General features: G+C 41.8%; 1 protein-coding gene across 2 annotated transcripts; it reads right to left on the reverse strand.

Annotated features, from left to right (window-relative positions):
- Positions 1–4,990: 4,990 nt before the first annotated feature.
- Positions 4,991–37,056, reverse strand: LOC149458485 (beta-Ala-His dipeptidase-like). Of its 2 annotated transcripts, XM_089682373.1 has the most exons (12): positions 36,961–37,056; positions 29,298–29,408; positions 29,051–29,194; positions 28,624–28,786; positions 24,977–25,059; positions 22,922–23,119; positions 21,312–21,396; positions 17,228–17,388; positions 14,159–14,323; positions 10,348–10,489; positions 8,837–8,984; positions 4,991–5,590 (listed from the first exon to the last, which is right to left on the reverse strand). In XM_089682373.1, the coding sequence occupies exons 1-12, from the start codon at positions 36,961–36,963 to the stop codon at positions 5,527–5,529; spliced, it is 1,467 nt and encodes a 488-aa protein (XP_089538499.1). In that variant the 5' UTR covers positions 36,964–37,056; the 3' UTR covers positions 4,991–5,526. The 2 variants fall into 2 exon arrangements, with proteins under 2 accessions (XP_089538499.1, XP_089538500.1); XM_089682374.1 differs by lacking the exon at positions 4,991–5,590 and having other exon boundaries at positions 8,839–8,986; positions 10,349–10,489.
- Positions 37,057–60,948: the final 23,892 nt, after the last annotated feature.

The raw sequence follows: 60,948 nt of genomic DNA on the forward strand, positions 1-60,948 counted from the left end.
TTGTTTGCTGTGAATTATTATCCACTGCTTCGCTGTGTCCTCTCTTATGCACTCTGGCAATTCCCGCAGCTGTCCCGGATAGGATGGGTTAATTCAGTGAAAATGACTATCCTGCCTAAATTGTTGTATTATTTTCGCACCCCCCCAGTGCGGGTTCCTCCTCATTTCCTTTGGTTGATTGAGGCGAGGATTATGTCATTTATCTGAGTGAGAGACGCCCCAGAGTCTCCAGAAATACACTTTTTGTCCATAGACTTCAAGGAGGTTTTGGGGTGCCTAATGTAGCTAAGTATTACCACGCGAACCAGATTGCCCCATTGTCTGTTGCATGCTTCCTCTGATGTTCCTCTTTGGGTCCTTTTGGAACTACCTAACTGTGCCCCCATTGCGACATCAACACTTTTATGGTTCCCCCATGCTCTATGCCTGTTGACATTGAATCCAATTTTGCTTCAAGGCTTACAAGTGTGGGATTTGGTACACTACTCCAGTGGCCTGATGTCACCCTTTCTACCTTTGCTCCCAATTATCAATAATCCTCTTTTCCCGCCGGGGCTAGATCACCCAGGGGCATTCTCTTGGTGGGTGGCCAATGGTTTTTCACAGGTGCGACACTTTTTGACTTCTCGGTCCTCCCGAACCTGGAACTCTCTTTGGGAATCATGGGGTGTCCATCAGGCGCAATATTTTCATTACCTTCAACTGGCTAACTTCTCTTTGTGGCACTTCCGCCTTTCCATATCAGAAATCTGCGTTTGAACATTTTTGCCCACAGCGTCCGGGCACACTGGATCTTTTTTACCTACTCTATGAATCCTTGAATAGGCGCTCAACGCGTACTTCTCTATCATATGTCAGTGGGAGCGTGACTTGGGGGCGGTCGAGGATCTGGAGGACTGGAATAAGGCCTGGTCGTTTATAGCTAAATGTTCATTTATAAAGCCAATTTGGAGGTGGCATATAAAGTACTGTTTTGTTGGTATTGGGTCCCGGCTCTTATAGCCTTGGCGAACCCTGCCTATAGTGATCGCTGCTTTCAGGGTTGTGGCCATCATGGAGATGTGTTGCATATATGGTGGTCTTGCCTGAGACTGATTCATTTTTGGTCTCATGTATTTGGCCTTCTTTACACCTTGTTCCATCTCTCTATATGCCAGGAAGCTTGGTATGCTTTGCTTCCTTGTCCCACACCGGGTCTGTTGGCTCACCAGCAGAATTTGGTTTCCTATTGGTTCTTGTCAGCAACTAGAACAATTGCTCAGGCCTGGAAAAGTACATCTGTCCCTCTTCAGGGGATGCGGGACCATATGACCACTCTGATGCTCAATGAACAGATGTTGAGTATCCGTAATGACTACCAATGGAAATTTTTGAAAATATGGGAGCCGTGGTTGACATATGCTTTTCCCATGCTCCCCCTGGCTAGTCTTGGTGTATGATGCTGTTCGGTGGTGGCGTTCCCGGATCTCTGCTTCTGGTCTTTTCTTCTTCTTTCTCTACTCCTTTTTTTTCCTTTTTTATTTTTGTTTGATGTCTGTGAGGAGATAGATATTTGCCTATTGTTTGAGCTTCTGTTGGTGTTTATATCACTGTTTTTGTATTTTATGTGCCATTGATAGCCCCTGCGTGGACGCGACTTCTGCAATGTTGGTGTTATAACATTGTTCTCTTTATTTTTAATGTGCCATTGAGAGCCACTGCGTGGCCGTGTCTTTTGCTCAAGTCTTTCTTTGTTAAAATGTTTAAAAAGTTAATAAAAACCATTGAAATACAAAAAATAATAAAAAAATAAAATAACATAAATAAAAAAACTACTGACACCAGTGGCAGAACCACATGGATCACAACACTCGCACTTGAAACTGGGCCCTAATGTTCCACCACTGGCTCAAAGGGAAGGACCCCAGCGGGGGGCCCTTTATGGTTTCCTGAACCAGGGCCCTGAAGGTTCAATTTACACCTCTGGCTGTGAGTTCTCAGTGATGGAGTGAGTTTAGACATTTTCACACAGTGCTTAAACAATTCAGATTTCAAGCAGCTGTCAAAATGTGGGTAGAAACAGTGGAGCACATAAAGGGAGCATTTTCAAATCAGCTTATTACAACTAAGCTAGCCAGTCCCACACAGGTACATGTGGGTGCAATGTGACAGCATATACTGTAAGTATCTGGTGATGTCACGAGTGAAAAGTTGGTTTATAGGCATGTGTTTAGCCTTAACAAGTTATCCAATCAGAAGTCACACATCAACAATAGAATGACAAAATCATCCACAAATAATAAATACACTATCCAATAGTATGCTAATGGCCATGGGCAACCTTTTAACTTGTGTCACTCACCTGCTGTAGGCAAATGTTGTGTATTTGCCACAATGATCTGAGGGCAGACATTGTATACCAGGGTTCCTCCAGAGGTTGCTAGAAGTTCATTGAGCTGTAGCTGATTAATCTCCCTTTTTGATGGTGCCTGAATTATTACAGGATGAACACCACATGGTAGAGCCAGCTGCAGGAACCTAATGATCTTTTTAAGGTGCCTATAAAGGTGGCATTCTAGCTACCATTTTAATGGGGGAATTTTTCCGACTAGCCATGATTGTAAGGGTAATTTTTCCCACAGACCACCAATGAGTTGTTTTTAGCATGGCTTTTCTGAGACCTGACATTTTTTTCAAGGATTCCTCTGGGGTAAAAGTTGAGAAAGGATGTCTTAGTGAATACCATGCTCACTCACTTAGAATGTTTTTACCCAATCCCTCCTGAATTAGCCAGCAGAGTCTGGGAATCCTGGCTTTGGTTGATCTATTACTTAACCCCTAGGATATTAAAGATTTGAGTTATACTATGTTGGATCTACAATTTACCTGCACAAAACTTTTGTGCTGCTGACAAAAGGAATGTATTTTTTGTACATTATGACAGTTTTATGTCAATTCTTGACCTGGGTGAGCTTTGCGTATATATACAGTGCCTGGAAAAAGTATTCATACCCCTTGAAATTTTCCACATTTTGTCATGTCACAACCATAAACGTAAATGTATTTTATTGGTATTTTATGTGATAGACCAACACAAAGTGGCACATAATTGTGAAGTGGAAGGAACATGATAAATGGTTTTCACATTTTTTTAGAAATATATATCTGAAACGTGTGGTGTACATTTGTATTCAGCCCCCTTGGGTCAATACTTTGCAGAAACAATTTTCACTGCAAATACAGCTGCAACTCTATGGGCATGTCTCTACCAGCTTTTAACATCTAGAGTGAAATTTTTGCCCATTCTTCTTTGCAACATAGCTCAAGCTCTGTCACATTAGATGGAGAGCATCTGTAAACAGCAATTTTCAAGTCTGCCCACAGATTCTCAATTGGATTTAGGTCTGGACGTTGACTGGGCCATTCTAACACATGAATATGATTTCATCTAAACCATTCCAGTGTAGTTCTGGCTTCATAAGGCCTGATGAAGGAGCATGTTCCGAATGCATGCCACAGCTACTGCTGCTCTACCTGGAGCTCACATCACTCCCACCTGCCCTGAGGATCCACACCGACTAGGAAGTATTGGGAACCACCAGCACAGCCAGTGCTTTAGAGACTTCCCTGCAGCGGGACCAGCCAAGAGTTGCACAGTGGTTGACACCAGTTTGACAAGCGCTCATTTGACTACTACTATTGTGAGTTGCCAATTTTGTGGAATAAATGATTTTGCTTATATTGCTGCACTTTATAAGATAAGATTTCCAGTTGTGGCAGATTTATGTGGATCCAATAGAGCTAATCTCCACCCAATCACAAGATCTGATGGGTGTGATGTAGGTCTGCTATAGTGTGTAATTATTCTTCAGTGGACACTCTCTTAATGCCAATAATTCTAACTACAACTATATTTCCAGATGACAAGGCTTTACAAACTGACAACAAATATTTTATTGAATAGAATTGAGTTACAAATTGCTAGACACCAAATATGATATTAATCATATGTATGTCTTCCTTAGGATGTGTAATATGTACAATCAACCTACTACCCTTTGTAATATAGATGAATTTCAAGTCTAACTGATTGATTTTTTTTTTATTTTGCTGAATCATAGTATTTTGTGACGGTATCTCTGTTACATCCAGAAGTATGGAATATGAACTAAAGTCAGTAGTTAAATCCTGGACCAGAATGTGTATTTACTTACAGTTGGTTATTTATAACAGGGCTGCATTAAAGAGTATGTTACCCAACATTTTTTATTTATGATATAAGCCTGTTTACCATGTACTTTTGATAAAAAGTATCCTGTTCTCTTTGCATTTTTTCATTTGTGTGAAATAGCTGATGATCCTGCCAGTCTTCCTGCTTTCCTATTTTCAAGCTGACCGTGCTATGCATGGGATCTCATCCATCCAAATGTGCTCAGTTTGCTGAGAACACAGCCTGCCTGCCCTCTAATTGTCAGGACATGTGCTGACTCACCCCCTTGCACAGCTCTTCTCTGGGAAGAGCAGTGTACTGCTGTTTTTCTGCCTCCTGCTGACACACCTCCACCTCTCCAAACTGTTTATACAGCTGGGAACAGAGATCATGTGTTCACTTAATACAAAGAAAAAAAGGAATTTATACACACAAAATGTTTTGCCTTGCATTTCTGTTTAAAACTGAATGGGTTGTTTCACAAGGTAAGGGTTCACATATACTTTAAGGCTCTGCTAAGTACTGTTTATGCTATTACCAGAGATTTGAGAATTGTCTAACTTTCTCTGCTTTGTGTTAATGTGTCAATATCACCACACCCAGTGCTTCAGAATGACAGATCACATTCAAAACCGTTTTTCTCAAGTCCAGTGACATGATTTCAGGGCCAGGCCATTGCACATTGTTATGCATGACTTCATGTCCTTTGAGGGGTACACTTAGCGTTTTTACATTGCTATGCCTTTTTGTTATTTCTTATCACTGTATTACAGCACAGTTAAACTATATGTCGACTCATAATTTATTTGCAAAATATATTTATTTGTACAGCTTGTGCCATACTGATATCAGGTAACTGTCTGACTTGCTTTTAGTAAATGCAAGATCCATATTTACATTCATTTTGTACTTATAACCTATAAAACACATCACCTATACTGCAAACAACTGCAAGCCAATGTTTTCAATACAAGTGCAGTCAATACTGAGTGCTTGATGTAAGTTCGAGATCAGATATAAAGCCTTCCAGGTAAATTGTCATTGATAAGGTTTCCTTAAATGAATAAATGGCTGAGTAAATAGCCTAATACTGACATTTGCAAAAGCTGAGGCTAATCATGCAAAATGGAACAGAGTGTGAAAATGTCATCTTATGTTACATGTTCACTTGATCCCTTTAAATAATTTGTGATAATAACTGGTAAGTAGAAATGCATAGATAAGCCTATTTAATAGTAGATTAAAATGCCTTTATCATAGCTAAAATGACACTGATACTGCATAGATGAATTTTAACTTTGCAAAAGCATATCATTATGTTTGGGGAAAAAATAAGGTCAGACTTTTGCAATTTCTTGAAGAAAAGATCCATATAATTTTGTTCCTTCAATGTAGTTGTACCTGAAAAGAAATACATATATTTAATGGCAATGGCACTGCTTGTAACTTGTAAGTAGTGATGAATATTCTTTTTAAGTTTTCATTTATATTGTTTTTGATTTGTCATGATCCTTTATGAATTTTGTATTTTACAGTATGTAAATAACGGTTTGTAAAAAAAAAAACTTGTTTCTATTAAAAAAAGACTGTATTTCAAAGAAAACCTGTCATGAGTGGGCTTTTGCAGAAATTTATTTATTTATTATAGGTACTTATATAGCGTCCTCAATTTACGCAGTGCTGTACATATATATTGTACAGTCACATCAGTCCCTAACCCTCAAGGGGCGTACAATCTCAGATCCCTAACTAACATTCATGCATACACATACTAGGGCCAATTTAGACAGGAGCCAATTCACCTACCAACATGTCTTTGGAGTGTGGGAGGAAACCGGAGTACCTGGAGGAAACCCACGCAGGCACAGGGAGAACATGCAAACTCCAGGCAGGTAGTGTCCTGATTGGAATTTAAACCGATGACCTTAGTACTGCCAGGCGGAAGTGCTAAACATTTAGCCAATGTAATCATAATATTCAAATTTAATTATTGTAACTGTGGAAGCATACTCATTACTTTACATTTCTACCCTTAATTAGCTTTACCTACTAAACCTGACACTTTTTGGAGTGATTGGAACAAATGCTGACTGTCACCTGCCTATGATCATAGGGTGCACACCCAAAAGATTTCCTTGATTCAGTATGTTCACATTGTAAAGTAAAAGTTTAATTATTTCTTGAATGATGTAAAGCTATGAGCACTTCAATCACCCAGTCATATGTAAGCAAAAATCAATTTTTTCCCTTATGATTGAGTATTTAATGGAATCACAGCTTTACTTTATATACTAAACTGAGTGGGCATATACACTGCTCAAAAAAAACTGAACACTTTTTAATCAGAGTATAGCATCTACTCAGTTAAACTCCTGGGATATTGATCTGGTCAGTTAAGTAGCAGAGGGGGTTGTTAATCAGTTTCAGCTGCTTTGGTGTTAATGAAATTAACAACAGGTGCACTAGATGGGCAACAATGAGACGATCCCCAAAACAGGAATGGTTTTACAGGTGGAGGCCACTGACCTTTTTTCCCTACTCATCTTTTCTGACTGTTTTTCACTAGTTTTGCATTTGGCTAGGGTCAGTGTCACTTCTGGTAGCACAAAGCGACACCTGGACCCTACAGAGGTTGCACAGGCAGTCCAACTCCTCCAGGATTGGTACAGCAATACGTGCCATTGCCAGAAGGTTTGCTGTGTTTCCCAGCACAGTCTCAAGAGCATGGAGGAGATTTCAGGAGACATACAGTTACTCTAGGAGAGCTGGAGAGGGCCGTAGAAGGTCCTTAACCCATCAGCAGGACCGATATATGCTCTTTTGTGCAAGGAGGAACATGATGAGCACTGCCAGAGCCCTACAAAATGACCTCCAGCAGGCCACTGGTGTGAATGTCTCTGACCAAACAATCAGAAACAGACTTTTTGAGGGTGGCCTGAGGGCCCGACATCCTCTAGTGGGCACTGTGCTTACTGCCCGGCACCATAGAGCTCGATTGGCATTTGCCATTGAACACCAGAATTGGCAGGTCCGTAACTAGCGTCCTGTGCTTTTCACAGATGAGAGCAGGTTCATCCTGAGCACATGTGACAGATGTGAAAGGGTCTGGAGAAGCCATGGAGAACATTATGCTGCCTGTAACATCATTCCGCATGACCGTTTTGGTGGTGAGTCAATGATGGTCTGAGGAGGCATATCCATGGAGGGACGCACAGACCTCTACAGGCTAGACAATGGCACCCTGACTGCCATTAGGTATCGGGATGAAATCCTTGGACCCATTGTCAGACCCTACACTGGTGCAACGGGTCCAGGGTTCTTCCTGGTGAACAACAATGCTCGCCTCATGTGGCAAAAGTATGCAGGCAGTTCCTGGAGGATGAAGGAATTGATACCATTGAATGGCCTCCACACTCGCCTGACCTAACTCCAATAGAACACCTCTGGGATATCATGTTTTGGTCCATTCGACGCCGCCAGGTTGCACCCCAGGCTGTCCAGGAGCTCAGTGATGCCCTGGTCCAGATCTGGGAGGAAACACCCCAGGACACCATCCGTCATCTCATTAGGAGCATGCCCCGACATTGTCAGTTATATATACAAACATGTGGGGGCCATACAAACTACTGAGTACCATTCTGAGTTGCTGCAATGAAATCTCAGCAAAATGGACTAGCCTGCTGCATCATTTTTTCACTTTGATTTTCGGAGTGTCTTTGAATTCTGTCCTCTGTAAGTTGATCATTTTCATTTCCATCAAACAATGGGGAATCCTTACGTTCCTAACACATTTCCCAGTCCATATCAGTATAGATATCCAGCATGATGTTTTACCCCATTGAGATCTGATGTGTTTTCAAAGTGTTCCTTATTTTTTTTGAGCAGTGTATATTGCAGCTTACCAATCATTAGATGTGGTGGTTGCATTAGTTTTTCTTTTTTAGGATTTGTTCCCTCTTTTTTTCACCTGGTGATCTGGTCAGTAACACATCTCCTGTATTAGACTGACCCTACTCTGGATGAAGGACACAGGGGCACCTTTGAACAGCAGCATTGTTAATCTAAGGGGAGAGGAGTGTTAGATGTACTAGCAGATATAGATCCACTAATACATTTAGATCCACTAATACAGGGGTGGGCAACTGTGGCCCTCCAGCTGTTGTAGAACTACAAGTCCCATGAGGCATTGCAAAACTGACAGTTACAAGCATGACTTCCAAAGGCAGAGGCATGATGGGACTTGTAGTTCACCAACAGCTGGAGGGCCACAGTTGCCCACCCCTGCACTAATAGATTGAAGCTGAACTCCAGCTCACACTTTATAAGCAGTTACAGCACAGTTTTTTTTCCTCTTGGCACAGGTTTTACATAAATAAATGAAAGCTGGTCATTGAAAGCAACCCTGCCAGTGTTAAATGGCTTGTATCATCTCTGTAACTGATACATTCTGCTGGAGCGCTTGTTCTTTTCAAAAACAGCAGACTTATTGGCTGGATCACCAGATGAAAACAGAAGAAAGAAAGCCAAAAAAAGAAACTGAATGCTGCCATCATATATAAGAAAGGGCAAGCTGTGATATACAGTATGGTTGCTTTTAGGTTTAATACCACTTTAAACCTAGCTCAAGTCAGAGAAATACCAACTTACTTGCTTATCTTCTCGTTCTGTCCATGTGGAGCATCATCTGGCCCTCCAATTCCAAGTAACATGACAGGTTTTCCTAAAATTTCCTCTAACCTTTTGGCTATTGGAATTGTTCCTCCAGCACGGATCATATCTGCATCAATGTTGAACACTAGAGGGCAGGCAGAGATAAAAAAATACAAATATTGAACAGAGCATTATTCTATTTAGTTCTATTATCCTTAATTTTTAGATGGTGTTTGCATGACTACAAACATATTTAGTCGGATCACCAAACATGTTGTTTCTCAAATAGCCATTTAATCCTTTACTTTATTAAACTGAGGGACTGGCTCTTCAGGTTGTGATGTAACGTATTGTAAAGGTGTACAATTTATTGCTAAAAAGACATACAAATATCTTCTGCATAACTGCTGCTAGTAGTTTTTAGTTCCAATTTAAAGGATTTGCTTCCTAAAAGTGATATATACTGTACATTTTTGGTGGATGCTGGGGATTAAAGCACTTGAAAATGTTTTGTAACTCATGGAATATTCATCAAAACTGGCGCAGACTTAAAGTGTTACTAAACCCACAACAGTAAAATCAGTCTGTATATGCAGTAAAGCATGCTTGTTATACTCATTGTGGAACCTAAGGGGTTAATCCTCTGCATTTTGTAAAAATAATGTTTGATCTTGACTTCTGTGATTCTCCCCTTCTTCCAGTATCTACTAAATATCTCCTGATAGAACAGAGGCTCTGGGGTACGCTGCACATGCTCAGTTTGCTGTGTATTGCTAGAGAGTTTTTTTGTTTGTTTTTTCTTGGGAGAGTGCATGTGATCAGCACAGGGCCAATCAGCACTATCCAGGCAGAGGTCAGGGGTTCTGCATTCTCCTACCGGAGAATAAAAACTCTGCCTACAAAGCTGTAACCAGTGCTCTGCTGGACACTGATAGAAGTCACAAGATTGCTCTAATATCTAATGAGAAAAGGTATTTAGCAGTTTACATTTACTATAACAATTGCATTTCCATGTTCTGTGTGCTGTGGGCGACCAGATATAGTAAATGCAGGGTCCTGGGTTTGTTAAGCCTTTATTTGTCCACTTGCTCTTCTTACTGCCACCATCTTCTATGTTTCTATTGGCGTCCAGGGGGCGTAGATAGCAATGGGTATAGCTGTTGACTTAATCAAAAGTCAGAATTTAAATATCAGTTTGGTCTTCACTGCACATTTTAGAATTTTGAGGGTTTGAGTAAATTATAAGGGTATCACTATGTTTACCAGCTTTTGTTGCGTGTTGGGTATTTATTGTAATTTTCTGTAAATTTTAATGTAAACCTCAGTATAGATTCAAGTAAAGTTCCTAAAGATTTGGATATATATTTTGAATGTTTTGGTGGGATTGGCTCTTTTTATTCTTTTGTATATGTATTCCATTTTAGAAGCCATCTCAAAGTTTGCCAATGTACATATTTATTGTAATGTATATTTTTTTGACTAAAATGTTCCATTTGCATCTCTTGTACCTTTTTTGACTGCTTTCTGGGCAGCCACATATAGAGGGGCATTCATATTGGCTAGCCAGGGCTGTGCTCCAATAACCATGGTTAATTTCATTTTATTTGGACTCTTACGTTCAGAGAATTTACTTTCCAAGTAATCTGCTACCTAATAAAAAAAACAGAAAAAATGTCACTACTTACATATTTGCATCATTGGTGAAAGTTCTAAGACAAGACAAGCTGCCATTTTCAGAGTTTGCAACCTCATTCAAGGCCCTGGACACTAAACCTATTCATCTTCTTTCAGAGTGAAATCATGATCTTTGAACTAATATGTAAGCCAGGAGTGCAGCAACCATGTGAAGCTTCTCCCACAGGTATTTTTTTATTTAATGACAAACTGCCTCTAACTTTGCAGGGTGAGCCTTAAAAATAATTCCAGGTATGGAAAGTTTTACATAGTTACATTGGTCTAGCTTAGAATCCCCCTGAAAGCTGGAAATCACTGACTGTAGTAGGCACCACTACTCCAGTGATCTCCACTAGCTACCAGGTCCTGTGCCGACCAGTTGCCCTGCTGCATTGTGAACACAGTTTGGCACTGGCGCCATTCAGAAAATACTTTGCATTTTTTCAGTGAATGCAAAACATTCTCTGATTGGATAAGGTGAAGAGCCTGACATCACTGCCCGACTCTACACCTCATTCAACTAGAGAATGCTTTTTACTCATTGAGAAAATGCAAGGCAATCTCTGAATGGTGCCTATGCCAAGCAGGTGATCTCCAGTGTTCAAAACACAGCAGGGCAGCTTGCTGGTACAGAACCCAGAAGCTAGAGGCGATAACTGTAGTAGTAGTGTCCACTGCAGTGATTTCCAGCTTCTAGAGGGATCCCACAGGTATGATATTGTATTTGCATAGTTACATTGGTCCACACTGGACCAATGTAACTACTGTATCTAAAAATATCCATACCTGAAATTCTTCTTTAATGGGAATGTATTTTAGTTTTGTAGTTTTTTTTTTTTTTTTTAAATAGACAAACCTAAAAAATGATAAATTCAACCAAAGTTTTTAAGTAAATTTGAAGTATCGCTTATGAAAATTTTATATTCTTATTTTCAGTCAGCAGGTGGAGCTCTTGCCTTCTATTCATGTTTTCCAAGTGATCCTTATCTGCTTTCTTGAAAGAAGACAGTTGCTTACACAGCTCAATAGCTCAAGATCCAGTTTCAATGCACAAGTAAATGAGTCAGAGGAGTGATTCATCCCCTTCTTTTCCTGTCATGCCTCTTAAAAAGCCATAACACCAGTGATTTTGTAGCAAAATAACTCTACTTAATATTTTTTTATTTCTAGGGAGAGATAAAGTTCAGTCAATGTAGTTTACGTTGCAGTGATTTCAATGATTTTGTAGGTAAGTCATTGAACAGGCCAAATGCAACTCTGCCACCATTTAACAAAAATATTTTTTTACGTTTTGAAAAGATTTACCTGCAAAAAAAAAAAGTTACTTTTCATCCATCCTGCTACCCTTGCCACCTATCTCTTTACAGTCTACAAGGCCTATACTGGCTAATGTATCAAACACATTACCAGGAATGTTGGATCCCTCCTCCCAGTCTATGCTCTGCTGTTGCTCTTGACGGCGTCCACATCATTGCAGGACACAATAGAGATAAGAGACCAGTTGAGGGAACTGCAGATCACAGTAGAGGATCAGGCATCCAACACACCCAAAGATGCAGTGTAATGCTTGAAAACTGTGGAGTTATTTTAAAGTAGAACTATATTTGGGAAAATATTTTCCTAGCTTTGTCTATCTAATGGGTATTAATTAGCGAGGGTTCATGTGAAAAAGCACATCAGTTAAAAAAATGCATTTTGTATATAATTCTGATTTGAAGCAGAGCATTTTCTCACATGTTACAATGCGTAGGCACATTTGGCAGTTCTAGCCTCAGAGTAAGCTATTAGGAGTTTCAGAAGCATACTCAGACCACTCCTGCCTCAACTGGATTACATTGATGGAGTCATTAGGATAGCAGGATATAAATTGGGAGTAACTGTTCTACAGAATCACTATGCAAAGGGCCTGTGGGAAAGAGAATGCCTATAGTAAGGGCTTTGTTTGTAAAGTTTTCTCCAAGGATTAGAATATTTTTCCAATTCCATTCCTAAAGTCCAATTAGAACAATGAGAGAACACTATGGGAATCATGTGTGACATTGTTGATATATAGACCCCTAAAGCCTCTTGCACACAGGAGTAAAAAATGCAGAGTTGTTTACTGATCTGCAATGAGATGCATTGTTGTCTATGGGACAATCCACGCAGCTGAGTAAAAAATCAGTAATGCAGTGTTGAGTACAGAGCTGTGAATCAAAAATAGAAACATTTACATTTGAGTGCAGTAATGTAAGCGCATATGTGTTTACTCCTCTATAAGTAGAGAGGGAGAGGAGGAGGGAGAAAGAGAGAGGGAGAGATATTGAGAGAGAGGAGGAGAAATGGAGAAAGAGAGGGGGGAGAGAGGAGAGGGAGAGAGAGAGGGGGCAGAGAGAGGGAGAGAGAGATGAGGGGGAGAGAGAGGAGGAGAAAGGGAGAAAGAGAGGGGGGAGAGGTGAGAGAGAAAGGAGAAGAAAGAGGGAGAGGGGATAGAGAGGGAGGAGGAGAAGGAGAGAGGGGGGGAGGAGAAAGAGAGAGAGGAGAGAAGGAGGAAGGGAGAAAGAGGGGGGGGGAAGAGAGAGAAGAGAAAGAGAGAGGAGAGATACATTTCCAAGGCAATTCTCCATTACACTTTCTAGGAAGCCAGCACAAAAAGCTGGGACAATGCACACAGCTGAGTAAAAATCAGTAATACAGTGTTAAGTACAGAGCTGTGAAACAAAAATAGAAAAATTTACATTTGAGTGCAGTAATTTAAGCGCATATGTGTGTTTACTTGTCTATGAATAGGGAGAGGGAGAGGAGAGAGAGGAGGAGAAGAATGCTAGAGAGAGAGGAGGAGAGGGGAGAAAGAGAGGAGAGAGGGGAGAAAGAGAGGGGAGGGTGGAGAGAGAGAGGAGAAGAAGGGAGAGGGGAGAGAGAGGAGAAAAAGGGAGAGGGGAGAGAGAGGAGTAGAAAGAGGGAGAGGGGAGAGAGAGAGGGGGAAAGAGGGAGAGGGGAGAGAGAGAGGGGGAAAGGAGGAGAAAGAGGAGAGAGAGAGAAGAGAAAGAGAGAGGAGAGATTTCCAAGGCAATTCTCCTCCATTACACTTTCTAGGCAGTCAGCACAAAAAGCTGCGACAATGCACACAGCTGAGTAAAAATCAGTAATACATTGTTGAGTACAGAGCTGTAAAACAAATAGAAAAATTTACATTCGAGTGCAGTAATTTAAGCGCATACGTGTGTTTACTGGTCTATAAGTAGAGAGACAGAAAGAGAGGAGGAGAGAGAGAGAGAGAGAGAGAGAGAGGGGAGAGGTATACATTTCCAAAGCAATTCTCCATTACACTTTCTAGGCAGTCAGTGCAAAAAGCTGGACTATTATAACATATACATAATTTTCCAGGGCCTATGTAATTTTTTCATTATATCACTGTATATACAATTACCATGGATTGTAAGAAGTTTAAGGCATATTTTTATTAATATTGCGCTCAGAAATCAACTTTTTTAGAGTAACTTAATTTCATCTGAAACTAATTTCTGAACATTTGAAATAGATCTGATAGAGCCTATTTTTGCTTTTTTCATTGCAGGCAAATAAATCTTAAGTCTAAGTAACACAGATAATATGACATGGTTTATTTTAGGAATATTATGTCTCCTAACATTATTGCTGGCATACCTGTTTTTCTACAACAGATGGATTCATATTGGGAACTTGACGAATGGAGAATTTGGCTATAACTTTTGCAGGAATTACAGTTTTTGTTCCTGATCCAGAGAAAGCTCCTTCAATGCCATGGATTGATAAAGAAGGATATCGCCATCTGTACATGAGTATTTCCTCCTGCAAACCCAATATGACAAACAAATAAATAGCAAAATTGAACAATATTAACTTCTAATTGAATGCTTATAGCTGTGCAGTATGGGCAGAGTGACATAATAAGCATTTCTGTTAAGGAGAAACTCTACTGTACATATTCCTTAACTACCAAAGGTGTTATACTATGATAAACCTTTCCTCTGCCCCCTAAATTATTGCATTTGTTATTTATAAGCCCAAATAAAAAATGTAGTGGTGAAAAAAGTACTTGTTGGTTTAAGGGATAAGTTCAGCTTTTAGACAAAAATAATAAATGCAAATTTTTTTGCAGGTAAAAAAATGTGCATTAATTATTTTTGTCTACAGAAATCTGGAAAGTATTGTGCCATGTCATACAGTTATCCTGCAAACTTGTCAGAATATCTGCTTCCCGTATTGGATGTACAAGAAACAGATATTCTGACAGGAAGCTTCAATGAACTACCATGGTGATCCACAGCGCCGTGGTAGTTCATTGAAAACTACAAGCCGACAGCCGCTAGGGCTGTCGGGACTTTCAGCTCATTAGTTTACGGAAGTCTGTAAATGCATGATGTGGCTGTGTGGGCGGAGCTATTTTCAAATTTGACAGATAGTACGGGGCGGGGGGGGGGACTTCTGCCTGTACTATCAATCAGAGGGAGAGGGGGTGCGGCTATTTGAATATGTTACATGTTCCACCCTAAAAACAGGTGGAACACGTAACATGTTCCCAAAGGTGGACTTATCCTTTAACCTCCCTGCTACATTCCTGAGTGTAGCTCGGGGTAGAGTTTCAGTACCAAAAGCGGTATCCCCGAGCTACACTCAGGCTTACCATGCGGTGTTGCTCAGTGATTCCCTGCAGCGCTTACCTTGTCCTTCGCTCCCGCGATGTCCCTCCTGCAGCATCCCCGGCCATCTCCTCCGGCCGATGCCGGCATCCGGATGCGTGTTCCGGTCCCTGTCATTTTTTTGTAAACGAATATTACATAGCAAAACATTGCTGTTTCAAAGCATTTTACATACATCTTGTCCCTAGTGCTTTGTCCTGTGCCCTGCCTGCATTTTGACTGTTCTTTCTGCCTGGAAACTTAGAAAAGTCCATGGTGTCCAAAAAGCGTCCATTTAGGTCAAAAGCGGTTTTAGACCGGCTAGAGAACAGCAATAGTAAATCAGAACCACTTGCACAATTGAGTGATAATGATTCGTGGGGAAATTCAGCATCAGACACTGAAAACGATTTTGCAGCTTTGCTCAGCGATGTGCAAACTTGGCGCTATATTTCAAATTTCAGTGTTTTTGGTTTGATTATATTATTGAATTAAATTAATTATTATATTATTATTTTTTATGATTATTTATTAAATTATAATTTATGATTTCGTGTTTCAAGTTTTATCATACCCGAGATGTTTACTAGACTCTTGTTCGGACAGATTTCAGTGAGTTATTCCTAAAAATTACAGGCCTACAATATAAAAACTACATATTTCCATGCAAAATAATAGTACCGCTTTCAGCACCAAAAATCTGAAATAATCATACCGCCAGGGAGGTTAAAGCAAGTAATAATGAGGTCAGCTGCAGATTAGATGCACCTGCAATGGATTCTGATTGATCGGAGAAGTGTCTCAGTCTGATTCAATTGACACAAGCTTCAAGCCTGTACACAACAGCCCTAAAAAGGCATGCTGCAACATAAAGCATGTAGGTAGAATATGACTCCAGTTTTGCAGATCTATAAAAATTTTTTTGGGAAAAATAATTTGTTAAAGGATAAGTTCACCTTTGGGAACATTTTATATGTGCCACCCGTTTTTATGGTGGGACACTGTCAGGAATGGACTCGCCAATGGTGGTGGGACTCACCTGCCTTGTGGGCTGCAGTACCAAGGCTGGTGCTCTCAGCAGCCAGAATCTCACTCCTGTAATCAGACCATCACCTGAGGCTGATTGCAGGAGGTGTATTTAAGCAGGACCAGGCCTGTGAACAGTGCCTTAGTGTATGTTTCCCATGAGCCCCGTACCTGCATCCTGTCTGCTTCCTGCCTGATCCTGCTTTGATCCTGACTCTGAACCTGACTCTGAACAAACTCCGCCTGTCCTGACCTCGGCTATTCCTGACCACTCTTCCGCTCGCTCCTGGTACCCTGTTTGCCCGTTATCTACCAACCCGGCCCGCCTGACTACGTTGTGCTCCATATATATATATATATATATATATATATATCAGTTTAGGTTTGGGTTTGTTTCACCTTGTTGTATGTATTTGTGTTAGTTTTGGGTTTGGTTTGTTGCACTGCGTTTATGTTTGTGTTGTCCTTAATAAATTATCTTGTTTATACGCTATACCTGAAGTCTGTGTTTCCCTGTGTCGGTCCACACATGCAGTAAAGCATGCTTGTTATATTCACTGTGGAACCTAAGGGGTTAATCCTCTGCATTGTGTAAAAAAGGAGGTTTGATCCTTTCTTCTCTGCCCCTCCTCTTGTTGAAACGACCACCTGATACAGACTGAATCCATAGTCACATGCATATGCTCAGCTTGATGTGTATTGCTAGAGAGGTTTTTTTTTTTTTCTCTTGGGAGGGTGCATGTGATCAACACAGGGCCAATTGGCACTGTCCAGACAGAGGTCAGAGGTTTCACATCCTCCTAGAGCAGAAAGAAAACTCCTCCTACAACCTTTAATCAGTGCTCTGCTGAACTCTGATAGAAGTCACAAGACTGCTCTAACTGCTGATGAGAAACGGTATTTAGCAGTTTATTTTTACTAAAATAATTGCATTTCCATGTTGTGTTTACTGTGGTATACCAGATATAGTGAATGCAGGGTCCTGGGTTTAGGAACACTTTAAACTTCAGTTCTTAGTAGTCACCATGCCTATAAGAGGTGCACTTGCCTTTGTTTCATGAAGAAACTGTTTCGCTCCTGTATCAGCTTTCAGATCATCAAGGTTGAATTCAAGGTTCTTGTATAATTCTTTTTCTTGTTCCGTGAGAGGTAAGACATCGTTATAAATACCCGGAATCAGGATTTTACCTTCAACATCCACAAGCTGACCTACAAAAATTGATGGATAAGCTTAGAATGCAGAGTAAGGGCCAATTTAGCACAGCTGTAAAATGGAGATCAACGGAAAGGACATCTAAAAAACATTAATTTCCTGCAGGCCAACCCCTCTGGAATTTCCCCCTGCTCTGGGGCTTTTGAAGGAAGGCCTTGGAGGCAGTGGGTGGATCTGAGGAGTTGCTGGCGGCACGCTTGAGGGGCCCTAGCCAATCCCCAACAAGAGGGTGGCAAGAGGCTGGACACCTTTAAAAAGTGTTGAAGCCTGCTCAGAGACAGGAGCGGAGAGAGGAGGGAAGAGAGTGGAGAGTTGGAGGATGAGTTCAGGTGGAAGATGTGAGTCTGAGAGCAAGAGGCTATGGGGAGGCCCAGTGGGATGGGGCCTACCTGCAGGCCTGGAGCTTGAATGGAGGAAAACTTGGAACTCACTGGCCCCCTGAGTGAGGACAACCTGTATATCAGGGAAGGGGCAGCTCAGATGGTCTGGTAGCAGAAGCCAACTCAGGAGTAGTACAGGATCTCCCCTGGGCAGATAAGAGAAGGAGCACTCTGGTGGGAAACCAGATTAGCCCCCCAGCTAGTGACTGTTCACCTATTTAAAGGGACAGGAGCTGGATCCCCTGCTCAGGATAACCTCCAGTTTGCTGGATGAAGAGGATAATTTCATCTATGGTCTTGGGTGGTACATTGTGGAGACACTGGTTAGCTCTCCAACAGAGACTGTGCTGCAAAAGAGAAATTTGTAAATAGTTCTACGGAGTTTGTCCTCAGTTATCAGTACACTTAGGCATCCTGTATACCCCTAACCTTATCCCAGTTCAAAATCCCATAAATAACAAAACAAAAGCTCAAGGACTGAGAACTCTGGATGCAAGCTTGTGCAGAGAATGTAGATTGCCTGGCTATGCAGGACTATAGGGGGACCCAAATCATCAGCAACCCCGAAGGGGGTAGTGCTACATAAGGATGCACTGCTCTGTTTGACTGGTTTACATGATATCCCAGGGGTGTTCAGAGTTTATCTATTTACTTATACAGGGATTTATAAAAGTTGAACTGCAGGCAGATATATAAGGATCACATTAATGCAGCTCTTTATTTAGTAATGCATCAATACATGTATTCTTTTAATAACAAGCAGTACATGTACGTAAATTTGACTTGGCAAAAGCCTCATGCAGCCCTGCATAGCAGAGCTCAGACTAGGACAGGGAGAAACAGTACAGAGGACTAATCAATCATGCTACAGTGGTCATGTGATAACAAACAACATGCTGATAGGAGGAGAGATCAGAATGAGAGATGAGCTAATAAGTGTGCTGCTTCTCTATTAAATCAAATCATTCCAATCAAAGTCTGCGAAAGGGACAAAACCTCGCCTGACCTAACTCCAATAGAACACTTCTGGGATATCATGTTTCGGTCCATCTGACGCCGCCAATTTGCACCTCAGACTGTCCAGGAGCTCAGTGATGCCCTGGTCCAGATCTGGGAGGAAATACCCCAGGACAATATCCGTCATCTCATTAGGAGCATGCTCCAACGTTGTCAGGCATGCATACATGCACATGGGGACCATACAAACTACCATTTTGGGTTGCTGGAATGAAATTTCAGCAAAATGGACTAGCTTGCTGCTACAGTTTTTCACTTTGATTTTCAGGGGGGTCTTTGAATTCAGTCCTCTGTTGGTTGATAATTGTCATTTTCATCAAACAATGGGGCATCTTTACCTTCCTAACACATTACCCAGTGCATATCAGTATAGATATCTAGCATGATGTTTTTCCCCATTGAGATCTGATGTGTTTTCTTAGTGTTACTTTAATTTTTTGGGCAGTGTATGTGTCTCATTTGTGTATTTAGCTATTTGCCTAGAATTCGGCTATAAACAAGTATACACAAGCACAGATGCAGATGTTTGCAAGGACCTGCATTCTGTATAATCAAATCTGATTTCCAATGCATTCTATATGTGTAACAGCCTGTTTTTACAATGCAACAAAATTAAGATTGTAGACATTGAAATTTGTGTCTCACAATGAACCTCTGCCACTACCATACTAGAAGAAAGTTTCAAAAACTGAACTTTTAGCCAGTGTGTGAAGGGACTTAAAACAGGGAAGGGTTAGGACCTCTCTCAACTATAACATCTAAAAAGAGATTATATATTTTCTCCATTTATTTATTTATTTCAGGTACTTATATAGCGCTGTCAATTTACGCAGCGCTTCACATATATATTGTACATTCCCATCAGTCCCTAACCCTCATGGAATTTACAATCTAAGGTCCCTAATTTACATTCATACATACTAGGGACAATTTAGACAGGAGCCAATTAACCTAGCAGCATGTCTTTGGAGTGTGGAAGGAAACCGGAGTACCCGGAGGAAACCCACGCAGACACAGGGAGAACATGCAAACTCCAGGCAGGAGGTGCCGTGGCTGGGATTCGAACCAACGACCCTAGTACTGGCCAGCAAAAGTGCTAACCATTTAGCCACTGTGCTGCCCCATTTTGTTAAAAGTAAGTTTTTTTTAATGTTGTCCTTTTCTCCAATGGATAGTATTCGCTTATTCTCTGTCCTGGTGAAATGACAGGAAGGAGAGGAAATCAGGACAGCAGGAAAACAGAGGTTTTTAGACCTTCCCTGTTATGTACAAAACAAGAAAATGTATTTCCTGGGGTTTCACTAAAGTTGAACATGAAAAAGGAGATACATCTGTCACTCTGCCTAATCTTTGTAGCAACTATTTCACTCTTTCAACAGCTCAGGAATATTTTTTTTTTTTTAAATGAAGTGATGACATATTGTTCCGTTTGAGAGCTCTGACATCAATGTTCCTAGCATACACATGCAGTATATGGAATAATGCCTCTCCTGTGTCAACCGTTCCCTGGCTCCAAGGACTCATTAAGTCCCTAAGACATGAAAACTGCACTCTCCAGCCTCTTTATTAGGTACACCTGTTCAGTTGCTTGGTAATACATACTACTAATCAGCCAATCACGTGGCAGCAACGCAATGCATTTAGGCATCTAGACATACTGAAGAAGACTTGCTGAAGTTCAAACCAAGCAAAAGAATGAGGAATAAAGGGGATCTAAGTGACTTTGAACATGGCATGGTTGTTGGTGACAGATGGGCTGGTCTGAGTATTTCAAAAACTTCTGATCTACTGGGATTTTCACACACAACCATCTCTAGGGTTTAAAGAGAATGGTCCAAAAAAGAGAAAATATCCAGCGAGTAGCAGTTGTGTGGATGAAAATGCCTTGTGGATGTCAGAGGTCAGAGGAGAATGGGCAGACTGGTTCAAGATGATAGAAAGGCAACAGTAACTTAAATAACCACTCGTTACAACCAAGGTATGCAGAATACTGTCTCTGAACACACACGCGTTGAACCTTGAAGCAGATGGGCTACAGCAGCAGAAGACCACACCAGGGGCCATTCCTGTCAGCTAAGAACAGGAAACGGAAGCTACAATTCACATAGGCGCACCAAAATTGGACAATAGAAAATTAGAAAAATGTTGCCTGGTCTGATGAGTCTCGATTTCCTTTGAGATGGTTGTGTGTGAAAATCCCAGTCATTTTTGAAATACTCAGACCAGCCTGTCTGGCACCAACAACCATGCCAGGTTCAAAGTCACATAAATTCCCTCTCTTCCCCATGCTGATTCTCGGTTTGAACTTCAGCAAGTTGCCTTCACTACGTCTAGATGCCTAAATGCATTGAGTTGCTGCCATGTGATTGGCTGATTAGCAATTTGTGCTACCAAGCAATTGAACAGGTGTAGCTAATAACGTAACTGGTGAGTGTATAACATGCATTAGGGAGCTCAAACCATTAAATTGTTCTTAAGGGGTTAATAATCATATCATCATAATGGTTATTTTTACATTTTACCTAGTAAATAAATTAGGTCACTCATGGCCTCATAAACTGTTCCTCCAAAACCTCCAGAGTGTAAGTCACGCCTTGCACCCTCAACCTGGACAAAACAGAACAGAAGTTATATTCTAGCAATAGGCTTAGTATTGAGCTGAAAGCCAAAACCTCTCTCCCATTTAGATTGCTGTCTGTGTATCTATTGAGAACATCGCCAAAATCCGCACGTTCCTAACCCCAGAAACCACTAAACAGCTCATCCACTCCCTCATCATATCACGACTCGACTACTGCAACTCCCTCCTCACTGGCCTGCCTCGCCGCTGGCTATCCCCTCTTCAGTCCATCCTGAACACGGCTGCCAGACTCATTCACCTTTCCAACCGCACTGTCTCCGCCACCCCCCTCTGCCAATCCCTCCACTGGCTTCCGATTGCGCAACGGATCAAATTCAAAATCCTAACGCTGACCTACAAAGCTGTCCACCATACTGCCCCGAACTACATCACTGACCTAATATCCAAGTACCGCCCAGCACGCACACTCCGCTCCTCACAAGACCTCCTTCTCTCTAGTTCCCTGGTCTCCTCCTCCCATGCCCGCCTCCAGGACTTCTCCAGGGTGTCACCCATCCTCTGGAACTCCCTGCCCCAACCCATCAGATTATCACCTACTCTCCTCTCCTTTAGGCGCACCCTGAAAACCCATCTCTTCAGGGAAGCCTACCCCACCCCCTGCTAACTTGCCGACCTCCTCCACTCTTCCTACCACTCCATCCCCCACAGCTATCTCCTCCTGTGCCACCACCCCCTCCCTCCTAGATTGTAAGCTCGAAAGAGCAGGGCCCTTGATCCCCTCATGTTTTGCATTGTATTGGTATTGTTCTGTCACATGTTCTGTCTCCCTTTTGTAATGTACAGCGCTGAGCGAACTATTGGCGCTTTATAAATACTGTATAATAATAATAATAATAATAATAATTTCTCATAGCTTCCTGTGTGGCCACTTGCACAGGAAGTTAGGGGAACTTCTTTCATGATGACACAGAGAACAAAAAAGCAAAAGGCTCAGCTCTGCTGTCTTCCATCATCCAATCATGTGCAAACAAAAATAAAGTTGTGTTATGCAAAGTGGATTTTCATTATATTCAGTAAACTAACTGAAAATTCATATGCAAAGTGAAAATTCAATTGCATGCTCTACTCTTTTAGCAAATCATCCCCACAATATCAACACATTAGACAAAGGAGAGCATGATCTGTGCAGGCCTAATTTTGGCCTAACCTAATTAAATGTGTGTGGTCAATCTATCAAAGTCAGACAGGTACAGAGGGTTATACAGAGAGAAAGAAAGAAAATGCACAGGGAATGCTGGTCAAAGTATGATCACTGCCTGGTCCAACATGTTAGATCAGATAACTGTGTGGCCTGTTGGCTATCTGCTTTGAGAAGAAAAATATACCGGAAGTTACCAAAACTTGGTACAAACACTCTTCAACCCCCCTGCACAAATAACATTGGGTGAACTGACAATACATGATTATGTGATGGCCTGTACATCTAACATCATTTATCTGTGGCCAACCTTACAGTTTTCATAGTTCAAGTGTGAATCTAGAATACCATACCTCTAGAAGAAAGTAGCAGTTTCCTCTAGCACCATAAGTGATGCCTGGCTTCTTACTAAGCCAGGGAGTATCTGTCACTACAATGTAGTCAATATCCGAGAAAAAGGTGTCTTTTTTGTCCTCAACAAGTTTTTCAAGACCTTGTGACCCTACTTCCTCCATTCCCTCAATCACAAGCTTCACATTTGCTGGTAGACCCTGAAACAACATGGCAGTCCTCAATAAGCTGTTCAAGCACATCATTTACAAAATATATCCATTTATGTCAGAAATATAATCTACTTGTGTGTTAAATCTTGTGGAGCCCAAAACCAACTCAGCATGGCTGGTTCTGGTCCAGCTTCATAACGAGTTGTAAATTGTTCACTGCTAGCGCCTCCATATACACTGCTCAAAAAAATTAAAGGAACACTTTAAAAACACATCAGATTTCAATGGGGAAAAATATCACGCTGGATATCTATACTGATATGGACTGGGTAGTGCGTTAGGAACGTAAGGATGCCCCATCGTTTGATGGAAATGAAAATTATCAACCTACAGAAGACTGAATTCAGACACCCTGAAAATCAAAGTGAAAAAATTATGCAGCAGGCTAGTCCATTTTGCTGAAACTTCATTGCAGCAACTCAAAATGGTACTCAGTAGTTTGTATGGCCCCCTTGTGCTTGTATGCATGCCTGATAACGTCAGGGCATGCTCTTAATGAGACGATGGATGGTGTCCTGGGGTATTTCCTCCCACATCTGGACCAGGGCATCACTGAGCTCCTGGAAGGGCTGAGGGGCAACCTGGATAGACCAAAACATGACATCCCAGAGGTGTTCTATTGGATTTAGGTCAGGTGAGCGTGGGGGCCATTCAATGGTATCAATTCCTTCATCCTCCAGCAACTGCCTGCATACTTTTGCCAAATGAGGCTGGGCATTGTTGTTCACCAGGAGGAACCCAGCACCCGCTGCACCAGTGTAGGGTCTGACAATGGGTCCAAGGGTTTCATCCCGATAACTAATGGCAGTCAGGATGCCATTGTCTAGCCTGTAGAGGTCTTTGCGTCCCTCCATGGATATGCCTCCCCAGCCCATCACTGACCCACCACCAAAATGGCCATGCTGAATGATGTTACAGGCAGAATAACATTCTCCATGGCTCCTCGAGACTCTTTCACATCTGTCGCATGTGCTCAGGGTGAACCTGCTCTCATCTGTGAAAAGCACAGGGCACCAGTGGCAGACCTGCCAATTCTGGTGTTCAATGGCAAATGCCAATCAAGCTCTATGGTACCAGCAAGTGAGCACAGGGCCCACTAGAGGACCTTGGGCCCTCAGTCCACCCTCATGAAGTCTGTTTCTTATTGTTTGGTCAGAGACATTCACACCAGGGACCTGCTGGAGGTCATTTTGTAGGGCTCTGGCAGTGCTCATCCTGTTCCTCTTTGCACAAAGGAGTAGATACCGGTCCTGCTGATGGGTTAAGGATCTTCTATGGCCTTGTCCAGCTCTCCTAGAGTAACTGCCTGTCTCCTGGGTTCTCCTCCACGCTCTTGAGACTGTGCTGGGTCACAGAGCAAACTTTTTGGCAATGGCACGTATTGATGTTCCATCCTGGAAGAGTTTTACTGCCTGTGCAACCTCTGCAGGGTCCAGGTATTGTTTAATGCCAACACTACTGACACTAAACCTAGCCAAATAAAAAACTAGTGAAAAACAGTCAGAAAAGATGAGTAGGGAAAATAATGTTGCCCGTCTAGTGCACCTGTTGTTAATTTCATTAACCCCAAAGCAGCTGAAACTGATTAACAAACCGCTATCAACCCACTCTGCTACTTAACTGACCAGGTCAATATCCCAGGAGTTTAAATGACTTGATGCTATACTCTGATTAAAAAGTGTTCATTTAATTTTTTTGTGCAGTGTAGTATTGTTACTCATTTAAATTAATCTCTGTTCTACAAATGACTAATTGTTAGCGAGTCCAGGTTTACAGTGCTAAATTACAAAAAGAGTGTAGGAGTAATATCTAGCTATTTGTAGCATGCATAATAGGTTTACATACAATTTTCTTAACGGATTCCACTCCATGCAGCAAAGCCAGAATTTGTCCTTTGTCATCAGAAGTGCCTCTGCCAAACAGGTTTCCTTGAAAAAAAAACACACGTATGCTATAAATACAAGTATTAATACATGATTAAATAGGTATGTACAGTTGTGACCAAAATTATTCAACCCCCACTGAAATTGAGTGTTTTGGCCAGTTTGACATTGCTTTTGATCATTCAGTCATCTTGCTTACATTTACATTAAAGAGGCACTTGTAGGTCAGACAAATATAACATAACAGTTATAATGAAATAACCACAAATGTCTTTTCTGTGCTCACAGCATTATCAGTTTTATTCAACCCCCAAGTGACATTCAATCTTAGTACTTAGTACAGCATCCTTTTACAGTTATAACAGCTTTTAAACGTGAAGCATAGCTTGACACAAGTGTCTTGCAGCGATCTACGGGTATCTTCGCCCATTCTTCATGGGCAAAGGCCTCCAGTTCAGTCACATTCTTAGGCTTGCGCACTGCAACTGCTTTCTTTAAGTCCCACCAGAGGTTCTCAATCGGATTTAAGTCTGGTGACTGCGATGGCCACTCCAAAATGTTCCAGCCTTTCCTCTGCAACCATGCTCTAGTGGACTTGGAGGTATGCTTGGGATCATTGTCCTGTTGAAAGGTCCAACGTCTCCCAAGCCTCAGGTGTGTGACGGACTGCATCACGTTTCCATCCAATATCTCCTGGTACTGAAGAGAATTCATGGTACCTTGCACACGCTGAAGCTTCCCTGTACCTGCAGAAGCAAAACAGCCCCAAAGCATGATTGACCCTCCACCATGCTTCACAGTAGGCAAGGTGTTCTTTTCATCATAGGCCTTGTTCTTCCTCCTCCAAACATAGCGTTGATCCATGGGCCCAAACAGTTCTAATTTTGTTTCATCAGTCCACAGAACACTATCCCACAACTTTTGTGGTTTGTCCACATGGCTTTTGGCATACTGCAGTCGACTCTTCTTATTCTTTGGAGACAGCAAGGGGGTACGCCTGGGAGTTCTGGCACGGAGGCCTTCATTACGCAGTGTGCGTCTTATTGTCTGGGCTGAAACTTCTGTACCCACATCTGACAAATCTTTTCTCAGTTCCTCAGCAGTCACACGGGGACTTCTCTCCACTCTACGCTTCAGGTAGCGCACAGCAGTCGAAGTCAGCATCTTCTTTCTGCCACGACCAGGTAGCGTTTCAACAGTGCCCTTTGCCTTGAATTTGCGAATGATGCTTCCTAAGGTGTCTCTTGGTATGTTTAACATCTTTGCAATCTTCTTATAGCCATTGCCCTTCCTGTGAAGAGAAATCACCTCTTCTCTTGTCTTCCTGGACCATTCTCTTGCCTTCACCATGTTTGTAACCACACCAGTAAATGTCTAGAAGGAGCTGAGTATCACAGTCATTTTAAAGCTGCCTAATTGGTGCTTATTATGCTTGATTGCTGCTCGGTGACATCCACAGGTGTTTTCAATACCTGATGGAAAGCACCTGTATGAACCTCTGTTCTTCAGAGTGGTAGTCTTTAAGGGGTTGAATAATTGTGGCAATGAAGAAACCACATAAGAACCATTTACTACTGTATTACATAAACAATTGATGTCATTTTAGTTGCATTTGGGTAGTTACAACGTCCTTGTAGGATTTGATTCTGAATACAATTCCAAATGTACACTATAGTCCCTAAACCCCTTTACAGCATTGGGGGTTGAATAATTTTGGTCACAACTGTAAAATGTCTAAAGACTGTTATGCAGCCAGTAAAGTTAGAGCTCCTGATCTGCATTCTTCTTACAGGGCTCAATGAATAAGAAAATTGTCAAAAAGTCATCATACTATGTACTATTTCAGTTTGTTCTAAACAGAAGACTTCATTCTATTATGTTTCTCTATAAATCTTATATACAGTTGTGTTCAAAATAATAGCAGTCAGACATCACTAACCTGATCAATCACTGTTTTTGGTAGAAATTATATTTCTACATAGCAAATAATTTACTAGCAGGTGTAGTAGAGTAATAGAAATCCAACAGACCCAACAGTCATGACATGCATGCTGCTGATTCTGTGTAATTGAATCACTAATTGAAAGGGGCATGTTCAAAATAATAGCAGTGTGGGGTTCTATTAGTGAGGTCATTCATTCTTTGAAAAACAGGTGGCAATTATTGCCCTTATTTAAGGAAGGAAGGCAGCAAATGTTGTACATGCTGGTTACAGTGCATTTCTCTCTGAAATTCTGAGGAAAATGGGTAATTCAAGACATTGTTCAGAAGAACAGCGTACCTTGATTAAAAAGTTGATTGGAGAGGGGAAAACATATAAAGAAGTGCAGAAAATTATAGGCTGCTCAGCTAAAATGATCGCAAATGCTTTAAAATGGCAACCAAAACCTGAAAGACATGGAAGAAAGCGAAAAACTACCATTCGAATGGATAGAAGAATAGCCAAAATGGCAAGGACTCAGCCAACAATCAGCTCCAGGAAGATAAAAGAAGGTCTAAAGTTACCTGTGAGTACTGTTACAATTAGAAGACGCCTATGTGAAGCCAAGCTATCTGCAAGAAGCCCCCGCAAAGTCCCACTGTTGAAAAAAAGACGTGCTGAAGAGGTTACAATTTGCCAAGGAGCGACTGGCCTAAAGAGAAATGGTGCAACATTTTGTGGACTGATGAAAGTAAGATTGTTCTTTTTGGGTCTAGTGGCCAGAGACAGTTTGTCAGACGACCCCCAAACACTGAATTCAAGCCACAGTACACTGTGAAGACAGTGAAGCATGGTCGCGCAAGCATCATATGGGGATGTTTCTCATACTACGGTGTTGGGCCTATTTATCGCATACCAGGGATCATGGATCAGTTTGAATACATCAGAATACTTGAAGAGGCCATGCTGCCTTACGCTGAAGATGAAATGAGCTTGAAATGGGTGTTCCAACAAGACAACGACCCCAAACACACCAGTAAACGTGCAACATCTTGGTTCCAGGCCAACAAGATTGACGTTATGGAGTGGCCAGCCCAATCCCCGGATCTTAATCCAATAGAAAACTTGTGGGGTGACATCAAAAATGCAGTTTCTGAGGCAAAACCAAGAAATAGAGAAGAACTGTGGAATGTAGTCCAATCATCCTGGGCTGGAATACCTGTTCACAGATGCCAGAAGTTGGTTGACTCCATGCAACACAGATGTACAGCAGTTCTCAGAAACAGTGCTTATACAACTAAATATTAAGTGATTCAAAGGAAAGCAAAATCTTCAAACATTTTTCAGTTTATATAGTGAATGTTTGAGTTTGTAAAGAAGAATACAAACACTGCTATTTTTTTGAACAGTCTAATATTCACTTTTCTTCAATTTTTTTAGAGGAACAACACAAATTTGATATATTTTTCTTCATGTTTTTGATTTGGAATAGAATGTGTAATGTTCCCAATGCATTTGTGTGTATGGAAATAAAAGCTATTAGAAGGATTTTGAGCTTTATTCACTTTTTTCAACACACTGCTATTATTTTGAACACAACTGTACATGGCTTCCAGTAACACATTTTTACAACCAATTGTACATTTAGATATTCCTAGTAGTCAGACAGCAGGCATGACACAACATACCATTCTTCTCTACAAGAGTATATGGTTCTGTTTTCCAGCCATCCTCTTTCTTTGCAGGTTGTACATCCATATGTCCGTAGAAACACACCGTAGGCTTGTTTGTATCATTTCCAATATGCGCAAGGATAACTGGTGGCAGTGGGAGTGTTATACCTGGGGAATACTATAAGAAATATTTTTGAAAATGAACTAATATGAGAAATCAGAAAAAAAGATCTTTTTGTAAATTCCACAACCAAATGGTTTATAGAGCAACACCCCAAGACTACTGCGTATCTTTCGAGTGTTTTACCAAGCTCAGTTTTAGCTTCTGATTTTTTTAGGACTTAAAATACCTAAGCTTTAATCTGAGAGTTATTCATATACAGTTTTTTTTCTGAACATGTTGTACACATTTTAAAGGAATATGTTGGGAGATATATGTTACCTCTTGATCACCAATTTCTGCCATCTCCACGTGTCCACCTATGTTCAAAATATAGTCCCTTGTAACTTCCATCATGATCTGAACTTGGTCTCTCTTTGAAGGATCACTGGAGTCACTTTCTATTGCCACCCAGTTCTTCAGTCTCTAAAATTAAAACAACAAATACAATATATACTATGTCATTGTGCACTGTCAAGTGTGTGTTGTTATCCAATAGTTATATACTATGTGAAACTGCAGGGCTTACCTGAATATATTCATTCTGATGATCATTAATATACTGAAATAAGTCATCATTTTGCACAGGAGTTAAGAAAACTTGATCACTTAGCAAGGATAAGATAGCTAGTATAAAAAGCTGCAAAATAAAAAAGAAAGACCTTATAATTGAGAATATTCCAGTCATTATCATTTTTGGATCGCAAATTCCAACCATTTAAGTACAACTGTTTCTAGAGAAATTAAGAAAATGTATGTAAAAAAAAACATCTGGTGTATTCTAGAGCAGAGATTTTAACCTTTTTTAAAATTACAGGTCCCCTATTGAGTGTCCTGTATGACCCCATACACCATTTTTACCAGACTGGCAAAATCCTTTCATCAACAGTTGGGATGATCGGAGTGTTTGGGCTCAATTCCAAACTTTTGGGATGTTTGATAGGAATTGATCCACTGAATATTCTATAATGTATTCTCAAAGCCACCATTGGCCAGTGTCTTGCAATGATGGATTTGACCTAAGCTTTAGCCCACACACTATAAAAGGCTGCTTTTACAGTAGCCCTTTGCCAATGTGTTGGAAATTTAGTGAGGGACATCTGTGCATGCTCTGAGATTATTGCTGGGAGAGAGAGATGTTTAGTGTAGTGTGCTACATTTGCTTTGTGCTATATACATTACTATATTCAGTGCTTAATATCTGCTACTAATACTTTGCAGTGATTTGCAGTTTGTGTGGATAGGGAGAATGGAGTGTAAGCATTTGCTAGGATTTTCCTGTCAATGGCAGATTCTGTTGCTGTTTTCCATCCCTTTTGTTATTTTGGGGCGTGTCTTTGCTTTTCCTTTAGGCTTCATTCACACTTGTGTAACTTGTCATGTGACTTTGGGCACATAAAATCACTTGACAAGTCGCAGCCCATTGTTTTCAATGGTACCTGTTCAGATCTGTGTGACTTAAAGTTGCAGTGAATTTGAAAGGTTTCTGCGCTACTTTGATGCAACTTAGTGCCACAGAGTGTAAAGTCGGATCAAAGTCACACTCAAAGTCACACTCTAAAGTCACACTGGAAATTATGATACTTTGAAGTCACACTAGTAGTTAGTTCTCTTCGGGGGTGGACTGGCAATTCATGGGGCTCCTGGGCAATAGGGGATTATGGGGCCCCTGTGTCCTCGCCCACACCCAAAAAAAGCCTGAAAGGTACCAGGGGTATCTCATGGGGCCCCCTACTGACCCCGAGCCCCCGGGCAGTGCCTGAGTGCCGCAATAGTCAGTGCGCCCCTGGTTCTCTTTTTAGGGGGTCAGCAGCAACAGCAGTGTCAATCTGCTGGTGTCACAACAGCAGCTGCCCTGTGTTTGCAGCAGAGTAACTCAGGTCATCAAGGTCCTGTTTAGTCCACTAAAGCACCACAATTTACAGTGCACCCAAGCAGCACACATCATGTCTGGAACGCCTACAGAAGAAGGCAGATTTTGCCATGCAGCTATGAGAAGGAAAGTAGCCTGTGTCCACAAGCCAAAGCGGTATTTGTGGCTGGTGTGCATCACCTGCACGCAAAGCATGTTTGCTGTTTTTTTTGAGGTGCTGGGCATGCTGCATAGCCAAAGCACATGGAGGAGGTGATGGAGCGTCTAACCAAGCCTTCATCATACCCAGGTGCAGACCAGCTAGCAGTCCACCACAGCTACCAAAGCGCCCCTATCTCCCTCCTCATCCACAGCTACTCTTGCCGTTTTCCCACCAACTGTCACAGAGGAGTCTTAATTACTTGAGCATAATGTGAGCCACTTGCCGCAAGAGGATTCACAGAAATGAATGAGCTTCAAGATTGAAGAGGAGAGTAATAGAAAGAGCCACCAGGCAGGTAGAACCAATTGGCAGTGATGTACTCACAGTCACAGCATACTGCCAAGGTTGATTCGAGTGACCACACCTGTGTACCCGATGGAGCAGAGAAGGAAGTTAGAAAAACTCCAGCATGGCAGGATGTCATCCTGGGGCAGCTCTCAGAGAAGTTGAGGGAGCAGCCACCCTATTTCCACTAGATGGCAGAGCTCCACAGGTGCAGGGCAGTGTTGACCCCTGGTCCACTCCCCATAATACACATGCGTGGGCCTTTTTCAGCTCTTGTGCAGCAGATTGCATCATTGTTATTTGCAGTGTCTGTCTTCAGAGTATCAAACGTAACAAAACCATCGGCCATTTGGGCACCACGTGTATAAAGAGATATCTGGCCTCTCACCATTCAGCTCACTAGGAACAGTGCCAGAATGCTAATTGTCAGGAAAAGGGCTGCATACCTCCATTTCCTTCCAGCTCCTCTTTTTCCACCACTACCCCCACTACACGATTCCATCTCAGCAGCCTGCATTAATAGGGACAAGAGGTATATTAAGAGGTATCAGAGGTCTACCCTATGGCTCCTCCAGTGGGGAAGGAGCCCTATATGAGGCCACACAGGAGTTGCCTCATCAGCTTTAGTATTGAGCAGGCAAATTTTTCTGCCTCAGCTCAGCTGCTAGAGTTGAAGAAATAAATACACCCCCAGCCACCCTCACTACCAGCGCCACCTAAATGCCAGCTTGGCATATTTTTGGCTTTACAACTCTTGCCTTTCCAGATTTTTGAGTTCTGCCCCCTTTCTAGAATGTGCGACTTATGCTGTACTGCAGTTGCAGGTTTCCAGCCACCATTTTTTGCCCACAAGGCCCTTCCTGTCATTTCGCCTCCAGTGGATGGTAATGTTCCCACGTCACTGGACCATGAGGTCAATAGCAAGGTCCAAATTTCCACAAACACTTGGTCCAGCAAGTATGGGCAGGTACACTATACATTATTCATAGTTCATTAGGTGACTCTGCTGGAAGCCACTAGGGGTGCAGGACAGATCACATCACTGGAGCTTGTTCAGCTGCCCCATGTGCTTACAGCTGGTTCTGACAGAGACAGAGCTGTCCCCTCCACCTCCTCTTACTCCTCCTCAATGCCCTTTCTTGTTGAGTCATCTTCTAATCCACCAGTCCCCTTTCAAAAATTCACAAAGCTATGTAATGACTTGGGCAAAAAGGTGCCACACAGTGCTGCAGTTGGTATGCCTAGGGGACAAGAGCCACACTGGGGCAAGATTTCTCAGCTCTGCAGGGGCAGGAGCAGACACCACTGTAGCTTATACCAGGTATAGTGGTGTGCGACAATGTCACCAACGTGCTGTCCACCCTTTGGCAGGGAAAGTTGACACACATGCCTTGCATGGCAAATGCACGCATTCAGTTAGTACAGCAGGTCCTAGAGAGGTATCTAGGGTTACAAGATCTTCTGTGGCAGGCTAGAAGAATTTGTAGCTATTTCAGGTGGTCTTGCCCAGCCACTTTATGGAAAATTCAGCAGATATTCCATCTGCCCTGATCTGTGACATTCCCATCTGGTGGAACTCAACTTTGGCCAATGCTGCTGCATCTGCACATGCAGCAGAGGGTCATCAACAAGTACCTACCTACAAGTATGGCACAAGGACAAGCTCATTAGAGCTGGGCTTCTTTTCTCCAAGCCAGTGGAAGTAGTATGTGGCTAGGGGGAGGTAGCTCAGAACAATGTCATCCTCATAAGCTATAAAGACTTGGGTTTCTTTGCTTCCAATAGGCTGCAGTGCATGGGCTTCCTCATGCTCCAGAGCCTGCAAAGGGACCCTAGAAATCGTGGCATGAAGGAGAGGGACCATTACTAGTTGGCAAGTCTCCTTGATCTGCATTATGAAGTGGAAAGTCACAGAGCTTATTCTGCTCTAAAGCAACTGGAGGATGCAATTTGGAGGACCCTGTGTCAATCATTTCCAGAGGCTGGCAGGAAAACATCTCACAGACTAGGTGTCTCTGATCCTCCTGTTGGTGAAAGGAGGAGCGGCAGTAGAGGTGGCTTGCTGAACAACGTCCTTAAAGTTTTTGCTGTCCTCGGCACCCAGCACTGTCTGCTGCCAGCAGTGACTGCATCATATGGTAGCTGATTATCTGGGTGTGAGCTGACATTAAGACTCCCCAGCCCTGTCCTATAGCCAGCATTCTCTCTGAAAATGCATTCAGTGCTGTCGGGGGCTTTGTGACAAACAAAAAGTGAACCTGTTCACAGACACTGCTGACTGGCTGACATTTGTGCAAATGAACCAATCTTAGGTCAACAGCAGGTACCAAACCCCTGCTGTAGATGCTACTGATAAAATGATTTGAGGATCCTGACAACCTCTCCATTTTTTTCTATGTTGTAGGCCTGCTACCATTATTGTCTAAAAATGGGACCACAGCTTCCGCTCTTTGCAACAGCAATTGTAACATGGCACCTCAATTTTTAGTAGCTATTTCACAATTGCAAATGTTGTCCATTATTTGTTCTTTCTGTGCCCTGCAGGAATTTTTCTGTTGCTTTACTGTGTTTGGGCACTCCCAACAGCCAATTTTTTTGGAAGAATATTTGTGTTGGGTGACAGTGCTTTGTCCCTCTTAATACTTGAAACCTATGTTTTATAGTTTACATTTTAGTTTACAGATTAAGAAATTGTTCCATTTTTGGGGCTGGGTAAATACTACATTGGCCATTCATTTTTGGTTGAATTGCAGTGCATCATCATGACCAATGGATGGACAACACTATATGTTTCCTCGTGCTGCTCCTCAGTTGTGAATTTGGAATACACATTCTTTCTAGACATGTGTAATTAGTTTCGGTCCGAATTCGGACAAATTTACGGACAATGTATCCGAATTTCCAAGTAACAATAGTAACAAATTTCATTAAAATTTCATTTTTGTTTTAATTTTGGCACAGGGTTCCCCTTAAAATCCATATCAGATCCAAAGGGAATGGTAAGGATTTGTGGGGGAAATGCTGTTCTGACTAAACAATGCTAAAAATACAAAATGAACTCCGGAATTCTGAAAATTAATTGGTTCTTTGACTCAATATTGGACCAATTAGCTTTCAGAATTTCGGAATTCGTGTCATATCTTACAAAAGCCAGTTTAAAAATTACACAAATAAAATGCTGGGGGTCCCTCCCAAAACCCATAACAGACCCGTATCCGAGCATGCAGGTCAGGAAAGGGGGGACAAGCAAATGCCCCCCACCTGACCTGCTATTCCAGGCCATATTTTATCAAGGGAGCACCCAGATCCCAACTCCCCCCCATTCAAATAAGAATGAGGTACAAGGCACCCCTACTTATTCACCTACTTAAAGTGTAACAAAAGTAAGCAAAAACACAACAGTTTTTAAAAGTCCTTTAAAAAATAAAATAAATGTCCCCCGAAGTAGTTCCAACATCAATGACGATAAATGCTGGCCACCGACCCGTAGAAAAGAAAAAAAAAAAAGAGCTGTTTACCTGAAGAAGGCTTTCACCATTTGACAGCTATGCCATCTGACAGTTCTTAAATAACCTTGTGACATCATCGATTCAGCATGCCCCTGGCAAGGGGGCTTTCAAATTCTGATAACCCCCACCCACAGACCCCCACATCTATATCAGTATGGTGCTGTGCTTAATTGGTCCATTGACTCAATATTGGACCAATTTGTTTTCACAATTTGTTTCATATCTTACCAATGCCGCTTTAAAAAATAAAAAATAAATGCCCCCCGCGCCCTCCTGAACCATACCAGGCCACATTTAACAATGTGATCCCACCTCTCCCAATTCATATAAGTATTGGGTACATTGTAGCCCTACTCATTCACCAAAAAGTGTAACCACTTCAATACCAGGCACTTTTACCCCCTTCTTGCCAAAGCCAATTTTCAGCTTTCTGCTCTCACAGTTTAAATGACAATTGTGCGGTCATGCAACACTGTACCAAAACTAAATTTTTACCCATTCGTTCACACAACTTGAGCTTTCTTTTGGTGGTATTTAATCACCATTGGGTTTTCTATCTTTTGTTAAATAAACGAAAATAGATTTTAAAAAACACATTTTTCTTTGTTTCTGTTATAGAATTTTGCAAATAAATAATTGTTCTTCATAAATCTAGGCTAGAATGTATACTGCTACATTTCTGTAGTGAAAGTAAACCAAATCAGTGTATATTATTTAGTCTGTAGGAAAGTTATAGAGTCCACAAACTATAGTATATATCTGAAAAACGATAAATCCTGATGTACTGACAGCCTCATTTCTTGACATAGAATCTTAGCCAGTAAGGAAGCACATTTTGTCCAGCACATTGGCTCAGTTTTTATGACTTGTGGCTCTGAAAAAAGCACACTAAGTCTAGTAAAACATTTACATGGTGTTCTGCTTGTCTGTACATTATTTCTGGCTCTTGCTTGTGGAATTATAAACTGAAATATAATTTGTAATCTAAATAAAGTGGGCCACATCTCTTCCTCTAACATAGCAGTCAACTACAAATGCTTGCAGTGAGTCTCTTTAATATTCAGGAATCCCATGTGTGGAATATCATAATCTAATTCTTCTTTTTGGAAAACAAATTACTCATCTTTCCTTCTTACATTACTGCCTTGGGTCTCAATCAAAATACTTGCATGCTTTTCATCTACTGTGGAAAATTTTTGCTTTTGTCTCTAATGGCATTGTGATTTTTATCTTCTTTTTCAGCATAACTGCTCCAGCTCTGCAATTGTAGGTTTGCGGTTTCCACACAATACAATGTGTTTTCTGTGACTTGTTTTGCCCCTGTTTGGAAATTTATATAATATTCGTACTGGAGTACTGAAGTGCTGACAGTATGTAATAAAAAAAAAAGAAAAAATGTATTTAATTTCTTTATTTTCCAAAGAATTGTGACAAAAAATTACAACTTAAAAAAAAAACTCCCCATACCTCTTGCTAAATAATATGTACTGTCCTGGCATTTTAGGGCATTAAGAAATGAGATAGATCATCAGAATTGATCAATTTTTAAATATGCAGTATATACCATGGTTTGTAGACTGTATATTGTTCACACAGACTAAATAATATACAGTGATTTGGGTTATTCTTTACCAAAGAAATGTAGCAGAATACCGTTTGGATTAAATGTATGAAGAAATATTATTTATTTGCAAATTTTATAACAGAAACTAAAAAAGTGCTATTTTCACCATTTTCTGTATTTTTTCATTTATATAGCAAAAAATAAAAAAACCAATGGTGACTAAATACTACCAAAAGGAAGCTCCATTTGTGTGAAAAAAAATGATAAAAATGTAATTTGGGTACAGTGTTTCATGACCGAGCATTTGCCAGTTAAATTAGCACATTGCTGAATAGCAAACAATTTTCTGGTCATGAAGGAAGGTCAAAGTATTCATAAATAATGATGGATGAACTATATTGGATGACATTGCCATAGAAGGAGTCAGGGGTCATGTTATAATTTTACGATGGACATTTAGAGAGTGTTAATGTTGTAAAAATTGTATTTCAGGTGAAGTTTTCCCAATGAAGCAAAACTACATTTTAACTCGAAATGCTGAATTCTGTGATTAAACCTAAATACTGTATTTGAATAATAGCTTAATAAATCCTTTTAAAAAGTTGAAGGTGTCTGAATTCTTAACTCTTTTAGATTAACATGTTTTCATCAGCCTAGATTAATTAAAATACCACAGGGCCTCTGTTAGTTCTAAAAGTAATTATAACATTTAGCACAGGTAAGCAAAACACACAAAAGATCAGTTTCTAATTTGCTTACCATGGTGATTTTCAAAGCTGCTCCTATCCTCGAGTCCTGATAGTGGCTGACTAGCTCTTAGAAAACAATCTGCTCTAATTTAAAAGCGGCTAAGACAAACCACTCCCATGTACGTCCTCTCCCAGAGATTCAGGTTTTTTTTTTTGGACCTAATGCAACAGGTTTAGTGAAGCTAAGTCTTGGTTAATAATACATATAAAGTAAATATAAAGCTTGTAACACCTATGTATTCCTAAGATTATGGTTTGTCTCACCATGCACTATTCTTCTTTTGAAACTACTATGCAATACCTTATGCATTTATCAGCAAAACTGAAATTTTGGATTACCATGGTGCTTATTAGCAATTTTGGTTTCAAGAAAATGTATTCATTTTAATCTAGGATCTATGTTTTTAATTTAGATGTCCTTCTATAATTATATCAAAGATCACTGGTAAATTAATTGTATTAGGAAACAAAAATAGGGTAAAAGAAAAGTCGGGTTATAAACGATTTGTATTGGCCAGTGGTTTGAACTACAATGTGCACCAAAGGGGGGGACAGGCAAACATTTCACACACGTAGAAGTGTATTGGATATAGAAAACTCATAGACAGCACTAGAACTCCAAAAACATGAAGATTGGTGATATGGAAGGTAGGGCAGATAATTAGAATTCTTATTTTATAGGAAGCATTTATTTCGATTTTATCCTGGAATCTTGTATGCTACATGAACACGGACATTTTCAGGCATAAAACATTCCACACGTAAAAAAACACGCCAGGTGAGGTGCAGATAGGGTGTGCAGCCAGCCGTATTGTGTAATGCCAATGCCTCCGTCTGTGTTAATCTGTGCATGTATATATTATGTATTTTCACATGTTTTCAAGTAAACACTGATTTTGAGCAGGTGTAGTTCGTAAAATCTGAACTAAAAGCACTAACAACTACTAATTCTTCACACCCACCCACCCTCCTTTCACTTTTAAAAGAGATGAAGAGACGAAAGCATGACATCCAGCCTAGGGGCAACCCTGACTCCTTCCCTTCATACAGTGAAAGAGCAGGTGCAGCAACCCTAGAACAAGTGCATTATTCACAGATGTACCAGTTAAAAATATAGGACAAAAGGCCTGGAAAAAGAAAAATAACACTGATAGCTAATTTAAAGCAGTATTAACCTCTTGGCGTCAGCCGCACGCAAATGTGCGGCCTCCTGGAGTCTGGGCCTTGACGTTGAGCGGCCGCACATTTGCGTGCAATTAAGAAAAACATATGTGCTGAGAGTGTGCTCCCTGCGCGCTCCCAGCGCATATGTCCAGTACTCACGGAAAGGTCCCGATTTCCTCTTTCGATTGGGACCTTTCCCAATCATGTGACCGCCGTGACAGCGAATCACGGTGGTCACATGACCCTAAAACCACACCCCCGCCTCCTGGCCTCTGAAACCCTTAAAAGGCTGGGAGGCGCCAGGGGGTTAAGCCCAAAGCCAAAAATGTACCATTTTGAAACTTACCAATCCTTAGATGTGGTGGCTGCATTTGTTTTTTTTTGTCTTTTCCCCCCTCTGTCTTTACCTGGTGATCTGGCTAGTAACACATTTCCTACCTTTGCGGCTTCAAAGCCTGGTGCCCACTGCACATGCGTTACTCCCAGTGCACCTCCTGATTGGTCCGACAGACTTCTGGGACCTGTGAAAGTTCCCAGGATACTGTAGGAGGAAGGAGGGGGCCGAACCTCCAGCTCACTTTGTGGCAAACTGAGCCGAAAGTGTGTGCGGGTTCCTGTCAAAAACAGGTATCCGCTCCCCCCCAAAAGGTGCCAAATATGGCAGTGGAGGGGGAAAGGAGGCAAATAAGCAGAGATTCCACTTTTGAGTGGAACTGCACTTTAATCTGAGGGGAAGGCGAGTGCTAGCGATGTACTAGCTGATTTTGATACACTAACAAATTGAAGCCAAACTCCAGCTTTTTAAGGAGATAGAGCAACAGTTTTTTTGAGGATAACATTTTACATAAATAAAAGTCGCACACTATTGCTTACCAACTGATTTAACTGCTTGCCAGCCACCCACAATACATTCACTGCAATACAGACACAGCTAAGCTAGGCGACGTACCCATATGCCTTGCACTAGCAAGCCCCTGGGGCACACAGCGGCCTGGTCCCATTATCACTGTGCCCGGCGGGCACAGCAGATCATGGCACACGGTACCCAGCTGCTGTGAGTGTCTGGGGTATCATATGATCACCATGACCAATCAAAATGATAATATGTAAGCAAACTGGCTTTCATTTATGAACAGCATGCTTACTGTTGTGATGCTGTGATTGGCCCGCAGCTATCACATGGTACCAAAAACGTTTAAAAACACAATGTTATCCTAAAGGTCCTTGACTTAATTTGCAACTATGGGTCATCATCATTTGAAACCCTTAAAAATCATATATTCTGTAATAGCATCTGATTGGGCACTTTGCAGCATGTAACTCCTTGGTCCTCCTCCCTTTACCCTTGGAGGGGAATTCAGGACCATTTTTTGGTGTACAGATGTGTCAGAAAAGAAGCAGGACACATTCAGTTTTGCAAACAAAAATGTCTTGCAACTGCTGCACCAAATACACTTGGAGCCTTTCACACCAGCATGCATGCTTTATGATATGTATAACACAAGGACTGGTGTGCGTAGTTCATGATCACTGTGGTGCACTGAAACAATTCACTGCAGTGTTTACAGTATGTTATGTTACACCAGTCTGTGTGTTAAAATGTACGTACATTGGTGTGCATTGTGTTGGGGTGGACTCAGGGGCGGACTGACCATTTGGAAACTCGGGCACTGCCCGAGGGCCCGGGATCAGTAGAGGGCCCCATGAGCTGCCCCTGGTACCTTTTTCATAGGCTTTTTTGAGTTTGGGCAAGGACACAGGAGCCCCATGATCCCCTATTGCCCGGGGGCCCCATGTGTTGTCAGTCCGCCCGTGGGTGGACTGATGAGTTGCTACAATACATCATTCATTTTTTCTCTTTGACACAAAACTATACTTAATTCAATTCTATTCACTACAGTGCACTGCAGTGTGATACAATGTGGTGGTATGTGGGGAGGTGCATTGCACTGCATGAAAATGCAGACCTACCGTGTTTTTATTTTTGTTTTTATTTCACATATGTGGAAAGAATAACCTATGAACCTTTCAATCAAGATCATAGGTATCCACTGAGGCCTGTGTGCATCCTTGAAAACCTTCCCTACCACTGCTATTTAACACAGCTTATCATTGTGATAATTCAGCCACCTAAACAGACTGAAACCCTTCTCCAGCAGTGATAACATGTGTGCAGAGTAAAGACAAATCTTAATAATGCAGGCATTGTCGTTTATTAAACAAACAATAGTGTTGCTGACAGTTCAAAGTCTTATCCACATATTGTGAAACAGATTTATTATAATTGCTCTAAATGCCAGTTTGCAAACATATATGGGGTTGGACAATAAACTGGAAACACTACATGATTTGCAGCTGTGAAAATGGCGACATGTTTCATGTTGAAAGTGGAATTGTTGTAACATTCTTTTGCTCCTACTATGTGATGAGACACCTAGATGAAACCTCACTTTCATCATTCACTGTGTGCACTGGTAGCAATACAGAGTCATGTCAGAGCTTACTGAGCTTCAAACAGGGGAAATTGTTGGTGCCCGCTTAGCTGGTGCTTCTGTGACTGATTTTGCCTATTTATTTGCCTTGTCGCGAGCTACAGTATCAAAGGATATGACAGCATATACAGTTTCCAGTAAAACATTGTCTGATAAGCATAAGCACGGTCAACAAACAGACATTGCACAGGATGGTGACCCAGAATAAGAAAACAACTGCTGCAAAAGTGACTGCAGAGTTCAATCTCAGACTTCCAAAGCCCATGTCTACAAAAACTGCGCGGAGGGAACTCCATAAGCAAAACATTCACTGGCGAGCTACAACTGCCAAACCGCTAGTGACCAATATTAATGCTCAGAAGAGGAGAGAGTGGTGCAACACCCATAAATTGTGGACTATCGATCAATGGAAGACTGTAATATAGTCTGATTAATCGAGCTTCACATTGTTCCCAACGACTGGACTTGTTTACATGTGGCAAACACCATCCCAAGCTTACAACCAGGACTGTCTTCTGCCAACGGTAAAGCATGGTGGTGGCGCAATCATGGTTTGGGCAACCATATTTTGGTATTCTGCAGGCCCTATCATCACCTTGAAAGGTAGAGTCACTGTCAGTGACTATGTACAAATTTTGACCGACAATGTGCACCATATGGTGCAGATATTGTTTCCCAAAGACAGCTCCATTTACCAAGATTGGTAATAGGAAAAAGGCAAGAAGACGCTTCTAGTTGTGGCGACATATTTTAATACATTTCTGATGACTGCTGCACTTAGAAGCTCCTTCTTGCCTTTTTCCTATTACTAGAGCCTGTTTCTACTCTTAGAAGTGCTGCTCCCTTCTCAGCGACTTGCCCAGTGTACCACAGTCAGCACATGGTCTACCCACACAGATGCGCCCTATGACTGTTATACCATTTACCAAGACAATAATGCTCCAATTTACACAGCTGGTGTTGTCAAATTGTGGTTTGACAAGCATGCAGATGAAGTCTCGCACCTTCCCTAGGCACCACAGTGCCTGGACCTCAGTATCATAGTGTGACTATGGTCAATTTTAGAGAAAAAGGTTCTGGCTTGTTTTCCACCTCCAGCATCTCTGCAAGAACTGGAACAATTTTTACATGAAGAAGAGTAGTATCAGATTCCGTTATCCACCATCCAAGACTTAAATCTGTCAATTACCAGGATAATTCAGGCTGTCTTGGATGCCAAAGGCGATCAAACACCATATTTGGTAATTATTTTGTTCTTTTACCTGGTGTTTCCATAATTTTGGCCAACCCCTGTATATTCTAAACACCTTCCAGGTAAATGCTCTGTAATGTTCTCACTTGAATGTGAGTGCTTAGCAAAAGCAAAAGGTCATTTCAAATGTGCATACACTCAAAGTTGAACTCAGGGCAGTCTTTACAGAGAGCAGAGCTGTGCGAAGGACCCAACATGCTACACCCACTACAGGTTGTCTGCAGAAATCAACAGGAGGGTCAGATACAAGACCAGTCACCCTGCACAAGGAGAGAGAGCAGTGACCAGTCTTTATTACAGGAAGCTTCTATGCAAAGAAAACATTTCACATTGGATTACTGCAGAGATCTGGAAGAAATACATAAAGCACACCAAGAGTTAAGTAAGAAAACATATGCCTTAATATTTTCTTATCCTGGAGTTCAGTTTTAAAGAGTAACTCCACATTTGTTGAGAAAAAAATAATCCCTTCTGGGTAATCAATGTACAGTGCCGAGATTTTAACAAACTTTGACAAGTCCTACCTGTTTCTACTCTGAAGAAAAAGCTGTTGGCTGTCTGCAGAGTGAATTTGAATCAGAGCGACTTTTTCATTTGTCATTTGCAAGATACCTGGATGGGACTCTTGAATTGTCAGCAAGTGAATACATGTAAAGTGTAACTCCACTTTTGTGTGAAAAAAAGCAAATAAAAAAATATAGCATATACAATTGCCACACAAGCCATATCCTAATTGAATGATATTAAAAATTATCTTCCCTTTTTAATCTGCAGCTCTGTCATTTTCTGTAAAATGCAATGCAATATGGCACTCTAAAGGCATTCCATACATCTTTGGTGTACAGAATGCCCCAGAAATGTCATTTCTTGCTTGTGCGATTGGCTCACTGATTTTTCTGCACTAAGGTAATAAATTAGATTTTATGCATCCTCTTCAACAAAGATTTTATATTTGGGGAGATACACCTAAATATTCACTCAACCATAATAATAGGAAACATTACATTTAAAATTCAAACCACAAGGTAAGCAAGTCACTGAAGTAAAAAATCTAAAATTCTTGGCGACACAACTTAGAAAACCTGTTAATTCCCGTTATTTGCTTTTTTATATGTTCCGAAATTTGTATTTTTAGAATATCAATATTCTTGGCATGTACAGTACATCTATGAAATGTTTCTCTTTATTACCTGTAATGTTCTGCACACGATCATGTAATGTGCAGCATAATTTCCTCTTCGTGTGACTATCATATTGTATCCCACAATCTTCATAGGTATAAAGAACCACAAAAAAACAAATGGGCCTTTACTGGTACAGAAAACGGACAACTTCATACTGTATGTTTGTTGAAACATATCTTCCAAAAATTTACCATAAAAACAGTATTTTAGCTAGTCAGCCCAATAAGTTACAGCATTATATGTTATGACATCTAAGTCCTCCAGAGATTGACGCATTTCGCTTATTAGCTTCCTCAGGACCCTGAAAGAGTTGGAGGCAAAGAAGTCCAATGCCCTAGATGTCAACATGAGCGGTCATATAGGGTAGCAGCATCAACACCACGATTAAAATGGTCATAGATGAACATCAACACACACGACCACCTCCCCTCGTACCCCATACAGTGAGGCCTGAAAAAAGAGGCAGACAGCAAATCTATCCACATGCCGATGTCATTCATATGCGATATATCCTGTGAACACTCCATAAAACAGTCTGGTAATCCCAACATCAAGGTAGAAATAGGAAAAGTCCACCCACGGGTAGTAATTATGCAGTGTCACTAAATTGCTTGTCCAATAACTCTTCTATGTCAGTCATTAGGATTATCCGCATATGATTCCTATAATACACAGTGTAATGACAATCGCCCTCTGTGTGCGTCTTTCCTGCTGGCGCCAACGGGGACAGACTGCAATCTGGGTTATATAAATCTTCATAGGTAATAACGTATACTGTATATCACATATTACAAAATGCAGGTTGCATACAAAGGTTGATCGAATATTTTCTACTTTTTTCCCTACTTCTGATATCCACATATGAATGTTTGTTGAATTTTTGTAGAGCAAGATCAATTAGTAAGCATTCATATTTAATATCCCATGTTATATGTTGTATTATATGTTTTAAGGTGAGTGATTTTAGTTTATTGTTGATAAATATGAAGGTTTTAGTTTTATTTGAGCTCATTGGATGACTTTGAGATATATGCTGAGTTTTCCAGAAAATCTAATACACGTTTTCCATCAATAGGAATGTTTAGTAACTATTGTTCCAGTCTCAATAATTTAATCATAGGGTATTTGGATTTAAACATAGGGGCATTTGGATACATTTGTATATTTTTATAACAATGTTAGTTGTGATTGGTAGGAGAAGACTGACAATAAAATGCTTGTAACTATGAATGTAACTATGTTGAACAGTTTTTTAGGTAGGCCACATATGAACTGAATTTCTTTCCTGTAACCACAGAAATTAGCTAGATTCCCAAATCAACACAGTCAGTGTCCCTCCCATGGAGCTATTGAGTTCTCCTAGCGGGGGGTTAGGGAAGCTGGCCCTGCAGGGACAGTGATAATTGCTATTGGCTATACTAGCCGCTAGTGATAATCGCATATAAAATCTGGCAGGCTGGTTGTACCCAAGTTGATCGATCAGTGAACTTGGGTACATTCAGCCTGACCATACATGGTTCAAATCTTAGCCGGTTCCTGCTGAACCAGCTGAGATTCGAACTGTCTGTGGCCAGCTTTAGTCTAGCTGCAGTGAAATTGCAGTGTATTAGCAGAACCATCCACTCAGCTTAGATATCTCAGTTGAGATATTTATAGAGACACAGGTGTGACTATTCATTCAGATATATGGACTGCGTTTCTGTACATTTCCTCACTCTATTATCAAAGGAGAAATATAGCAAAAGCTACAGTATTTTGGCTATGCTTCTCATGTAGGTCACAGGAGTCCTGTGACCCTTGTTCAGCCACTAAAGTCCCCTGTCAGCTGACGTCACTCAGCCTGTCCAGGCTCTAAAAAGATCCCGACCATATAGTCAGGATCCATCCAGAAGCCTGGGCCAGCACCTGACTCAGCTTCTCAGTGATCCATCAAGAGCATAAGCCAGCCTGAGCCAGCCCCTCCCACCCCCTCCACAGCACGGCACTCCAGTGAGAGCTGGAGGGGCAGAGCAGAGATCCAGAGACCGACAGTCATGAACTGTGGGAAGAACTGAGTGATCAGCGGTGTTTGATTGCTCAGTTGTCACTACAGAGCCAGTGGGGGACAGATGCAGCATTGGATCGATGCTGCATCCACCTAGGTCAGTATAAATGTTTGGTTTTTTTTAGCTCCATACTTCTCTTTTAAGCTCCTTTGGTGGAGCGTTAGGGTGGTTATTGCACCTGTCAGTCCACCTTTTTTGCTTCAATAAATTTATACTGGCTTTTATTATAAGTGCCTGTCTTCTCTTTTATGCTGGATCAATTCGTTGGATGTTCAGTGCCTCCCAGCCTGTTCCTATGGCTGGGAGCGAGGAAAAAAACCTACAACCTGTAATGAAGCACAACTTTCTCAAAGCCCACTCTCCCAGATGGATATTTATTTTTGCCTATGAAGAATGCAACAGGAGGTGCTAGAACACACAAAGGAGGATGGGAACACACAAAACTCTAAGGTGGGCAGGAACAGAATTTGGAATTATTGCAGGGATATCTCACTGTTGGAGTATCCAAGGCACATAGGAAGTCAGAATCCCACCAATCTCCATCTGTAACCAAAATATTTCTAAAAGGTAGACAAACATTTTAATAAATAGCAGCGTGAAGCTACAAAAACACTCAAATGTAAAAAACTCAGTTGTTCTCTATGGTGCCTGTTCACACCATTTGCGTGGTCAGGTGTGAACAGGCACCATAAAAATAATTGTTTTGTTTAGGTTTGAGTGTTTGTGCAGCTTCAAGCTACAAAACACTAAAATGTGAATGCAGCCTAAGATTAAATGCATGCAAAGTGCAGGGTACAAGAATACATAATACACAGATGCAGGGATCAGGAATATATAACACACAGAAAGTACAAAATGCTTGGGTCAGGTGTGTGCAATCTGTAGGGGTCAGGTATACAAAATGAAAAGAGTGCACAACCCCCCCCTCCCCAAGCTTACACATTCCACTTTCTAGCACAAATCCTCTCTCCCTAAATCCCTCCTCTCCAGCACAAACTCCCTTCCTTCACAAATTACCCCCAGTGCAACCCCCTCCCCAGCATATATTCTCCATTCTTCCAGCACAAATCCTTCCCCTAGCACGACTATACATTCTAACACAAATCCTCTTCCCACCAGATCCTCCCCTCTTAGCACAACTCTCCTCCCCCCAAATTCACCCTTCTAGCACAAATCTTCTACCCCTTTTCCCCCAAATTATCCTCCCAGCTCGAATGCTCTCATCCCCGGCACCATTCTTAATTGTTTACCCTCCAAGGTCAGTTTGTCTCCCAGTACAATTTTCCCCCTTCCTGAATTTACTGACCTGAAATACAGCATGGCATGAAAGACATCTTTCTTCCAGGTTCCTCCTCATGTGGGATGGGGCACACCAAAGACAAGGAAGAGCTTAGAGGAAGCTCTGCTGAAGTCTGTGACAGACCCAGGGGCAGACTGACAACTCATGGGGCCCCTGGGCAATAGGGGATCATGGGGCCCCTGTGTCCTTGCCCAAACTCAAAAAAGCCTATGAAAAAGGTACCAGGGGCATCTCATGGTGCCCCCTACTGACCCCGGGCCCTTGGGCGGTGCCCAAGTTTCCAAATGGTCAGTCCGCCCCTGGACAGACCCCAACAGAATGTGTTCATTTTGCAGAACCCAGAGATCACAGTTCATATTCCCGAACCAAGAGGTATGGCAAAACGGTAATGCTTAGTAGGTGGAAAAAAATGCTCTAGTGTCAGTGGTCAATAGAAGGAACAATTGCCTTGTGCATCAATAGTCTGTAGGAGACAAAATAGCCTGTCAGTCAGTAGGAGGGAAGAAAAACAGCTCCACAATGGTGATTCGTGGGAGAGTGGGGGAATGATCTGGTGTCAGTGATTAAAAGGGAAAAATGACCTGGTGGTAGTGGTTAGTAGGAGAAACAAATGCCTTATCAATGGTCAATAGGAGGCAAAAATGCATCATCAGTGGTCAGCAAGAGGACACAATGCCTCCTCAGTAGTCAGTAGGCGGAAAAATGCCCTGGCATCAGTGGTCAATAAAAAGGAAAAAATCCTGGCATCAGTGATCATTGTTAGGTAAAAATGCCCTTAAGTGGGAGGAAGGATACTCCAGTGTCACCAGTCAAAAAGAGAAAGAAATGCCCTGACATTGCTTTCAAAGGGAAGAAAAATGTTAGAATCTCCGAAGGGAGCTGGAAGGCTCTGCAGAGCTTTGGGTGGCACCATGGGGGATTTGTTGGAAGCTCAGGGACCCTGCAGGAGGCTGAGATCTGTGCAGCAGGATGAGGAGTGCTCTAGGAGAATGGGGGCAATATGGGGGAGCTCTGCAGGGAGATGGGGCTCTGCAGCAGGTTAAAGGGCTTGGTGGAGGACTTGTTCTCTGTGGGTGGATAGGCTCTTGGACAGGCATGGGGGCACTGTGGGGAGCTGGAGACACTGCAGAAAGCTATAGGACCACCTAGAGAAGCTAAGAGTCTTTGCAGAAGGCAAAGTGGTAGGAATAGCCTCTGTGGCTGGCAGGGGAAAATGTGAGGGGAAGGGGATCTCAGGAGGAGGGCTGGGAAGCACTATAGAGGCCTTGCACAGAGTATTATAGATAGCACTGTACTGTAAGGGGTTGTGGAGGAAGTAGGGGAAGATTGTATTGTAGAGGGTTTGAACGGGAGGCACTTGCAAGGAACAGTGTGCAACAGAGAATGCTCTCCCCACCCCCTCCTCTTCCCCATTTACTGTTCAAACCTGCTGTCAGTATAGATGCACAATCTGAATCTGACTGGTTGCATGCCCTGGAGGGAAGAATAGGACCACATTCCTTGGTAGGTGCCTGTGCTGATTAGATGTCTTTAACCCCAGGCCCGATAGCTACTGTGTGACTGCTATGGTGGTAGTTACTCTGGTGGTCTTTATGAGAGGGTCCTATTCTCTCTGCTAAAGTGTAATTTATTTTGAAAGTATGGAAAATGTAATAGGATGTGCTAAAACACAAAAAGTCAGGCGAGAACACCCACAACATCAGGTTGGACAATTATGGCAGGAAGGTCCCTTTCTTGCGTTATTGAAGACAAATAATAGGGCATAGGATGACTTAGTATATTGGGCTCCACATAAATTTAAAGTAACACTTTTGGGTGGACTGAACTTTTTTTTTTTTTCATTTTGAGCATATTTTGTGCACATACCTGTTGCAATATAGGTGGTTGATTTACCAAGGCAAACAGGCTGTTCACTATTCAAGGGAATTGTCCCTCAGCTTTATGAATGCGGTGAAAATTCACTTTGCAAAGAATAACTAATGAAGAGCATGAAAAACAAAAACAAGTATTTGCTTACACATCATTGGATGATGGGACATCAGCAAAGTTTCACCTCCTTCACTAAGCTAAGGGGAACCCCCTTGCAAAGTGAACAGCCTATCCACCTTTATTAAATAACCTCAAAGTGGATGATGTTTTGATTTATTCTATGTACATTTTTATTGGGATTAGTCTGGGGGATGATAAAGAAGTAAAAATTAAAACCTCGCTTTGTTCATATTCAGGTTGTAGTGACTAGTTTAACCACTTGCCTACCAGGCACTTTCCCCCCTTCCTGCCCAGGCCAATTTTAAGTTTTTAGCGCTGTTGCACTTTGAATGACAATTGCGTAATCATGCAACCCTATACCTATATGAAATTTTTATAATTTTTTTTCACACAAATAGAGCTTTATTTTGGTGGTATTTAATCACCACTGGGGTTTTTATTCTTTGCACTGTAAATGAAAACAGAGCAAAAAATTTGAAAAAAGGGTTTTCTTTGTTTCTATTATAAAATTTTGCAAACAGGTAATTTTTCTCCTTCACTGATGTGTATTGATGAGGCTGCACTGATAGGCAGCACTGATGGGCACTGATGAGGTGGCACTGATTGGTAGCACTGATGAGGTGGCGCTGATGAGGCTGCACTGGTGGGAATTGATGAGGAGGCACTGATGATGTATTGATATGCAGTACTGATGGGCACTGACTGGTGGCACTGGCTGATAACATCGACTGGAGGCAATGACCGGTGGCACTGATATTTGGCACTGCTGGGCGGCACTGATAATCAGGGCACTGATTATCAGTGCCTTGATTATTGGTGCAGATCTGCCCTATCACATTTGCCGATTATCGGCAGTACTTTCCCCGCGCTGTCACAGCGGCAACTGTAACCGGCAACTGTATTTACATTGTGATCTGCTGTGTCATTGGACACAGCTGATCACGTGGTAAAAGTTCACTGTGATTGGCCATTTACCTTATCACCGACAGCGCCGGGTGCATGCTGCTGGGTGCATGTTCTGGGAGGACGTCCATGGACGCCCTCCCAGAACTGGACAACCGTGTTGTAGCCGTCTTTCGGCTATAGTGCGATTGGGAAGCAGTTAAAGTGGTAGTAAACTTGTTTTTTTTTTATTTTGCCTACAGCTAAGCTTATAATAAAGATTGCCTGTAGGTAAAATGAATATCTCCTAAACGTGCACCGGTTGGGAAATATTTGCTCTTTTTGTAAGCTGGCACATGCGCTCTGAAGGAACAGCATACCCGTGCTGTTCCTTCAGAGCCTCTGTGCCATGGCCTGGGACTCCCGCATGCATGCGCTGGAGTGACATTATCGCGGTCCAGCCGGAGCTCGTGAAGCCAGAAGGAAAATCGGGTGAAGATGGCTGACAGCATGCCGCTGGAGGGCTTTGTTTTAAGGTACGTTTTACATAATGTGCTGATATGTGATGCATACTACCACATTATGACATTACCTTTCCGGGGACTTTTTTTTTTCCTGCGGTTTACTACTGCTTTAATCAGAGTATCTGAAAATTAAACTACCCAAATACAGTAAATGTGCTTCATTCATCATGTGCTCCATACAGTAGGATATATCAAATAAATAGTGTACTATGTTTTATAAAATAAACAAGTAAAGCAGTATTCTAAACTAGTTTAGCTCTTGCAATTAATTGTAAAGAAAAATAAGATTAGCCAGAGTGTGAACTCTTCACTCAAAAATAAGTAGCTAAACAGCTTATCTTCATAAATAATACATTTATTGGGCAGGGAAAAGCTGCTTAAGAGATCAGATGTAAATTCCTTTCCTTTCTCACTGGCAATATCCACTGAAGAATGTGTGATATTGTAGCCCTGCAATTTCAGAATATTTAAAACAGCAACTTTCACAATGGAGCTGCAAATGCATACATCAGTTTACTTGAAGTTATGAATATCCAAGTAATAATAAAGGTATTATACCATCACAAATGATGCATACAATTTCCATTGTGTATTCATTTTCATGATCTAGATTAATACCAGATTTGTCATATACAGTAGAAAATTTAAGTACACCCCTACATTTACCACCACTTCAAATCCATGAAATTACAATCTGGTGTTGAAAATTAGGTGGCAATGATGAGGGCAATGATTCGAGTTTTTAGGTGTAACCTATATGTTTTATGCAGGCCATAGATGGGTCGAAAATCGGCCGATTTTTCGGCCGAAAATAAAATCGGCCGATTTTCGGATCGTTAGTGGGCTATTTGTTCGGCCGTTTTTCGGTATTTTGGCAGTTTTTTTTATCGGTAAAGTTGGAAAAAAAATCGGCCGATTTTGCCGATCAGCCAATTTTCGCGGCAATGATGGGCAAATCGGCCGATTTTTTACCGATAAAAAATCTGCGCATGAGCAGTGACCTGCAAGAGGAAGACAAAAAGAAGAAAAAGAAGAAGAGGAAGAAGAAGAAGAGGATGAAGAAGAGGATGATGATGATGAAGATGAAGAAGAAGATGAGGATGATGAAGAAGAAGAAGAAGAGGATGATGATGCTGAATAAGAAGAAGAAGAGGATGATGATGAAGAAGAAGAATAGAAGAAGAGGATGATGATGATGAAGAAGAAGAAGAAGAAGAGGATGATGATGATGATGAAGAAGAAGATGAGGATGATGAAGAAGAAGAAGAGGATGATGAATAAGAAGAAGAATAGGATGATGATGATGAAGAAGAAGAGAAGAAGAGGATGATGATGATGATGATGAAGAAGAAGAAGAAGAAGCAGAAGAGGATGATGATGAAGAAGAGGATGATGATGAAGAAGAAGAGGATGATGATGAAGAAGAACAAGAAGAAGAGGAGGATGATGATGAAGAAGAAGAAGTAGAAGAGGAAGAAGAAGGATGAAAAATAAGAGGAATTCCAGTACGGCAAAAAGTGTCCCTGCAGAGAGCTCCGCTATTTCTTTGACAGTTCTTTGACAGTTTCTTGACATTTACAGCGGTTGCAACATTGTATCTATTTGTTTCCGAATAAAAACATCTGTATCCTAAATGGATACAAATAGATACATTGTTGCAACCGCTATAAATGTCAAAGAACTGTCAAAGAAATAGCAGAGCTCTCTGCAAGGGACACTTTTTGCCGGCTGTAGATGGGATGAAAATCGGCCGATTTTTTATACCATTGCTGGTAACATCGGCCGCTTGAACGACCGATTTTTCGTTTTTTTAAAAGAAAAATCGGCCGTTTTTCTCCCCGTCTATGGCCTGCATTAAACCTCAGATATTTAGGGTCTCACATACCACAGTTATATGCTGTTGATGTGTATGGTGTCATAATGCCAAAAAGTACATTAGCACAAAACTGAAGTTTGCTGCTGAACATATTGGCAAATGGCAAAGAGCAGACCTTCTGGAATAATATGCTGAGGACTGGTCAGTGAAAGAAAGAATTCTTTGGTTACAGTAACAGTAAACATGCCTGCCACAAAACTAAAGCCACTTCAGGAGAAGAACCTTGTAAGCAGGTGCTTACAAGTTGTTAGTTTTATGTATAGAGTTAGTTAATACATCAAGCTGCCCTGTTGTGCAAAGGGATGAAACTTGGTGCAGAATTTTCCTGGGCTTTCACGGGCACTGCCCTCCACCCTGTGTTGCTATAAAAAGGGGGAAGGTTCTGCTCAGGCACGCTGGGCCATGGCCTGGATGGGAAGTGAGACCAGAGATGGGAAAGAAGATCTAATCCACAGCAACCCACAGGGCACCCTCAAGGGGAACTACACCTAGGGCCAGGACTCTGCCAAACACAGACTTTAAGGACTCTTACATTGGGGAAGGTATGCACTGCAACTGTAGCCTGAAGTTAGATAGTGTTGGAATACAGAGTTTATGTATTTTGTGCAACAACTACATCAGTATTCAGTAGAGATATATTCTTCAACCAGTAGAAGTTTGTAGCTGCATCTATGATAAATTCTATCTCTTTTCTATGAATAAATGTTTCCTGTTTCCTGGTTGCAGTGAAGCAGAAAAGCACACGTGGACTGTGCACTGTCTGCTCTATAGGTCTATATTTGGAATTTCTAACAGACAGGTAAGGAAAGACTTAAGCTGTATGTTCTTTATGTTGCTGGACTGTACTGTTGAGATATTCAGTAAAGTTTATTAGCTGTTGGGTGTAGCCGGGATGTGAGCTAAGTAAGGCTCACAGTTCGAGAGCTCCGTACTGACAATCAGCCTGCATTCATCCTGACAGTGCCTGCTGCCATTTTTTCTATTCGAGGACCCAGCTCTTACCCGCTGTGTCTCTCCGTTCTGCGTCTGACTCCTCCTATGTCACCCACCAAGCCTTGTGCCACCCGCACTCCAGTCACTACTTCCATACCACTGCTGCGGTGGCCATCTTGGTTATGAGGTCTCCGAAACTCACCATATCGGCAAGCACTCAAACCACCTCTCCTACCGACCAGACGGAACCCTCCTCAGCAGATATCCTGGCGGCTATCACAGCCTGCAAAGAGACTCTTACCGCAAAGACTGAATATGTCTCCACCGACATCAGCTTAATAAGAAATGATCTGGATAAATTTCACTCTCTTGGAGGCCGAAGCTAGACTTTCACAGGTGGAGGATGAAGTACGCTCGGTCTCCACAGAACTTCACACCCTACAAAGGCAAGTTAAAGCCCTGCAAGAGAAGGCAATTGATACTGAAAACTGCCTCTGCCGTAAAAACCTAAGAATTCTTAGCCTTCCAGCGAGGGGGCAGAAGGAGCGCATCCTGCTGAGTTTGGTCCTGCTCACCACTGCCTTAGGCCTACAAAACCTCCCACCTACATTCACAGTGGAGTGGGAACACCGAGTGCCTCCTACCCTTCCCATTCCTAGGGCGCCACGGTGTCCATTTCTTCTCTGACTCCTTAATTATAGGGACCGTGACATGATCCTGGCAGCTGTCAGAACCAAGCCTGACATCTGGCACGATAATGCAAAATTCCTAATTTTCCCAGATTATTCACCTGAAGTACAGCAACGGAGAAGCACATTCACTGAGGTGCACAAGCGACTGTGGGATAAGGGAGTTAAAAACAGTTTCCTCTTCCTGAACAAGCTGCGGATGATTGATGGGACAACAAATCTTTTCTTTGATTCCGCAGAAGCTGCGGCAACAACGTTAGACGCCCGCTAGTACTCATAAAGAGCAAAGCCATTTCCTATAATGCTACATGGTGGAAACCTTTTGAGGAGGGTCGCTTCCATTGCTCTACTCAAGAACATGTTTCCCATTATCACCTTACTGATATCTACATCTCTTCAACAGCACTGCAGGCGCTCCAATTACTGGAGCTCATCTGTTTGGCAAAGACACCTTCTGCAAGTTTTATCTAGTTTTAGGCTTTTTTTTCTCACCTATTGTTCCTCTGTTTTGTCATTAAGAGTGGGTTCTTCACAAGACTAGGAGTATTACTGTGCCTGTCTTGCCTTTGGCCCGATACAGAGTTGCACCTGAACTCCCCTGGGGAACTGGTTTAACAAAACTAAAGTTTAGTACAGTTAAGGGAGCAAAACCACTGCTTCTTTTACCTAGTTTTTTGGTCTGTGGGAGTTTTGTTAGGGTAGGTCTAATAGCCAGGGGACTTTATTTTTCTTTTGTCTGTTGCTTGTTGTTGGTTCTTGTGCAGATGTTTTATATTCAGGTGTGTTGGTTCTGGTCAATTTTGCTTGTCGTCAGGTTCCTGCTCTCCTTGACCTCCAGTCATACGCCCCTGCTCTTCTGTTCCCAGGACTACCATGGATAGTGGAAATACACAGACTTTTACAGTCCTCTAATGGAATGTCTGAGGACTCACCTCCAAATTCAACCAGCATTAATGTTTAAATATGTTAAATCACATAGCTCACAGATATCACAGGAAGAGAGGCACCTCATGGGCAGCAAAATACTCACCCTCAAGAAACCATGGGTCAAAAGGTGTTTCATGCCACATACTCTAATTTTTCCAATGGTGTCTCAGTGTTGATTAGCAAATCACTGCCCTGTGTAGTGGATGCTGTCCACACTGAGCCTATGGGTAAATACCGGTATGTTCTACTGGTGCTTAGTATGTGGGGTTGTAAATATGTTATAGTATTTAGGTATGTGCCACCCCTTTCTCTGATGTAATGCTCTATACTATATTGGATAAGGTTTCCTCATTTTGCCCCGCAAAATGTTTAATCATGGGAAACTTTAATGCTATCTTATCCCAGAACTAGACAGGCCCTCTACCTCACGATTTTCCACAGGGGGGCTAGAAGTTTGGGTGCAGACTGCAGCCCTCACTGAAATTTGGAGGTGGAAACACCCCTTTACCAGAACCTACCCCTGCTATTCCGTATCTCAAAAGACAGCGTCCTATATAGACCTTGCATTTGTGAGTCCCTCTCTGCTGGCCGATGTTTTAACAGCCGAGTGCTTAGTGGCCTATCAGATCATTCTCCCTTGACCAGAACTATTAGATCCCTGGAGACACATAATGCGTCCTTGTGGAGTTTGGGACCATAATGGATAACACACCCTAAGGCCACAGCCAGGGTTCCTACTGCTATTCAAGCCTATTGGCAGGCCAATGAGGGATCAGCCCCCCGGTCTGGTTGGAGATGCATTTAAGCCATGTGTTAGAGGACAATATGTCTCTCTCATAGCTGTCATATGTAAGGAGCAAATCTCTGAGGTCTCAGCTCTGCAGTGGGACGTGGAGAACAAGGCTAAATCTTTTACAGTCTCCAAAACCCAGGAAATTTTGTTCTACAACTCCATATGGTGGAGGCCACAAGGCTAGATTTTAAAGATAGTAAGCAGGTATTCTTTGAATAGGGGGATAGGAACAGTAGGTTTCTATCAATGCTTGCACAAAATGACAGACCCCTCTCACCCATTTCTGAAAGACACATGTCAGGGGGCGCCATGGTCTCCTCTATTGAGGAGATCCTAGAGGAGATTAAGTATTACCAGCAGTTATATACCTCTTCCCTACCCTCTGATTTTGACATCTCACATCTTATGGATTTATTAGATCCCTTGGCCCTGGGTTGGTTGTTGGAATGGGAAAGAGAGCCTGGTGTGCCCCTTTACCATTGAAGAGGTGTACACTGTTATCAAGTCCTTCCCTTCTGGGAAGGCTCCTGGTCCTGATGGTATCTCTGTGGATTTTTATAAGGCTCACAGTGACCTCATATCCCCACAGCTTGCATCTCTGCATTCTCAATACCTAGAAGCCATGTTTCTCCTTCCATCTATGCAATTGGCGCATATTACGTTAATTCATAAATGCCTGAAGGACCCCACATTGTGTGCCTCCTATAGGCCCATTGCCCTTCTAAATTGTGATCCTAACCAAACTGCTATATACCATGCTCATCAGGGTTACTAGCTCCCTAGACTCAGATCAGACAGGCTTTATGCCCAGTAGATCCACGGACATTAATATCCGCAGATTTTCACAAATAATCATGTACAACATCTCCATACTGGGACCAGGGCGATACCCTTGTTAGATATTGAAAAGGCGTTTGATCATGGGGAATTGGCCATACAAATGGGAAGTGTTACGTAGAATGAAGCTGCCTACTTGTTTCATTAACTGGTTACAGGTTTTGTATTTCTCACCCTTCAACTTCAATCAAGCTGGGGGGTAATCTTTCAGCTCCTTTTGGTTGTCCCATGGTACCAGGCAGGGTTGCCCTCTTTCCCCGACCTTCTTAGCCTTGGTGATCAAGTCTATCACGGAGGCCCTTCAGGTACCTCCTGAGATTCGGGGGCTGTGGGTGGGGTGGGTGGAGGAATGGTTGGCCCTATATGCTGACGACATGTTACTATTTCTGCATGATGCGGATCTCTCCCTTCCGGATCCTTAATACCGTTTCTGTTGTTACTGGCCTTTGGGTCAACTGCCATAAAATCAATAGTGTTCCCTATTGAGAATGGTGCCCTGGTACAGGCGCCAAGGATCTCCCACTATAATGGGTTACTACCTGCTTCTGATTATGTTTCCTTAAATCTACTTCCTGTTACACAAGAAATCAAGGCTGAGCTGAAGTTGTGAGGCAACCTGCCGTTGTCTCTATTGGGCCGCATAAATTTTGTCAAAATAAAATTACTCCTCAAAGTTACGTATCTCTTTTGCCACTCCCCTCAATGGATCCCCATTTGTTTATTTGTTGAACTAAATAGATTATTCTCCTTTTTTTGGGGCCCACAAACTCCAGGTTACAAACTGACTACTTTAATGCGCCAAGCTCTGCAGGAGGGGTTGGCTCTGCCAGACTGTCATAAATACTATTTAGCCACGCAACTGGTTAAAGCTCACTGGTGGCTCCAACCCAACACTACTAATGCTAGTGATTGTGGTTTTTGGTTCCCTAGAGGCCCTAAAATGCATAATTTTTCTTGGCCTTAAAGCTCTGTACCCACTGGTAACAACAATTAAGGCCTGGGACTTGAGGCTTCGATTAGAAATCCGCAACCCTTCAACGTTATCCCCTAATACACCCCTCTGGAATAACCCTTCTTTACACCACTTTTATGTTTTTCCTGTTCCAACAAATCTGGGCAAAGCATAAATTCAGGTCTATCACTCATATAGTAGATAATGAGACAATGATGTCCTTTACCTCCCAGCGATCTGCCTATAGTGTCCTTTCAAATTACCTGTTTAGACATATTCAGCTTGCACACACCTTCAGCAGACAATTTTCCTATAGGCCTATTCAGCTGCAATGTTCAGATCTGGAGGACCTTCTTTGTTCTGATCCCCTTTAAAAATCTGCTTCCATGCTTTACTCACATCTTGTAACAATGGCACTACCTGACTCACTTAGCCTTAGACAAAAAAGGTTATTGGATATCCCAGATATAAATGATGAGGACTGGACAGACATGTGAGTTGCTCCCTTCAAAAAAATTATTCTCACTGAGGAACCAGCTCATACAGTTCAAGATCCACCATAGGGCCTACTTCATGCCACACAGAGTACACCATCTGGACCCCAATGTTTCTGCAACATGCTGGTGCTGTGATTGGGTTCATGGTGATTTTTCCCACATCTTCTGGACATGCCCAGTGATTGATCTGTTCTGGGAATCTGTGGCCAGTACCATTGGCACACTTGTGCAGGTCTCCATCACCCTGTCTCCAAGAATCTGCCTTCTTGGCCTCATTGAGGGTGTTGTGCCCACAACCACAGATAAGACAATATTAGGACTACTGCTGTTTTATGCCAGGAAGGTACTTATACTCTGTTGGAGAAAGCCCATGGCGCCCACACTTGGATCCTGAAAACAGCTGTCAAACTCCCAATTGCCACTCTACAAAACCACCTGCGCAAATAGAGGTTGCCCTCGCACTTTGACAGAATATAGGCCAAATGGCTGGAGGATACCTCCAGTGCCTAATCTTAACATTTTGATGTGACTGGGTTAGGACCAGGGTAGCGCATCTTTGTTTAACCTAAATTGTACCATGTTTATAGTGGGGCCTAATGCTATATATTTTGACTAGGTACCACTGACTGGACAAGAGTAAAACACACACTCACACCTTTTTAGGTTAGTTATAGTTTTGTAATTTTCTTTTGTTCTGGACAGCTACACCTGTGTATACTAAGCTTCCAGGTGTTGTTTTTGGAACCCTTGTAGAATATAAAAAGGTAAAAAAAAAGTTTATTAGCCGTTTCTGGCCTGGTCTGAAGTTACTATAAAAAGGCATGTATGGTGGTACACAGCATATTCAAAAGAACAGGGCCTGTTACACACACAAGACAGGAAGACATGTAATTACCAAGAGTAACCAACATTAAGGGAACGATATGGCAGCCAGATAGTGGAAGGACAGTATCGGCAGGGGTGAAGGGTTTTCCAATTCCCTCCCTATTAGTCAGTGCCCCAGTAACCAGGACCAAACCTGTATGGCAGAGACCTTATGGACCTGCCGTAGGTATGGAAGGAGTTACAGTAGAAAGTTGATCACTCAAGAGGTCTGTGCTTTTTCAACAGTGGGACCTGTATTCTATCACTGGGAGTGTGTTGATAGAAAATTTGGACTGTTGGAATGGGACACAAGTTTCCCTTCTACATTCCAGAACGCAAGGTGTGCGGTATTATGGGATAGAGTGATTTGCAGTATGGAGCCTCAAGTATGGTAAACTTCACCAGGTATATGGCTCACTTGAGTACTGCGTGCCGCCTTAATTAATGTTGAGTTCCCATGAATGTGGTCCTGCTGGTCCCAGGCATTAATGAGCACATGCATGAGAAGACATACCTTTGTGTGCAGGGCGAGTTGGTTCCGCCCACAACCTCATAACAACTTTGGAGTAGAGGAAAGGTTATGGTTTGGCATTGCATCATATTAAGACTTGATGCAGATGGGCGTATGAAAAAGCTCCTCATAACGCCAGGACTGCCGGCAGGAAATCTAAGCTTAAACCACTTCCTTAACAAGTGTTGCACATTCCTTTAAATGCCCTACATCCCAAATGCACACAATGCATTATTTCTTCTACAAAACATGTAAATGAAAAAGGTGCCAAAAATAATACAAACTGAGAGGTGTGCTAGCTGTCTTTCCTGAGTGCATCCAGCATAGATCCTGTTATTACTTGGATTCATGATACAATCCTAACGATTTTGTTGAGAAGGATGAGAAGACTAAGACAAATGGAAGAGAAGTGATCCAGTTGTCGCTACTCTATACATACTTTATTGTCTCAATGCTTTTCAACTGGACACTTTGCAAGCATGTATGGGGAGCTGCGAACATATTTAGACAAATCACCAAATGATTAGAAATCAATACTTCCACTGTAAGGAACATTGTCCACAAGTGGCATAGATTTCAAATTACTGTTCATTTGTCCAGAAGTGACCAGCTCAGCAAATTTAGCCCAAGAGTTGACTGCTCTAAGAACCCCAACATTTTTTTGCAGGTTGTTCAGGTAACTCTTGCAAAAGTTGGATTCAAAATGCATGCGTCTACAAAAAAAGATCGTACCAATTTAACATGCATGTGAGCAGGGGCGGACTGACAACTCATGGGGCCCCCGGGCAATAGGGGATCATGGGGCCCCTGTGTCCTTGCCCAAACTCAAAAAAGCCTATGAAAAAGGTACCAGGGGCATCTCATGGGGCCCCCTACTGACCCCGGGCCCTCGGGCAGTGCCCGAGTTTCCAAATGGTCGGTCCACCCCTGCATGTGAGTTGTTTTAAGTAAAGGTCTTTGCTGTCCAAAATGAACATTGGAGCAAGATTACAGTTTGCCATTGTCCACATAGGACATTTTGAAAAAATGTGCAGAAGACTTGGGGTTGTTTTTGTAACAACTATACATTCTGCATAAAAGAGTTTGATGAGAATGTGAGGTCATCTGTCTAAATTTTGAGGATGAACCAGAAAAAGGTCTCTCACGCAAGAATGATTCAAGGCACACTAGCAAATCCACCAAGAAATTGCTTAAAACGAAAAATTAGAGGGTTATGGACTGCCCTTGTCAAAGCTCGGATTTGATTCCCATTTTGAAATAGGTTATGCAAGCAAACCCACAAACATCTTGCAACTGAAGGAATTTAACATGGAGGAGTGGTCAGCAATTTCAATTAGAGACTGGTTGGCAGTTATACAAAATGCCTACAAGAAGTAATTTCTGCTATGCGGACAATACCTGCTTTTGATCACAAGGCGTCACTGGATGCGCTTGGTATGAGAATGTTTATTGAGCATAACCCAGCAAACCAGAAAAAAGTTTTAGTGAATGTAAAAGTAATGGAACAATAGATTAGTAAATAGCACACAGGAAAGCTGGCCATACACTGACATTTGCCCTGTAAGCAGTAGTCCACAATTGATCGCTTTTCATATGGCACATTACAGAAGGAGATATGTTGTTTCCTCATTGCCTTTTTCAACCTCTAAAAGCCCACAGCACCATGCCACATATAATGTATAGCACGTGGTTGCGTCACAGCTCCATTCACATGAATGCGAGTACCGCAGTACTGAACGTGACAGGGGGGAAAATGTTATCTGCACCACAAAGTAAAGTATCATTTCTGCTGCATGTATTTACCACCTCTCAACTACAAGTGTAAACTAGACCTGATAGTTTTTTGTTTTTTTGTTTAGTCTGCAGGCTGAATTAAAAAAACTGTTTTTCTGTGTTGTGTAGCATAGATGGATAAATGTAACATTTTCCAGCACAAAAGTCAGTTGAATGATCAACTTATGTCAAATGCAGCATGGCCAACAGTGCCAACCACTAAGCAAAATTTGCAAAGTATATGCCCATCTCAGTGGGTGGCCCTGAGGCCTGCATTCTACCCAATGTCCCTCGATTAAAAAAAGAATCGGAGGAGCTGGGCAGAAAAATCAGCCAGAAATCAGATGCTGGTTGACAAAATACAAAGGCCATAGTGGGAGATTTGTCCATCTGCACTGTATAGGGTAGATGGAGGAATCCATTAGTTTATTAATTGAGCCTGCAGACTGAACGAAATTTAAAAAAAATAAAACAAACATCAGTATATGGCCAGCTTTAAAGTGTCATTAAACCC

The sequence above is a fragment of the Staurois parvus genome, unplaced genomic scaffold (genome assembly GCF_062004578.1).
Source record: "Staurois parvus isolate SC_StPar_1 unplaced genomic scaffold, SC_StPar_1.0 ptg000287l, whole genome shotgun sequence".
NCBI classification, from domain to species: domain Eukaryota; kingdom Metazoa; phylum Chordata; class Amphibia; order Anura; family Ranidae; genus Staurois; species Staurois parvus.

Excerpts from the sequence above, each read along its gene's own strand:
- LOC149458485 (XM_089682373.1), bottom strand. Across the intron at positions 25,060-28,623 it reads TACTCTTGTAGAGAAGAATG|GAAACCTGTTTGGCAGAGGC; the intron begins GTATGTTGTGTC and ends TTTTTTTTCAAG. Across the intron at positions 23,120-24,976 it reads TGGAATCCGTTAAGAAAATT|GGTCTACCAGCAAATGTGAA; the intron begins GTATGTAAACCT and ends ATGTTGTTTCAG.